Below are 72,089 nucleotides of genomic sequence, written 5' to 3' on the forward strand. Positions count from 1 at the left end.
AAATTTATAAATTAATTTTTTTATTTAAAAATTTTATATGACGAAAAAATTTTTATTCATTAAAAAAAATTATGACATCTTGTGACATATTATAGTTCAAAATATTATAATATAGTCGAAAATATTATAATATAAAAAATATATTTCTATCCAACCATTTTTCAATTCATATTTAATTCATGCAAATTAATTTTTTCGTTTGAAAATTTTGAATGACGAAAATATCTTTAAAAAAAATTGTGACATCCTGTGTATATTATGATATTTTGTGAACAAAAATTATGACTTTCTGGATGCAGGATGTCATAATATGGATATAAAATATCATAATTTTATCAAAAAAAATAGATATTTTCGTCATATAAAATTTTTAAATAAAAAAATCAATCTGCAGGTATTAAATGCATGTTGAAAAATGATGACTATGTAGAATAATTGATCAAGATGGTGTATTTCACATCGAATTTTCTACACCGTCTACGGTGTACAAAAAATTTATCTAAGTTAAAAAAATAACATATCAATCTTGATCCATGCCCAGCATATCAAGTTTAGGCCCAATTATCCGTATTTATATAAAAATCAATCATTATGGCGTACACAAATTGAGAAATGATCCAATTTTTTCTTACAAAAAAAAAATCATTATCATTTGAGTCGGTCTATTGGATTAATAATTTAGTCTCTGGTACATAACTTAATTTTTTAACCAACCTAGCTTTGCCTGTCTAATCCTTCAAACTTTTTTTCCCTTTTTTTAGCTTGAAATGTTTTATCTCAACCCAACGGTACGTCATGAAGATTCTTTTATAGAATTGTCACATGGTTGGTAAATCGTCTTTTCCACCAGCTATTAGAAGATTGATTCAGTTACATAACCCGTATATTTATGTTGTTTGAAAACACAATTGTCGAGTAGAGGTTTGCCTTTAGCACGACGTCAATCATCGCCTCATTGGGAGTTCCATGATGTGGAGTTGCAAGGATTACAAGGCAGTTTTTTTTTTTTTTTTTTTATATTTGGCAATAAGGTAATATAAAAATCCATACTTTTAATAGTAGCCCTCAATGGATAGTTTCTGTCATTATAGAAAAACATCCATGGGTCTCATTAGCTGTATATACTAATCCAGAATATCCACTAAAACATGTTCTTTTGACAGAATCTTCTACTCTCATAAAACAAAGATTGCCTACTTTAATTGCTAGTGATTTAATTGTATCGATAGATCTTTTGATAAGATAGATGGCAAACTTTTTTAGAAAAAAAAAAAAAAAAAGAGAGTCTACGAGTTCGGTCTTTTATCTCTTTCAATGGTTTATGATCTCGGCTACTTGAGTATCCGTTTTATTTGGTGCAACAATCATGGTGGCCAAGCAAAGGTTTGAGAGAGAACATGCTATTGATAGTTGGATTCAATGTATTTCAGTTTATCAACTACGTCATCTTTTTCATACTATTTCAAATTATTATCCTAGTTTTATTGACACTATTTTAAAATTTTTTTGTACACCACCTAATCCTAGAATACTATTTGTTGTCCTTTTTGTTATCCTTTGTTGCGAATATTGGCTCAGCTCGTCACGTGAGGTATCTTTTATTACGGACAAAGGTTCGGTCCGTCATGTTAGGTATTGTCCGTTCTGATCCATGGGCCTCACGGTTCACGATTTTGCCCTTTAAAACGTGCCCTTGACTCACAACCGATGTGAAACTATTAGTGCCCTCTATATTATTAGAACCACAATAGAGTCTCCCAGTCAAAAGAGACTCTGATGTGTACAGTCCGAGGAGCCCCACAATCAGTCGAGGTAGACTTCGACCCCTATCTGGGGTGCCATTATTGCGGACAAAGGCTCGGTCCGTCACGTGAGGTATTATCCATTTTGGTCTATGGACCTCACGATTTTGTCCTTTAAAAAGCGCCTCACGTGAAAAAGATATTTTTCTCCTTATAAGCGTGAGTCTCCCTTGACTCACAATCGATGTGGGACTATTGGTGCCCTCCATATTATTAAAAGCACAACATCCTTGAAATATTTCTATCAGAAGGAGGAGATTGAAACTGTCATTATGGATGTACAGAAGAAAGTGTGGTGAAAGTGGTCTATCTAATGGTGTTTTATCTACTTTTGGTCTATGCTTATTTGATATCATGTTCTTTACTACAACAAGAAACTTTATGGAGATAAAAATTAAAAATTAAATAGCCATAGATAGTGATAGAAATACAGATTTTTTTTTTTAATCAAGCTACCGCTCTTACAAGAAAGAGAAATAGTATTCATTTTTTAAACAATAGCCATGAGAATAACATAGAAGATGGTGCTGCTATTAAAAATGAAGTATTTAATTTCTTTAATTCAAAATGGAGGATAGAAGAAGAAGATTTTGATCTAGTGGAGATTTTACCGTCAAATTTTATTTTATTTATGTCTGATAATGAGATACTACTTTTATCCAATTGCTGATATCGAAATTAAAAATACTTTACATTTTCTTGAAAATACTTTATTTGAGTCTGATAATAGTTTTCCTCCTTTTCACAAGTATTTCTAGCCGATTATCCACAAACATGTATTTTGCAGTGAAGCAATATTTTAGTTTATATATTATGCCTATCTCATAGAAACATCCATATGTTATACTTATCTCAAAGAGGTCAGATACATCACTATCATCTTATTATTATCCTATCAGTCTATATACTATCCTTTATAAAATTATTACTAACTGATGGCGAATAGAATGTAGCACATGTTTACATGATTTGATAAGTTTGGAGCTACATGCTTTTATTAAAGACAGAAATATTTCAGATGATATTCTTATAGCCTAAGAAACCATGAATGGCTTGCAAAAAGCTCAAGCTAGACGTATTCATAGGGCCATTAAATTGTACATGGAGAGGATATATGATAGAGTTGGATGGGAGTTTCTTTTCTACTATTTTTAGCAATTTTGATTTTTAGATATATAGATCAATTGGATTCAAGGCTATATTGTATCTTCTTCTTTCGAGATTTTGATTAGTAGGACTCCATAAGATCTTTCCAATTTACAATTGGTTTGAGATAAGATTGCCTGCTGTCATCCTATTTATCGATCCATTCCATATGCGGATGCTTTGTTAAGGATGTTGAAGATTATAATGGAGGCTAGTACTCTATTAATATATCAGATTGGTTGTTTGGGGGTAATAATTTCTCACCTTTTTTTTTTTACTGATGGTTGTATATTATTTATTTGTGCTACTATGTCTAAATGCGATGGTATTAGTTTCTATTATTGATGATTACTATAAAGTTTCATATTAGAGGGTAAATTTTGAGAAATCAATGGTAAAGTTTCATCCAAAGGTTAATATTCTGATACGATAATTTATTAAGAATCACCTACATATTAGAGAATCAGATGGCACATAGATATATTTATGAATTCCTATTTCTGGTAAAAAAGCTGACTTATGCGGATTGCTAAGATTTGATTCAGTAGTTTTTGGATAGATTGAAGGGTGGAAAGTGGAAAGCTCTTTCTATGATGAGAAAAGTTTTACTCTTATTGAGTTTGTTTTATATTCTCTTCCTATTTATTTGATGTCACATTCTCTTATTCCAAGGAGAGTTCTTCTGAAATTGGAAGCCATCATTAGAAAATTTCTTTGGGGCTCATTGGATAACTCTAGAAGGGTTTATTTGATTTCTTGGGAATATATGTGTCAATCTCCTCGGGATGGTGGTTTGGGTATTCCTTCATTGATAGCTAGGAGTGAGGCACTTGTGCCTTAGCATGCTACAAGGTTTCTTTTGATCCATGACAGATATTGAAGCTCTTTCATGAGGGCAAAACATGGCTCCTGGTCTTTTATATCTTATCCAGTTTGTTATTCATCCGCTTCACCAGTTTGCAAGAAAATATGTTATTTTGCTTTTGTTATCTATTTTAATATTAAATAGTGTGTTAACAATGATTTGTCTATTAATATATTGCATGATACATGGATATCATCTTTTCCTTAGCTAGATGGCTTGCGCACATTGATACTGCTGCATTATAAGGCTTTATGGTTAAGGATCTTATGACTTCTGAAGTAAAAAGATGGAATCAGCCACTGATCATGCTAAGTTTTTATGAAAAACTAGCAGCTGATGTTTTATCCATTCCAGTTTCGACTAGTGATTATGGTGATAGATTAGGATGGGGTTCATCTTTTGGGTTGACTGTCAGGGTATCTGACTTCTACAAACTTTTTTAATCAATATCTCGACTGAATCAGAGCACTACATGTGTTTGGCAGTTATGTTTTCTTTCCAAAATCTCATTATTTATTTGAAAAATAGCTTGGCATTGTTTACCATGTAAGATATTTTGCTGTAGCGTGGACTTCACATATGTAGAAAAGACTATTCAATATATTATACTCCAATGTCTTGTGGTAGCACAGATATGGAGTGGCCCTAGTTATGGATTCATTGTCATTTTTTTTCTTTTTCATGAATGGGTTTTTTCAGATTATTAGAGATAGATCTTCTTCAAATGTGGGATTATATTGCTTATCATATATAGTAGGCACGAAATAAGCATATATTTCAAGGCTTAGGATATAGTACTCAATTGATTTTATTAAAGGATTCCATGCAACTCATGATAATACTTCTTCAGATAGTACTTGGATAGCATCTTATTTTACTTGAAAGCTATCACTCCTCTATTTTTTTAAGGTCAACTTTGATGAAAATATTCAGAAGAGATGTACTTTTGATGGAACAATGGTATTTTTATGATTGTAGGTGGTGTTAGGATCTATGACATGACTATTCCAATAGTAAAATTGCGTGTAGTATGGAAAGGTCTTGCTTATGCTATTTTAACTTTACAAGCGTCCAATATTTATTTGGAGGAAGATTTTTAGATAGTTATTTGATGGTTTGTTGATCTATTGTTAGTTAAAGTTATACCTCATTTATTTCTTATGGATTGCCGCCGATTGTTGCATCTTCTAGTCTTTTTTAATATATCTCATATTTATAAAGAAGTCAATGATGTTGCGAACTAAGTGGCAAATTATATGACCAATCACACAAGATCAGCATCGTAGATGTTAGGAAAACATCCTCTTGTTCTATTATTTGATATTTTATTAGTTGACTCTCATGAGTATACTTATATAGTTTAATTTATCTATTTTATCAAATAAATAAAATTATATTCACAGAGTACAGAGTAGTAAAGCCACAATCAGATTATTTTATTTAAAATGATTCAACTGTCTTAAATGCTTTTTTGGTTGCAAGATAAACTGTTTGGAAAACTTATTTTGTGAAAAAATACATTTTTATTTTCTTGTTTCAGTAAAACTTTTATTAGTTTAAAAATATTTTTAAATCAATAAAAAATTATTATTATTATTTTTAAATCTCTTTGTAACCCCCCCCCCCCCCACACACAAAAAAAAAAATCTTATAATGCCACTGAGAGTTGGTTGACACCGTAAGATATGATTAGGCCATCATGGCATTTTAATTTGATTTAGGGTAGCAAATGCTTGACTTAAGAGATTGTGTTGGATCATTCACCCGAACCGCGAGATTTATCTTAGGCTTGTAATGCAACTGTATGACCAGCTGGTGACTACAATGGCATTAGAACATATTTTGTTCAAATTTCCTCATAGGAAACCACATTGGTCAGCCCTAAACATTCTACATTACCGAAGAAGGAAATGGCATAGATTGAGGCTTAAAATGATAGCTATATTCAACTTGTTCAGCTAGTTAAATTGTTGAGAGTTGTTACCTTTAGAATTTATTATCTTGATAAACTGGGTGGGAACCAAAACCCACATCCTATTGTCTCAAAGAAAGCAACAGAGGAAAAAAAACAATATAATGGTCTATTATAATGGCTATTATAGGTAAAAATAGAGTTTATATTTCACATTATCACTAATTATTTAATAAAAAATATTTTTATAACTATATTTCTGTTCTAGCTAGTAAAAAGAAATTCTTTATTTGAGAGACAACCAATTAAGCAAATTATTTAATTATTTTATGATAGTCCATTATTCCTTTAATAATAACAACATATTAACGACCATTGGGCATTATTGGAACCTTTAGTGAAGAACTTGTGGAAGCTCAACTTTCCTAAAAAAATATAAAGAAAATATATCTCTTTTATTTTCACATTTGGAATAAAATTGAATCCAAGACTTTGAGCCTCCTAATATTCTTAAAGATCTTTGTTAACCGGCATCACTATAACTAGCACTTGTTGACAAAAAGTCTCCACTTTAGGTTAGAGCCTAAGCACATTAAGATCAGGGCAACCAAAGCTAACCAGTTTCACTCTTTTTGGCACTTTTTGGTGCCAATTAACGCCATCTGCACTTAGCAAGCATCAAGAGCGAGCCTATCAAAGTCCAGTCCTTTGACCTTATCATTAACTTTACAAATGGACCAAGTTGATCCATAAATTTGACCCAACCCAATCCGCTTGACATGGTATGATCTATGATAAAGAATCTATGAGGTCGGATCAAATTCTAAAATTGGATACATTCTATTTTTCATATTGGATTGGATCAACTTAACCCGACTTAATTAGTTTTATTCGTTGATTTGAACCTTATGCTTGATGATCTGACCTGATTAAAAAAATCTGGTGCAACCTAACCTACTTAATTTTATTGATTGATTTGGATCTTATGCTTAATAATCCAATCAAATTCAACTCGAACTTAATATTGGACCCAAATGGCTGAATCCATTTCATAAGTCCAAACCTGCTGGTCCTCAATATTGGCTGTGGAAAGTGGACATGCAAACTTAGTTCTTCCCCATTTTAATTTATATGATAATGTTCTATTCCATACAGAGAGAAGGAAAAATAGAGCTCATTATAATTAGGAAGTAGATGATACTCATATTCAGATGGTGCTCTCCAATATGTAAAAAATGTCCAAAATCTCAGTAGCTGCTTTTTTAGTATTAAAGAAAATTCTTTTCTTCCTCCAACAACACTTGCTAGCAAATGATTGCCATCGCTGCCGTCTAACCTACAGGACAGGATTTCTTCAAGTATTTAAATTTAATCTGTCCATAGGTCATAAAATCTGGAGGTGAATCAGAAATATTTAGGAACTGGAACTACATAAAATATCTTCATAAAGGCTTCACGAATGAGCTCGCAACGACCAACTAGGGGGTGGGATTAGAATGATTATAGATGGAAAAATTCTGATGTTTATTCTGTTCATATTTTTGTAAGTTCATTTATCCACATGGATTTATAGCTCCTCATGCTGCAATAATTTAGAATTGCCTCCATCCAGAGAAGATGATAGTATTTAATTGGAAGGTAATCAACTATGAAGTACTCACTGATGATAATTTTTAAAAAAAAAAGAAATTGGATTGCTTTCAAAGGTTGTATTTTGTAGGAACCATGAAGAAATAGCGAGATCTCCTTTTAAATGTTGAGATGTGAAGTCGATTTAGAGGAACTTCGGTCACCTATTATACATTCAACACCCTCCTGAGAGTATTTATAACATTTAGGCTGTTATCCAAATTAGATTGAACATAATCGCTGCAATGATAAGAATATAATAGTGGTGGGTGTGTGTTGGTGTATGATTTGAAGGGATCCAAAATTTTTAGTGAAAAAAAAGTAGATAAAATTATAGATCATTAACATGATTAAGAAATAGGTATAGTAATATTTTGGAATGATAGATTTGGATTCGATCCGGATCCAAATTTTTTGAATTGTGACCAGATTACATGGATCTGACCCGATTCGAATGATCCATTAAGATAAAATTTTTTATTTATAAATTTGATCTGATTTTCTATAGTATTGAATCTGATTTTAATATTAAGATTCGATCAAAAAATTGAATTAGATTGAGGTCACTTATTATCCGATTCGATCTTTCTTATTTGTATTCTTATTTATCATGCGTTAAATTTGGATATAATAAAAATTAAACTTTAAATAAGTCTCAGACAAAAATTTGATATAATCTGGACTCGAGGGCCGATCCATGATCAATCCTAATTAAAAAGAAAGAGCCGAAAACCTCCGTCAGCGTGCAGGATAATAAAAGATTATTTTTCTATACTTGTGTTTGATCTCGAGCTCAACAGACCTGGCAAACCGGCAACACGATCAGTGGCGTCAGTTTGCTGAATTTTCGAGATCCGTGTAATTTTTATGCAATACCTAGAAAACATCCATAAAAAAAAAATATAAATATATAATATATAATATTTTTCCCGGACATTTATGGTTCGCATTAAATACATTCATTTATATGCTCGATATCGCGACCTACGTGCTTGCACGGGAGTGGCTCAACGGGCGGATATTTGTGGACACTGAAAGGCACCACCGTTCCCTTCTCGTCCCCGCTGGCCGCTCGCGCTCTCTCCTCGCTCTCTCGCTCTTGGAGCGTCGAAGAAGGCAACGTCTAGGCTTGCCCGCTTCCTCAAGTCCGGCGAGTATGCGGAGCGCATCCGCGTCGGCGCTCCAATCCACCTCGCCGCCGTTCTCGAGTACCTCGCCGTCGAGGTTGGTTCTTTTCCTCTCTCTTTCTCTGTGCTACTATTCACATTACAACTGCCTCGACTCGGATCTCTCCACCCCATTCCGCATCACTGCGCTCCTTTCTCTTCCGAACCGCGATTCCCCGCCGAATGCTGTTTGGAAACTTAGAAACGCGGCGCCAGGCCGGGTTCGAGAGGGGGAGTAGGCGTTTCCTGCCACTGAGTAATCCAAACTTCTTAATGCCACATGCGTTAAAGGATAAGATTCTCCTAGCTTTATAATCTGAGAGCTACGACGTATGTCCAAATTTTTATTTCATAAAAATATGAGAGTTGTGGTGACAGACAAATCTGATAGTTATTTGTTAACTTAAATTTAATATCCAATAGTCAATATTTATGATCACAGCATCCTTATTCTATGATAAAAATTGCTCAGAGGATTCAAATTCAGATGCAGTCTCATTTCATGTCCATCTGGCTGGTTTTTAATGTATTATCCAGCTTTAGTGTATGACCCACCAACTGGTCTTCTTAATTTCATAAAATCTCTCTCTCTCTCTCTCTCTCTCTCTCTCTCTGACAAAGAGATTCATCAGCCACTAAATTAGAAGCAATTCAGAGGGTTGATGCTATCTGGAGCCAAATTAAAAATACAAAGGTCGAGTAATTTAGAGTAAGTATGGTGCATGATGCTTGATATTATGTCAATAATTTTTCTTGATATCTGGATAAGAAAGATAAACTTCTAATGAGAAATGTACATTTTGGTGGACCAACAAACATAAGTATACAGAATTTGTTCGTGATCTGTCATCTTTCTATGTGATCAAATTTTGTAGGATGATGATCAAGGCTGCACTGTGTCATTCCATTGTGAAATTAAGATGCAAATTCATTGGTCGCGAAAACATTCTAAGAGGGAGAGGCAAGAATTCCAATGGCACTATTGATAAAGAAAGGCATGAAAGTGTGTTTCTTGACAAGCGTGGGAGATGGAGAACCTTTGATCACAAAAAATTGTCGAGGAAAAAGGGTAATTCTTCCTCGATATGTTCTACTCTGCTGAAGTTATGGGTACTGTAAAGTGATTATCTTTGTTTTCTCTGTACTTGGTATACCAGCATCATTAGTAATAGCACTACTTTACAAAAGAATCCTCTACATTTTGCTTTCTTTTCCATGTATCTACAGATATAAATTTTTCCAAACTGAATATGCATTTAAGAACATTTCTTAGATTGTCTTATTATCTCATCTAGCTTTGGTGGCTCAGCTCCAAGTTGTAGAAATAATTTTGAAATCAGAGGTGTTTTGCCTTGCAAGTAAGCAGACTAAAGGCTACTCCAAAAATTTATTAGCAAAGTCAATTTTAAGTTTGTAAAATGCTTCATAATAAATAAAAAGTTTCCTCTGCAAACTGTTCATTAAAATCATTCATATCCTGAAAGTATACCTCTGGTTGCATGAATTGGTTTAATTTGATTCCTGATATCTTAATAATACTACCTGCCTAGGTTCCAATAATATCATGCTTTTTTTATTTTCCTGCTACTGTCTACTTAAAGCAGTGTCTTGTCTATTTAAAACTCATGTATAGGTGGTTCACTAAGGGCACGGGGATGGAAGTATGGATCCGGTTTTGTTGATGGAGTCTTCCCTGTTCTAAGTCCCATGGCTCAGCAAATTCTAAAATTTGTGGAAATGGAGGTGGATGCTGCTAAAATCTGGGTTTCCCTTGATGCTCTTCCTCCTACTCACGGTGTGTGGGATGACCTAATCAATGTGGTTGTTCAACTTCGTCTCAACAAAAATTGGGATCCAATTATATCAGTAAGAACTGTCTTAAGCCTTCATTTTGTTAATTATCATTCATCTTTTTATATTGTTCTCAATGATAAAAATTTATCGATTGTGAGTAATTAGGTATAGGACTTTCTTCTTTTGGTAAATGCCTTTGAATTATTATTCAAGATTTGTCGATCGGTCAATACCATGCCATACCGAGCATACCATATTGTACCAATTGTGAACCAGTATGTTGTCTCATACTGTATTGACCATCGGTATGCTGTCTCAAACTATACTAAACCTCATATTGCCACTATCATAGGATGGAACCAATCTGGGGTCCGGTACTGAGATGGCAAACCTTGTTATCATCCTTATATCATATCTTTTTTGGAATGGATTCTTGGTTGCTGTTCAAATAGGAATGGTGAGTCACATATGATTTGCTCTACATATGACTCAAATCTGGATCCAAAAAGCTGAATCCAATTCATATTGCAAGATTCAAATCACAATTCATGTCCAATCAAAAGCGTATGTGGACTGGATCTGAATACTCATCCAAATTATAGGTCATACTCTTTAAGCATGTTAAAACCATATCCTGTATTATTAATTGTCTTAATTATAATGGAGCCTAACATTATATGAATCTGTATATAATGGACTTTTAGCTCAAAACTAAACCTATGATGTTTTGAGATCCTTTTTTGAACTAGAATTCGAAATTTTTTATCAACTGTGCATTAGGTTATCTAGAGGTTGCAAAGCTTGTACTTTCTTATGACGTAATTCCTCATTGACCAAATTTTGCGGATTTTATGGCTTGGAAGTTGCATTCAATCATTTTACAGACTGCTTTAAATAAGTGACGTGGGCCGGTTGGTTTCTAAGAAATGGTCGGATTTATGACCTTGTCATCTATAACAAGTTGACATTGTAGAGAAGTAAAGATTTTGCAACACAGGCAAATTTACTTCTGAAATGGTGTAACAAGTCATCAAGATTGAGCACATGACCACTGAATCTAGGAAAAAATATGATATTTAAGAAACAAAGGAATATAAAAGGGCTTTGAGACGGTATGGCATTTGTATACACTAATGACACAAAAGGACACATTGATATGCTACAAGCTACATCTTCTAAAAGGCAAGAAAGTTCAGGCCTAGTTGTTCTTGAATCTTTTAGCCTCAAACTTGCAGAATGCTTCAACAAAGGCCTGAGATACCACATACAAAAATGGTAATGTTTGTGGGCTTCAAATATGCCTTTCATATTTTTTTTCCATTCTTGGAAATATAACCAGCTATATTGATATGATTTTTCAAAGTGGTAGGTTGTTTGATAGACCTCCAAAAATAGTGAGATGGTGTCCTTATACATGCAGATGTGCATATGCACATATGTGCATATTGGGTTGGGGGGGGGGTGGGTGCACGCTAGGTGAGAGATGTTCCAGACTCTTGTAAGAATGAAACACATATGTTTTTAACGTGTGTGTATGTGTATGCGGGCATTCAAGTTTGAGGATAAGAAAATGCTTGTAAGGAAAACTTCGCTTTTTAAAAGATTGTGCTTCTATTTTATTATAGAGCATTTTGCATGGATGGTTTGACAAATTATGGTTTCCTGCCTTGTCGTTATTAAGGGTCTGCAGTATGCATCAAAAATCAATCTACCATCATGCCATGCAACATTAGTTTGATTGTGTTTGTAGTCCAAAGATTAAAGGATTGGTGATGCTTTCTTTCTAATACAGGAGAACTGATGATAACATTAGGGAAAGGATAAAGTTGCATGTATGAAACACGTGTGAAACTGCATATGACCAAAATGCCTGATTCAAAATACAATTTCCCTTCAACACATTTCTCAATAGAAAAAAGAAACATATCAAAAGGGGAATTTTAAAAAAATAATCCTAAACATACACTTTAAAATATTTGAATAATAATAAATATTTCGATTATTATTACTGATATTAGTATTAGAAAATGATTTTCTTATGGTCAAAATAAAGTTCATTGTATTTTGATCTATTTCATCAATTCCTTCTCAGTTTGTTTCATCATTGTAAATTGGTTTTGTGATAACTTTTTTTATTGATTCAAGGAAAAGTTGTGCATTGATCCTTAAAATAGTAATCATATGTAGAGAGATATCTATGCATATTTTGCCAGTGAATGATTTCATAAAAAAAATTAATTTACATATAAATTGGATCTTTTTTCTTTTAAATATCTGCAAATATGTTTCTATAATTCTGATTTTTATCATGGAATTGTCAATTCATTCCTGACTTATTAGATGAAACAAGAATTGATTTTGATCAAATCAAACCACATAGTTTAGAGTTTGTTTGTTGTGGGGCATGTCTTGTTTAAACATTCGTTTAATGGAATTCCACTTACATTTTTTTATTTCGATTCTGTTTCGATATTGTGTAGACATAGGGTTCTCTTACACAAACTGAATCATTTCCTTCTATCTGAGAAGAACTTCTAGATAATAGGAAGATCTGAATGAATCAGAATTTCTATTGCATGTTCGACTAGTATAAATATCAACAACTTCGAATTGGACCAATTTCTCCTCAACAAATAAGGGCTTGGGCCAACAAAATGCTACCTAATGGAGAGAGTTGGAGAGGTGATAAAACCCTATACTTTTCATCATAAAACCTATAAACTGGAAAAAGATGGATTGTTATGTGAAAGCATCTTTGGACCCATACAAAGTAGAATTGGCGCTTGTGGAAATTAACAAGTGATTAGAGTTGAAAAGGAAGACCCAAAATTTTGTGAACAATGCAGGGTGGAATTTGTTGATTCTAGGATATGAAGATAGCAAATGAGGACACTCCATTTTTGCTCCAAGGATCGAAGAAGGGGTTATATGAAAGACTATCAAGACTTCCTAATTTTCTTGCACTACCTATACTAAATACTAAAAGTGTCCATTGACTCTGTCTGGAACTAGATTGAATAGAATAGGCTGATGGGAAATGAATTTAGAAATTGTGGAAAGCACTGAAGATACTTTGTATCCAGACTCACTAGAGGCTTTGAATATTCAAACATTCAATCAACATGGGTGGGCGGCTCTTATTTATAGAGTAAAAAGAAAAGTTGAAAAAAATTTCTTTGCCCATGTAGGGGATTACAAAAAAAAAAGAAGAAGAATGTATGTAATAATGGTGGTAACAAGACAATATCTGTAGTATTTTTTAAAATTTTCTTTTTGACTTGTCTATGAATCCACTACCATTGCATGATACTTTTGCTTCATGTAATGGATTAATTGGACTTTTTATTTTTTATGTGAATCATGAAATAGGGGCTTTTGCTCCTATTTCGATTGGATGCCTTCGGCTTTAGTAGCCTCGGTGGGCCTCGATCAGTCTCCAAAGGCTCTCTCTCTTCCTCTACCCTCCCCCCTCTCTTTTTTTTTCTCTCTTTCCTACTCCCTCCTCCTCGTTGGCCCTCTGGTGGCCTAGCATGCCTCTGATAGTCTCTAGAGGCTCTCTTTTCCTTTACCTCTCTTTCTCTCCTTTCCTCCCCCCTTTTTTCTCTTTTTCTTTCATTCCTTCTCCCTTTGCCCTGTTGTGTCAGTTTGAGCTCGATATGGAACGGCACAGGGGCATACTGAATCGTATTACTAGCTGATCGGTTCAGACTTTGATACTAGCATAGTGAACCTTGTAACTAATCTAGAAGGATCACTGGATCTCTTGTGGACCAATTTGACCATTTTCGATAGGTTTTGCTAGGATTTGGGAGCAAGATCTGTCATGTCCAGGACTTGATTATGAATTATAACTTTCGGAGGCCATAACTTTGTTATACGATGTTTGTTTTTAGTGTGCTACGTTCCAAAATGAAGTTCTTGATGAGTGCTGTAAGGATATGACAAATCTAAGGTGTTTCTATACCTTGCTAATGAGGGCTTGATGATGGTTGGGGCTCAAAACATTCTAGTTAAATTGAAACTTTTATTTTTGGGTAAGACTTTGATTGGTCATATTTTCCAATAAGGGAGGAATTAGGCAAGGTGGTAGGATATAAAGTTGACATAGGAATTAGCCCCACAATATTTTTTTTCTTAATATATTTTTTTATTATTTCAAGAAAAATTTAACCTCTCTTAGCTAGAAGAGGAATCTGATCCAAATTAAAGGACTTGGAGCTCATTATTAAAAATTGAAGTTTTATGTCTTAGTTTATAATCAATTAATTAAAGAAAAAGGGTCTAGAACGCTAGTTTCAAAATCTATAATTTTATTATTAGATCCTATGAGAGGTCCAAGTTAAGCAGATAGAAGGAATTGTTTCCTTCTCTCTCTCATAGTATCACTGACTTTGACATCAAAATCAATATCCTTAATTGATTCATTAAAATTTAGGGATCTTGAGTGAGAATCCTCTTTAATTGCTAAGAATTTGAGTTTTTAGTTTAACTTGAGCTCTTTTTCAATCTGTAAATAACAAAACCAAGAGGAGGGGTTTGAAAACTTTTAAGTTCATTGCCCTTTGGTACTGAGTTGTGACCATATAAGGTAGGAACTAAAAGCCCTTCCTACGGCCAGCATCACTATCATGTAACACCATAGGACTTGGTCATTTATTTACATGATTGGCTAACCACAAGCCATTTTTGTCATGTCTTTAAGAGATCTTGTATAATAATAGGGCTCCAATATTTCCCGAATTTAAAAACCAAAGCTTTCATAAGCTTTGCCTATAAAATTATAAAAACACACAGTCATTATGGGGAGATTTTGCTAGAATTTCTAATTAAACTTGATAAGCAAAGAATTTAAACAAAGTTTTAAAGATCAAACTTGGAAACTGATCTATGACTTTTCTAGCGAAAAATGCCAACTACCATATTAGGATTCTTGTGATTTTTGAAAACCTTGGTTATTGTTTGGAGGTTGAAGATGATTGAAAAATTGTGATTACAGCTTTATTAGGAGTTGGTCTGGCTAGACTAACGTAAAAAATGTTTGGGCCCCTAATGAGATGCATTCAAATTAACTAATGTCTATCAAATATCATATTCAAAAAACACGATCTGGCTAACTAGATCAGATTAGTAGTGCTTGGGCTTGTGTTTGGGTTTTGGATGCTTTGGCAAAATTGTCTTAGTATTAAGGTCTTTCTACTGAGGGCAGAGCCATGATTAATATTATGAACTTCTGTAACATTATGAGGTCTAAGTGCTAAAAATGGATTAGATATTGGTGTATCCATATTTGTTCTAAAACAATTTGCATGCAAGTCAGATATTGGTTGTACCCATATTTTTTCTGTTCCAATGGACATAAATTGAATATTATTCGAACTTAAATTAGGTTTTGAATAGTTATTAAACAGATTCCAAAATCAATATCCATATTTGTTCTAAATGGATAAGTCAGATATTTGTTATCTCCATATTTTTCTACTCAGATATAGATACAAATCGAATATCTTTTGGATGTAAATTAGATTTTGAGATAATCCAATAATAAAAACTAACATAAATGATATAGTTATAAAGGATTGGAATGGGATCCACTATCAAGATTGTAGTGATGCATTGATAACTAGGTAAGGACCTAAGGTATAGTTATTAAACCCACATGAAGATTGACCTTGCCAATGGCCTGAATCATTGGTAGATTGAATTTCTATTAAATATTAAATATAAAATTTACTTAAAATAAAATATACGATGTAAGAATATTAACAAATTTCTAGATTAAGGACCACTGTTAATCTTTAATTGGATCCAATAAAAGAATAATTAATTATCTACTTTAAGAGTGTTTTTAAGAAAATTTATGTATAAATATAGGAATATGTATGTTATTGATTTTTAGATATTTTTATTAACAAAGTTGTGAAAATATCTTAAAGAAGAAAATGAAGTATATCTATTTTTCATTTTTGATCAAAGGACAAGGATCAATTCTTATAAAAAAAATTAATTATTAGAATATGAAATATCTTCATCCATGGCATGCCCCTATGTGATTCTTCCTAGATTTCCTAGCTATTAGGGTGACTACAGACTGGAGTTTTCCATGCATGTTTGTTTTTCAATGTTCTCATTATTAGTCAACTTTTCTTCCCACTCAATGTTATGCCACAAGGATTTTTACATGTACCTTTCTGATGGATGAGCTATATTTTTGTAAGAGATAGGACCATTATTTGTCCTGAAAACTTTTTCTCGAATATAATACTATTATTAGCTTCCCTAAATAAGATAAGATTCATTTGCAGATTGTCAAAAAGTTATTATACTACCTTCGGTAACAACAATTCAAATATTTATTATTTCTACTACTAGGATTTCTATTGATTTCTCTGGGAATTAATTACCTACTTTGTTAGAGCAATGGTAATAGAAGTGTGTACATGAAGTGATTTGCTCTACATGCTAAGCAATCTCTATTACATCAAAGTAGTATTCTGCTAATGAATTGATCAGCATAGATGGAAACTGTCCATGAAAATTAAAAGGAGGGTCAAAATTTTGATCACCCTTCTGCATCAATGATCTATCTGCGAGTTTCCTGTCGTAGATCCTTGTAAATTTGATTATTAACCTAATAAAAGTATTCCATTAGGTATGTGGGTGGATACTGTGCAAGAGTTCCTTTCGTCCAGATGTAATCTGCTATAACTTGCTCATCGATGCATATGGCCAAAAGTTCCAGTACAATAAGGCAGAGCTGGTCTACTTACAACTTTTGGAAGCCCAATGCATCCCAACTGAAGATACTTTTGCTCTTCTTATGCGGGTTTACTGTGCATCTGGATTGCTAGAGAAGGCTGAGGCTGTCTTCACTGAGATGAGAAAAAAGGGCATCTCTTCAAGTACATATCTACTTTAGTAATATTTTTCTTGGACTGATTGTGATGCCTTTAGTACTCAAGAGAGTTGTTAGAGAAGAAATCCTGTACTCATATTTATACTCATATTTATTCTTCACACTAGAATTTCTATAAGCTATTCATATAGCCATAATATAAGAGGGCAGGCCATGGTGCAATGGTAAGGTTGCTCTAATGTGACCTAGGCGTCATGGTCCAAAACATGGAAAGAGTTTGTCTGATTTTTTTTCTTTTTTTTTTTTTGTATGTGTGTGTGCGTGCGTGCGTGTGTTTTGGTTGTTGGGGGGGGTGGGGGGCATGTGCTGCATGCACATGACCCTCCCTAGACCCTGCAGTGGTAGGACATGCCTTTTTTTATTCATGTCACCATAAAATAATGAATTCATTCAGCCTATTTTGCTCAGGTGTTGTTGTATATAATGCATATATTGATGGGTTATTGAAAGGAAGGAACACTCAGAAGGCGGTGGAAATATTTCAGAGAATGAAGAAAGATCGGTGCCAGCCATCTAATGAAACATATACAATGATGATAAATTTATATGGGAAGGTGAACCACTTTCTTTCCTTTGTCATATACTCTTATCCTTCAGTGTAATTTTGTTCTTACTCTCTGCGACAGGCAAATCGATCATCTATGGCCCTGAAAGTTTTTAATGAAATGAAAACAGAAAAGTGCAAACCAAATATCTGCACTTACACTGCTTTAATAAATGCCTTTGCGAGGGAGGGGCTTTGCGAGAAGGCTGAAAAAGTATTTGAAGAGATGCAGGAAGCTGGGCATGAACCTGATGTGTATGCATACAATGCCCTCATGGAAGCTTACAGGTAAGTATTGACCTTCAGATGCCCCTTCAAATAATTTATTGTTGGATTTCTATGAGGTGATTTGTGCCACCAATTTTTCAATGCAACAGCCGTGCTGGTTTTCCATTTGGATCTGCAGAGATCTTCTCTCTGATGCAGTACATGGGATGTGAGCCAGATAGAGCATCATACAACATTATGGTAGATGCATTTGGAAGAGCTGGTCTTCATGAAGGTAAAAGTATTTTAGAACATTCTTTCATGCTAGTCTCTTTTCACTAAATATATAGGTAGGAATTGGATTGGAGTGCTTGTGCAAGGATTTTCCCTTGGCTATACTGGATATCATTATACTTGGTGGAAAACAAAAGCAAATGCCTGATTGTTATAAGAATTTGGAAGGAAATACAAAATTGATATCATGCAATTTCCATAATTTAAATATTTCTAAGGATTCAATGATAGTATGTCGCATGCATTGAGAAAAATGATGGAGATACAGCTTCTCATTCATATGAATTTGACCTGGGGTTACACGTAATGCATGTGATAGGAAATCCATTTGTAAAATGAGAAGGCAATGGGATTGATAGATGCATTCAATTTCGATCATCGAATTCTGGTGTTATATCTCTATAAGGCAAGGCTAGAGAGTTATGATGATTGCAAATGTCAGGAAAGGGAAGTGTATACATCTTTTCTTCTTCTTTTTCTTTCCTTCTTTCTCTGTTTCTTTTTCCCCTCACTTTTGTGAACTAGGACAAGAAAAGGGGAAGTGTATACATCATTCTCGAACATATGAAAGTTATGGTATTGCCCTTTGGTGGCATGATGACAGTCAGCTTTCATGAGATGGGGTTCTGCTGGTGCATTTGCATTTGATATAGACAGCAGATAGAAGATTTCAAGAAGAATCGGATGGTAGTGTGTATTAGCCCTATCATTTTATGTCACTCAAACATCTTGACATCTTTGGTACCTCTTCTAAGGAATCGATACTAGTACGAATTAAGCAATATCAATTTGCCATACACCCTTAATCATTTTTTCCCTTGGTGCAAAACTGTTTTATGTAATTTTCTGGAAAGATGCCAGTTTATCTGAATGTTCCATGTGACAATTTTAAAACCTGTGTGCAAGTATGCTTTTTCTTAAGCAGTCCAAATTTTTGTCACTTATAGGTGATTGGTAGAAGAAACGGTATCCAATTATTGATGCATAATATTAAAAGAGACATATTTTGAGCTCCAACAGACTACTAATAACGATGATCAAGATAATGAAATTGATCTTGATATGCTCTTACTGAAGGATACTTAGAAATTATTAGTAGTTTAGAAATTGATAATGTGGTTGTAGTTCAGTAAACACCGATCAGTCATAAATCTTGAAAAGAAATTATAAGTTCCAGCTTTTCTACTTCCAACTCATTTTTTAATTATTTTTCTAACTTTCAGGAACACCAAATTCCATTCGCAATACACTGCAGCTGTATCACCTTGTTCTGCCACAATTACAGTCATTGATTGCGGCTAGTATTTGACCTTGTAATGATTAAGTATTTAAAAGGAAATTAAACTTATTAGCAAATAATTTCGGCTAGAACTACCCAAAAACATATTTTAGTACAGGAAAATTCACAGCACACAAAATGTGTATAGAAATATAAACTCTTCCACTATCTCATTTTGATTTGGGAATTTTTGCCTATTTCAACACCCTTATCGTATATTCAGTTGACACCCAGTGCCACATCGATCATATTCTATCTAATAAAGCTTGATGAAAAACAAATTGACAGACCGCTCAAACTATATTTTCTCTTTCTTTTCTTTTCTTTTTTTTAATGTATACACTGAAGCTATTCTATCAGATAAGGGTAAAGGTTCTGTTCTTCTTTTTCCTTTAAATTTCTCCATGGCTGTTCCAGATTCATGGGAACATGTCTGCTGTCTCCTCTTCATGCATGGCTGCTTAATGTGTTCGAAGGTTTGGTTTTTAGTTTTTGTTAGAGTGAGTACTTTCTTGAAATAAAATTTACAGAATGTTTCAATTCTTAGAGGTACTTCCATATGCTACATCTTCTACACTATGGTCAGCAATTCTGTTATATATGGAATTTGCACAAACCTTTCCATACAATATGATTTCAAATGCAACAAATGTGACAAGGATTTGATAGAAGTTCTCATGCTCTTAAATTTGTGATGCTTTGCCTTTTTTGCTGAGGTCTGAGTGAACAGTTATTGGCATATTATGCTCAATGGAACTAATTATTTATTTTCTCATTGGGTTTTTCTTTGTTGATAACCAGAATTTCTATTACTTAAAAACCTATGTATGTTTTCTCTAAATATAATATGTCCAAATCCAATGATCTACTATTCTATTGTTATGCATCCAAGAAGATTATAGATGGATTTTATTCATGATACCAATCATCACATATTCAATCGATTGGCTCATGTCACTTTTTTATCTAATTTCCACAGATGCGCAGGCCATGTTTGAAGAACTAAAGCAGCAAGGTGAAACACCCACTATGAAGTCCTACATGCTACTCCTATCTGCCTACTCAAAGGCTGGAAACATCCCAAAATGCGAGGAAATCATGAACCAGATGCATAAATTTGGTCTGAAGCCTGACACATTTGTACTGAACTCGATGCTTAATGCCTATGGAAAGGTAGGCCGGTTTGAGAAGATGGAGGAGGTATTAACAGCAATGGAGAATGGCCCGTATGCAGTTGATATTAGCACATACAATATTTTGATTAACATCTACGGACGTGCTGGCTTTTTCAGTAGAATGGAAGAGCTGTTTCAGTCCCTTGTCAGTAGAGGGCTAAAAGCTGATGTTGTGACATGGACTTCAAGATTAGGTGCCTACTCTCGAAGGAAACAGTACAAGAAATGCCTGGAGATCTTCGAAGAGATGGTCGATGCTGGTTGTTACCCTGATGGTGGAACTGCTAAAGTGCTTCTCTCCTCATGTTCCAGCGAGGAGCAGATGGAGCAAGTTACAACTATAGTGAGATCAATGCACAAGGAGGCAAGAACTATGCTTAATATTTGATATTTTCGCCCATCTTTCTTTGGGAGTATTTTAAGTATTTTAACCATTTTTATCTAATTCTTTAAGACATTATAGAATTGTGAATTACAACAACAATTTACCATAGCTTGGCATAATACAGGAAGAAGATCTTGTTGAAAATTATATGTAAAGATTTGTTTCATCACTTCGATGAGCCATTCATTTTTTGCCTACTCTCCTAAACTTTCTTATATCATCTATCTAATATGTCTGAATTAAACCAAATTGTGTGATGGTCAAACTTCGTATAAATTAAAATTGAGTGAAGATTGAATTGTATATGAAACTTTTGAAGGAGTTCTCTCATTCCTTCACTAGCAAACTGTAAACATTAGATAAGGTAAATTACAAACCAATATCAAATAAATTAGGTTGCTATGTTGCTACGATGATTGCTTCTTTTTTTTTGGGTGAGATGCTGGCAGAAGACATGGAAGGTAACCATCATTCTGTTGTTTGAAGCTGGTTTCCTGTTTAACCTTTTTTATTTTAAAAAAATATTATGACATTTTCAACCATTACATGCATTTAATATTTTGATTACATATTTATCCAATTTTTGCAACCATCTAATATTATTCTTATACTCAAACAACCTAAGGCATGTTTGGTGGGGAGGGATTGGACTCGGGTATGAAAATGGAAATGACTCTTATTCTAGCTATATGGGTAGAGGGAGTACCATTCGCATTCAATTCCAGAGAGGAATGGGAATATTTCAATCCCTAAAATCTTAATTCATACTTTTATTTATTATTTAAATTTGATTTTGATTTTAATTTTGATCATGAACCAAAGGGTTGGAGGATATGATTATTCTGATATTTAGGTTCCAAATTGGATTCTACTCGTGAAACAGGCGCACCCTCAAGGCATGTTCCGTTTGCAACTGAAATTAGAATTGATCAAAATGGAAATCAAAATAATCAAATCCTCAAATGTGTTGGGATCATACTTAGAATTGAAATTGGGATAGAATTTTAGTCCCAGAGGAAAGTAGGGATTAGGTTTCGGAGGATTGGGATATCTCATTTTCTCGTAGAATTGAAATGCGAATAGAACTTCTTCCCCCCTCATTTTTTTTCGTTTTTGTTAGGCTTAGTTTGGAACAGAAATTAAAAATTCTGATAAAACATTTTTTTTAAAAAAAATCTCGAAAAGCATAGATAATTCCTGAATAAAGTGAAGCGAATTATTCTTGTTTGGTTAAAGTGATCTTACATCTATATCTCTCCAATCAAACAAGTGAATTTTTTCCACTCTCTGTGGATCACACTCTTCCCCCTCCATTTCCTACGGCCCCAATCAGTCTATGGTGCCATAGTATGATTGACATAAATGAAGTTGCTTTTTTGCTTAAAAAACAACCATGCCCTTTCCTTTCGTTATTCCTTCCGTTGAGAATAGAAATTTTGACATGTTCGAGTCGAAGGGGAAAACGTGGTGGGTACCCTGGGTTTATGGGGACCCAAGGAACTGCTGATCCAGTAATCCAGGGTTTGACTTAACTGGTAGGAATCATCGATCGATCTCTTATGGAGGCTTTGTATGGTTGGCATCCTAGGATGACCTAGGATAAATAGCTCAACTTGAACTTAGACCTGTTCATGGGTCAGGAGGGTGTGAACTTTGACTGGTTTTTACCCAAAGGTCAACGTAATTTACATAGGTCCCGATTTGGCCCAGCCTAACCTTCATGCCTAAGCCTGATGCTTACTCAGACTTCGAGCTTTGGGCTGAGCATTTTTTAAGTTTTTTAAAAAATTCTAAAACTATATAAAATGCTTTAGGAATGCTAAATATGAAAAATCAAATATTGCTAACAATCTATAACACATCTGTTATCCCATTCAGTTGACATCAAAAACAGACCCCAATTAAGCCCATAATACATCAAACATAAACAAACACTATAATCAAAATGAAAAATCAGGCCAGGCCCACCCATTTATTAGATGGACTATTTTCCAAACCTGGTCCAGCCTATTGGGCCTAAAACCTTGGCCCAACGCCATCCAAAAGGCTGCGGGCCATTTCAAATGTGATGTAGTCCTCTTTATATCTTTGTCTAGTCTGATATACATTGTTTCTTTCCTTCTGCCCTTTCTTTTCTGGGGAGAAAAAGTTTGCACTATTAGCACTATTGGCAAATACTAGGGCCACCATTGAGCCAAGATTGCATGCTTGGACTCGATCGACTTGGTTTGAAATTAATTTGAAACTTGTAAGTTGAGATCAGGCTTGGCAGTTTAATACTGAATTGAGCCAAACTTGGGCCTATTTGAGTAGCTTGATAATATTTATCAGTCAAAATAAATTCATACTTGCACCAAGCTTGAATTGATTACATGAATGAATTAAGCTTACTTCAAGTACAATCCAATCTCAGTTCCAACTCCGCTTGAGCTCATTTCAAGCTTGGTTTGATTGATCATATACAAAGCGAATAAAACGTAAGTGCCAGACTAGAACCAATAACTAATTACATGTTGACTAATATAATTTACAAATATGTTCTGCCCAATTTAGGGCCTTATCAAGTCGATTTTGATCAAATTGAGATATTTTGAGGCTGGTTTGAAATAATCTCCGGTCCATAAACCATGTTCAAGCTGGACTCAATTACATGCAAATTGAGCTTAATTCAAGCCCATTTCGAACCACGCTTAAGCCAAGTTTGAGCTAGTTAAATCAATCGACAGCCCTAGTATACATATGATCTATGTAGATGAGAAAACCAAATACCAGTGGGTAATTGCTTATACTAATCAGGCCTTTTAGTATTTTACTTGAGCTAAGCATCTTTTTAGATCTAAACAACCATCCGATAAAGATTTTGTGGCCTTGATTTTTAGCGATACAACGGATCCCAGTAGATCACGCGGCCGAAGAGAACTAGCAAATAATGACACGTGTGCTGGATTCGCACGCAATGGGTCACAATGCGGTCCTCCACCAACTCCTTTGCTCTGGGTTGGTGGGTTTGGTGGTTTGTCCACTTTGCAACGACCGAGGCCACCGCTTGTCGCTGCCAGCTGATCAATATCCCGGCATTCGCAGAAAAAGCTGAAAACAAAAAGAAACGGACCGCTTCGACCGGCGAGCGCCCAAACAGGTTCCTCTGTTCTTCCCATCCTCCTCCAAGGCCTCTTCTTTCCCTCCCTGGTAGATGGATTTTTCCGGCGGCCGGTGGAGCGGTGGAGGATCCACCAGAGGAATTCGACGGTCAAAGAGGATACGATGGAACTTGCAGCCTAACCAAATAGATTCCTAATCTATCTATCAAATAATCAAAAATTTAACAGTTTAAATTAAATTAAATTAGATATATTTTTTTTGATTATTTTGATGCATCAAATAGATTTTTGATGTGTAAATAATTTTGATTGGGGATGTGATAGGATAGGATATGGATTTTGCTAAATTCATATCCTATTCATTCTCTATCCATCATTCGATCTTATCCATTACGATGCATAAAAATTTTAAATTTTTATTTTATCCATACATACGTAGATTGTACCTTATTCTATCTACGACCTCTCAAAATAAATATAGAATGCAAAAATAAATACATATTTTTTTTAATTCTTTAATAATAAATAAGAGAATAAATAATAAAAATTTAAATAAAATAATTTTTTTTTTAAATTTTCAATAACAAACAAAAAGAACGAGAGAGATTGAAGATTTGTGATGGAGGTGGCTATTTGGGTCAAGGAGCAAGAGAGGTTAAGAGAATAGAGAAATAAAAAAAAATTAAAAAAAAAATTTAAGTTGAGGTCCAAAACTACCTGCAGCGGATTTTCAAAACCAAGATCTAATCGGACCCATGATAGTTTTTTTTAAATAAAAAATTCTAATCCAATCCCACAGACAGAGACGGATACTCATCAGATAGGGTACTTATTGACATTCATAATTTTAAAATAATAATTTATATCTAACGATTTAGGTCGTCGGTGTAGGTTTAGGGTGTTCATTGTCTAATTCTGATCTGAGTCAAAATCCAGTCCACCCGGTATAAATTTGCCACCGTATAGGACACGTGTCGCGTTTGGAGACTCCTGCGAACGCCTGGGTCTGCGGGCCAATTCCCCATCCCTCCATAAGTACGTCCACCAGAGTTTCCCGGGAGGTGGGGAGAGGGAGAAGATACAGCTTTCGATCATCATGGCGGCGAGGTTGTTGTGGGCTTCGAGAGCCGCCAAGTACCTAACAGTCTCCACCATCCCAAGAGGCTTCGCAAGTGGTAAATCTCTGCTTCCCTCTTTTGATTCCGATCCTTCTTCCTTCTCTTTGGCTTCTTGTTTGGATGTTTCTGCTTGAATGGACGACTGGGTGGTCCTGTTTTTTCTTGGATCTTGGTTAGGTTGCTTGAAATGGAAAGATCTGTTGGTTTCTAAGCTAAACTTTGGACTTTATTTTTATTTTTATTTGTATCTTGATGGGATTTACTTGGTTTTTTCGTTTTGCTTGGTGTATGATTGTGCCTCCTTTTATTCATAACAAAAGTTTGTTTGTTTGTTTGTTTTGGGTGAATCTGGGATGAATTGATAGGTCTCGCTATTAGTGAACCCTTCTAGTTTATGATTTGGTTCTATGCTATTTGAATCCGTCAAAGAGGTCCCCAACAAGTATTTCTAGAATGATGCTTCGGGTAATCTGGCTGATCTGTCGTTCAGGATTGAAGGCGATGGAGAAATTGTTTTCTTCTGAAATGATTGGATTGCATGCTTGTTTTCTATTTTTTTTTTAAAAAAAAACTTCTTTAGTGGGTATTTGTGGTGGAGTGATGAGCAGGAGAAGATAAAGGTTTCTTTTGGTTTAAATTGCTGATCAAGATTTTAGGCGGCAAAGGAGGTTTGAATAATTGGGAAGTAATCTCATGATCGTTGTGTTTTATGATTCCGCGTTTTCTTAAGAAGCTCTTCCAATAAATGTTGTGTTGATAAGAACAAAAAAGCACAGCAATAAAACTTGATCTTGAAATTTTCTTCCGTTCCATAATTTCAGATTGGTTGGTGGAGATGGGAAGCATGAAGGTAGGAATCGTTCCGCTACCCTGAGATTATGTATGTATTTTAATCCTGGTACTGAAAATGTGTTACAATGAACGCATCCCAATCTGGGGCTACACAATATTTTATTGGGACTCGCCTGTCTTGATACTCAGGACGGCACCCTGGGAAAACAATGGGGTGCCCTTTTTTCCCTTTTTTTTTTTGTTTTATTTTTTTCTTCATTGCTTTGTTGTTTTTAATGAATTTTTATAAGTCTTAGACCCTAGAATAAGCTTTTTGAGCTGATGGTTGGGTTTATGGTATAGATACCAATACCTGTAGTTTGGAATATTGTTAAATAACAATAATTTTAAGTGAAACACCGCTTATCAATGGAATCATGAACAAAAAGTCAATGAATTTAAATAGAATAACAAGAAAATCTCTAGACAATCATTGGAAAAAATAAAAAGTAAGGGAAAAATAAAAAATAAATAAAAGAATGGCATCTCCAATCATGTATTCGGCAAATGGAAGATCCGTTTTGATGATGAGAATGAGAAGATGAGGAGATAGTGATCCTACTTCTTCACAAGCCTTCTCTAGCACAACCACTCAAAGAAAAACGGATGCATAGATCTTGGTCACTAATAAATTAATCAAATTGGCATCGCAATGACTTAGTAGGATGCTAGGCCATTCCAAATTTTAGGGTGCATAGGTCCTTATCCATCCCAACTAAGACCTATTGGGATGATGACTTGGTTTAGAGAGACCTAGGATCTCATACATGTCGAGACTTGTTTTTTCTCGTCTGATCTGTGATGGCCAGGATGGACCAAGTCAGACTGGGTCTCTAATCCTTGGGTCATATATACTAGGAGTCTAGGATTAGGAAACAAATGCTGATATAATAAATCTTATCCCTAGTTGAAATGGGACATATAGGACACTTGAAAACTCTGGATCTCTTTCCATGATGACAAGAACCCAAACACCAAACACACAGTAAATACACAGAGATCAGCTAATTGTTTGTGTGGGACATTATGGACGATCCACTTCTTTGAGGATGTTTATAGTCTTGAGGACAAGTTTAGATTATTTGATCATTAACAAGTAGAAGGAAAACCTGCCAATAAAATTGAGAAAACTCAGTATACATTCACTTTTGGGTTAAAATTGAAGAACTAACATAATTTAGGTTATGATATGAAGATAATCCTGTGAATGGTATTAGAAGTGAAGAAATCAACTTTTTGGTCGGTGATTGATAAGGGCTAGACTAAATGAGAATGATGAGCATGCAGTGCAGCCAATTAGAATTGGAGGCTGTCATGCATGCGATATTGCTGGTAAGTGCAGTAGGTGGCATATTAAGATTATTAAGCCAAAAATGTCATCACACTTCCATTGGCCTTCATCTTGTTGAAAACTAACATGCTCTAGCATATTAAGATCATCTAGTTATGAACAATATGATTAACATGTCTTGAAAATATTCCATTTATTTCGGATCTTGTTCACTATTATTAACTAATAAGTGTTCTTGTCTTCTTTGTTATCTTTAGGCGTGACATTAACCTTGGAGTTCATATTAGTAAGAGTTGATACTTGGTCCTTTAGAATGTTTATCATATCGCTGCTTTGGATTATTTGCTATGATAATTGTACTCTTTCTTATTCTCTCTCATCTATTCTCCTACCTTTGCACTTGGTTGAGGATGTCTAAAGACGCCGATTTGGTTTACTGATACATATTCCATCACTAATATATGCATTTACCTTGGGTCCCCCTCACCCATTGGGAGACAAATGTTATTCTTGGTCAATATCTCACATTTCTGTGAAGTATTTTGGGAAGTTTGGGTTTGGAGCATTTTTCTTTTTTTTCCCAATCAGAGTTTGTTCTCACCACTCGTACCCTGTTGTTTTGTAATGACTTGAATGCTCTTCCATTCTGTTTTTTCTTGAGCACAAAAGCATGTTAAAAATTGATCATTGCTGATTTCCTCTTACTCGCTTCTTCCCCTACATTTAGTCTACTAAATAGTTATAGATTTCTTGGTGACATTCCATTGGATCATGAATTCTTAATAATTACTTGACAAACTATAGGTGCGTGGTTCACTTGCTTTGTGAGTGGCCTGAGCTGGCAAAGATAATCTTATTACATGTTCATTAAGTAATTTATGATTGCACTTGCATTGCAAATCTAAGTGTACCTGTGGGGTAAATCAAAATGCTGTATACACATTGTGGTGAAGGTTAATTGACAGTTAAACTTGTAAGAGTGGTTATTGCATGCCTGTACTTAATTTGCAAGTTACAGAATTAATTCTATTTTTATCCATTTGCAGTTGTGAAGGATTTGAAATATGCTGACACGCATGAGTGGGTTAAAGTTGATGGCACTTCTGCAGCAGTTGGAATAACAGACCATGCTCAGGTTTTATACTTGATTAGCTCTATCATGCAAGTACAATGGTTTTCTGATTTCTAATTATTTGGACAACATAAAATCAACCAAGATATGGTTATTTAGCTCGTCACTTTAGGCCAAATTGCCAAATTTAGCGGTGGTATAGGAATATTTTCCTTATTCATCTTGATAGGGTAGTGGTCTGCACTGTGCTACAAAAGCATTGAAGTTTGCTGCTGATTAGCTAATTTTCCTGTATCTATTAGGTTCATCATAACTCATAAATGGGTTTGTTGGTTCTTAATTTTACTAAATTTATGCTGTTTTGTTTTCAGGACCATTTGGGTGATGTTGTATATGTGGAATTGCCTGAAGTTGGTGCCAATGTGACACAGGGCAAGAATTTCGGAGCAGTTGAGAGTGTAAAGGCTACTAGTGACATCAATTCTCCTGTGTCCGGAGAAGTAGTTGAAGTTAACACTGAGCTAAATAGCTCTCCTGGATTGGTATGCATTGCCTGACAGCCATTTTTTTTGGTGAATTGGATGGCCTTCTCACTTAGCTTACCATTTTATTGCAAAAGTCAAGCGACCTTCTTCACAACCTTGTTTTGTCCAGTTCTAACCTACCTTCTTATGAGATCTAAGGAATTCCTTTATCCTTTTTACGTTGTAAAGAATGCATATTCACATCCAGCTGAGACTTACTAGGTGTTTCTAAGATCTTCTTTAGCTTGACGTCTTGACCATTAACAAACTTTTAGCATAGAATACCATAACTAGGCGCAAATGCATCTCATAATTTAGAGTTGGTAGTAAATCATGTATTCAGCCTTCTTCTGTTCCATTCCTGGTTGTACCATTTATACATGATGGGCTTCATGATGTTTTTTTCTGGTTTTTCAAGGGGAGATATTGAAAGTAAAATCAACTTTACATGCTCTAGTTTTGCAAAAATTTGTAGGAACTAAGTTTCGGAGCTCTCCTTGATTTCCTTGCATCTGATGTACCTTTGCATTTTATGTTTATCTTCTTAGATATTCTGGACATGTAAGGACGTGTAAGTTGGAGAGGTTGTTATTCCATGTACAAGTGACATATCCCACTTTAAATAATTTCTAGGTTTCAGGACATTTTCAAAGAGCAGCATAGCAAGTTGATAAGTACTCGTTGAGAAGTTTAGTAGACATGACTGTTATGTTATGGCCACCCCCATTCTATTCTTCGAAAAGATGGACTGAATAAATGAATTGTTTTCATTTTTTATGGCTATCCACCTCCCAAGAGTCTAACATCCTCTTTTCTTTCCAACTGTTCTTTCCTTGTCTAATGAACACAATCCTATCACCTTATCCCTGTCCTCTTTTTTGCAAACATGCAGCTTCCTTTTTCTGTCTTAGCTTTCATTCTTTAGGTCCTGATCTTTGTCTCTGTTTTCTCTTTGTTTCTTCGTCATTGTTATGATGACAGCTAATTATCTCTTTTTATCCTTCTCTGACCTTCCATTCTTCCTTCTTTCTTCATGTCATCTTCCTTTGTTTCCTCTTGTTTTGTTTTCACTCCAGCCTTATCTATTGACGGCAGCAATCATGAAGAACGGTCCTCTTTATCCTCCTTTTCCGTTTCAGTTAACTTTTTTATCCTTTTATTGTTGGAGTGCTAAGGCCAATTTTGACTTCAACTTAACCTGTCGAGACATTAACAATACCATTGTGAATCACCTGGCGAGGATGCTTATATCTTCATTGACACAAATTCGATGTAGTCATCCATATGTTTTGTGCCATTGAATAAAGTAGTAGCTAGGAACAAAACCAATTATTAAACTTCTGTTATTGGTTTGTATTGCAGCAGCATGAATCTCATGGCGATTAAATATATGCAATGTGCCCCCTTAAACAGGAAATCATGTTTTTTTGGCTCATAATAGGATCAAATAACTATGCTAGTTTACATCTTGATTTGGTATTCATGTATCATCATAACTATTAGAGTATTATTATAAGATACTTGATGCAGTGCCCAAGTTCATGTATTCCAAGAACTTCATGGTTAAGAGCATTTTCTGCACCCCAAATAGGAATCAAACGTATCGAGGGTTTTAATCTGCTTGGAAGGAGTAGTTCTGCCTAATTCATGGAGGAATTGTTACAAGGGGAAAAAAGTACCATAATAGATTGTTAAGAGGGTAGGAGAGGTGATCACAAAAAGTAATGGTATTTAGTCCCTTGTGTTCTGCTCCCGTAGTGTTATACCAAAAACAGTAACAATGTTAGCACTCTCACCAAATCCTTTTTTCCTTTTTTAACCCAAGCAGTACTAAGGCACAATATCCTTTATTAGTTGGAATCCTTGTGAGAGAGATAGCTAGACAGTCATAGAAGCAGAAAGGAGAATTCACAAATAAAGGATTTTTGGAACTATGTTTTGCAAGGGCACACGAACTTAAAGACATTCAGGTCCCCAGGAGTACCAGTTTCATTTTCTTTTGCTATCTGATCACTGAACAAATTAGATTTTTTCCACTGATGTTAAAAGCCCTCTGTGGGCTGGGGTGAATAAAGCTGACCAGCAAAGGTAGTGGCTGACATTTGTTTGCACTTGGTTAAGTTGTTCCTGCACCATCTCATTCCTGACTTTTCATCTACATGGAAATTTGCTAGACTCATTTTTGGGCAGTCAGTTGAAGTTAGACGTGAGGCCTAACAAGATAAAACTATTGTCCAAAGTTAATGGACAGGTCCCTCTTTGGGGTTCAATCTGGTTCAGCAGTCAGGTTGAGCTATAGCACACCTTTGACCATGATGTGGGTCCGGTAGCAGTGTGAATTCCTTGAGCTATTTTGCCAAGAAAAGCAAAGATTTTGATTATTCTAGTGTCCTTTGATAGATAATGTTTGGATGCTGGAATTTCTATGCTGTTTGTACTGGTGCTCATTTTTTGGCGAGTACAGGAGAGTGAGCTCCCCAATGTAATCTCTCAAATAAAATTCCTCACATATTAGCCTCAGCTTTACAAAGTAAGAAAATCACTTAGAGAAGATCTGAAACCCAGATGAAAGGCTCTGGAATAACACTTGCTCTATCTGTAATGTTGTCAGCAACCTGATTGCCTACTTATTTAGAAGTGCACTTGTCTTATTTTAAGTGAAACAGGGAGCGCAAGTTCGCACCACTCAGTGTATGCACAGGGAAATGTCCTGGGTTTGAACTGCCTAAGACCTTGTAATAGACCTACATTAGTACTGCTTGTAAGTTTTTGGGTTTGAAAAATGAAACTATTGCTAAAGATGATGACTTGAAATCCTTTTTCTTGGATCAGGTGAATGCTAGCCCATATGGTGATGGATGGATTATAAAGGTCAAAATGAGCGATGCAGGCGAGTTGAACTCATTGATGGACTCCGAGCAATATACAAAATTCTGTGAGGAGGAAGATGCTAAACATTGAAGCAATTCTAGCTTATCTCGGCAAATTTGTCGGTTTGAGTTTTGCCGATTCTCAGTTCATGCTTCCCAAAATCTTGTTGTTTCATCATCTTTGCAGGCTTTAGCAATGAGCATTTGACTTCTGGAATAATCATCTTTCAACTTTTTCATCCTTTTGCCTTGGAGGATTGTAAATTGTTATTACCTTTTATGCTTTTAATTTTGCCTTCAAATTTGAACTCTGATTCAAGAGACCTCATGCAAAGCTGCAGGCTGTCACTTGTGCAATCTTCTTGGTATTATCCTTACCATTGTTTTATTTACGGGGTCTTGAGGCTTTAGATGATTACCGCTTGTTTTATTCCCTGTTGCCGGTAAAGGGGTGTATGGTTGGGAGGAGCTGGGGCTTAAAAATGGGAGCGGATAACTCCTATTTCATCTATTGGGTTAGGTAGAGTTTTATTCCGATTCTGATTCTAAAATAGAATGAGAAGATTTAATACCTCAAAAATCTAATCTCAATTCTCTCCTAAAAATTTAAATCTATATTCCAATTTTGATTTCAATGCTGGTGGCGAACTAAATACTCCCTAAGAATCTTGGTATTGGTGTCCATGAGATCAATTCCATCGTAATAGGAGCACATGTGACATAATTTTTTTTTCCCTAAGCCTTTGAAAATATATCATCAGTCCATTGTACGATTCATAATAAGCGTTTCATTTTGAGTCATCAGTATATTATGAAAAGTATTCAACATGAAAATGTGAATTAGTCGTAATTACTCTTTGGGAAGGAGATTCTCAAACAAAGAAAAAAAAAAATCAATTATTTTGAAAGAATTTAGAGAAGAGTCATATAAAGTGAAAATCTCAACATTTCCACCATCATCCTCAAAAATTCAAATCCTATCTTATATAAAGTTGCTATAGTCTAATTAATCTCCAGATATGGGATCATTAATATTCATAAATTAATTGAACTACAATATTTATGGGTAAATTGGCAGCCAATTTATGTGGGTTGATGACCTTGTCCTTCAGGTATTGAGAAAATCTAACAACAGTCGCAAATGCACCAAAGTGGCATTCCTATCACCTTCCCTAGCATCTGATAGACAAGAAAATTTGAAGAGGATACAAATGCATAATTCATGCCAAAGTCCATTCTTTCGTATCAAAATCCACAGGTTGGACGAAAAACCACTCCTTGGGATGGTGTGATGTAGTCCGAGAACAGGCAACCCGTTTTGCGGACGGAATATTATGTCCAGCTTCTAGATGGCAATCTGCCGAGGTCCTGCTCTGGTCTCCTATGATATCTCCCAAGGCATGGAGTTGCCAAGCACCGAGGCCATCAATATTTAGAGAGAGATGCAACGATCTCTCAATCGTTACACTCTCAAGAAACCTGAAACCCTCAAGACCATGGCTTATTCCCAAAAGTCATGATCTCTCTTCAGCCCTTTCAGCACATACGGAGATAGCACACGGATACGGTGATCAGGCATCCAAACAGTCCATTACTGTAGATCGCATGAGCTTTCAAAAGACTCAGGCTACAAAAACGTTTCAAGCTTTCCCATCAAAAACAATAGTTTCAAATGAAAAGAGAGAGAGAAATAGCGAAAATAGCATATCAAATTAATTTCATGGATTCAAGAAAGAAAAGAGACTGTTTCTTCCTCAAGTATCAACGTTGCTATACTTTGTCTCAGATTGAAATTTGATTTAATGTAGACTACAGAACATACGTATTCACTGAGAAAAGAAAAATAATAAAACAAGCAAGCCATGCTGTTACTGACAGCACTATCGAGCATTCCGGCTGAATGTGGTGGCATCCAGGGCTATTTATCATGTTTGATTTTCCAGTTATGGGCTGTCCGAGGTCCACTGCTAATGCCCTCATAGTACCGAGAATGAAGCTTTCGGTTGTTCCAGTCCTTGACAAAACTTGAGAATAGATCTCGTGCAGCCTCGGATGAAAGTTCAGAGAAATATATACCTCTCTCTTCCTTCAACCAGGTTGAAAACTCATTGTTCTTGGAGTAGTAGTCATCCTTTGTTAGCTCTTCGAACTCATGTTCAAGCAGAAAAGGCAGGAACATCAGCAAAGAATAGTCAAAAATGTTTAAAAGCGCATACAAATTTATCAAACCATAATGCACCAAATCTACAAACATTTTCCCCACAACAATTCACATTGCTATCAAGTTCCGATTTAGGCCATTGCTACACAACAGCTCACATTAACTTCCAACCAAGCCGATCCACATGAACCTAGACCTGCCGATCCACACGAACCCATGCAACATATATGGGTGTTGCATGGGTTTGGGTGGGGCTTCTTCAAAATTAAGTCAGTTCTAACTCGACCCAAAATCAACTCAATTATAAATGGGCAAGTTTGGGTTGGGACTCCGGACCCAATGGGTCATCCAAGGTGATCTGGCTGGGAATCAATTGCTTCCATACCAACATAGTTGATAGTTCTCTAATGTCTTTTAGATAGTTTGTTTCATTAAAAAAAAAAGTTTAAAGTAAAAATACAGGATAGGCTACGAGATTTTGGGATATCAGGTTGCATTTAGCTAGTTATATGATTACTTTATGACGTTCATATTTTTTATAATTTTCTAAATTTATTATGCTTGCAATAAGTTACATGAAATTAAATTTGATTTTATTATTTATGATTCACGCATACCATATTTTGCTTCACTTTTCAGTTATATGTATGATTGACCAGTGAAGTGAGAACTTAAATGTGTTGCTGGGTGGATATAGGTTTATATAAAATAAAATGGGGCTGGGTGTAGATTTATATTTTCCAACACAATTATAAATCCACCTAGTATGGGTTGAGAGTTTTTGACCTGACCCATCCCAACCCGCAGCTACCCCTAGGGTTGACCCACCTCATTCTCATGCTTAACCTTATTCAGATCATAACTACACAACTATAGATATTCTAGGTGCTACAAAATCCTTTCCCTTCATTCTTCTTAAATAAAATCATTTTTTTCATAAATAGAGAACCATGAAGTGTGCCAAATACAATCTGTTGATTATGCATAGAAAATAAATTTTATAGATTTGGTGTAAGGTCTAAATCTTAAACCCAAAATGCAAGCATCATCAAGGCAATAACCAATTTTCTGAAAGAAGAAAAACAAGCTAAAGTTGCCATCATGCTATAGTAGAAAGATAAAACTTATCCCCAAAGACCAAGATACAGCTGTATTTTTGACCCGTAAATGCTCAAAGCAATTGTCACCCATACCTAGCTGTTAAGATAACAATATTTATTCTCATCATTAACTTTCCTGCCAAAATCAAAAGACAGAAACTGTCTCATCTATGCAGAGATAATCTGAATGTTATGGGCAAACAAATGATGCAGCATCTACAACAACAGGAAAGTGATGCATGAGCAAGCTGAATGATTTAACTAGACAGCCAGCCAGCCAGAGACAGAGAGATTCCAATGTTTTGGCTTTACATGACTTGCTATCATATCTGCATCAATGTTGAAACAGATGAAATGAATTCACTGGTGGAAGGAATAGCCTATCGGGATGACCAAACATTTCAGATTCTAAAGATGATCATGGATGGTGATGGACAGCATGAAGCAATTGGTCCTTCCAAAAGTTGTATCCACCCAGTGGCAGAAAACTATACAAGTAGCACAGATATAGCAAAAGAAATCCATAGGAAGAATATAAATGACACGAAAAAGAGAAAAATAATATAAGAAACATCATTATGTGACTTGTTGGACAATCAAAACAGTTGCAATGAACTGAAGTCTGAAGGTGACTCAAGCAAAATGACAAGTAATGCTATTCAATATGTGCAAGATTTGGTTTTCCCATGATTCAGACGATCATAAGACTAATGGGATCTAATTGACCAAAATTAACCAAAGAAACTATCAAAAGGCTTCCCAGTGCATTTGGCTCCCACATTGTGAGATTCCGGGAGGGTCAGATATCGCAACCTAAACCCCTGGATACGAAGAGGCTATTTCCATGTTTTGGTCACAATGGAGCAACCTTACCATTGCACCAAGGCTCACCCTCAACCAGCAAAACCAAAAACAGTTAAATTTAAAAATATTGGAAAAGCATTCAAAACAATGTCATTATGAAGCTATGCACCACTACTAAAGTAGCCGGGTGATCAAATGTTATTTAGCTTGCCGAACAGGATCTCACACAGATGACTGTCATAAAAAATAAAATTGATCTCTCTGACTTGGTGTAGTTCGAGCAAATTAACAGTGACCAATGAGACAAATCTTGCCATATTCTGGTGGTGAAATTGGAATAAAGCTGTTGGAAGGAGTCACTACAAAGAGCATTTAAAAAATGAAAATTCAACAAAGGATGAGCTATTCAACAGTTGGTGCTTGAAGGTCGCAGGAAGATTCTAGGAAAGCATAATTTAACATAGATACCATTTTAGTTAAGGGTACAATGGTTGAAATATTGACAAGTTGTCAAGTTACTATTAGGGTATCCCATATATATATGTATGTATGTATATGTATATATCCTTTAAATAGGTCATATCTCCTCAGGAATTTAAAAACTCATACAATAGATAAGCTTATGGTGTAGGAACATATCCAATAAAATATTTCACGGTAAAATCAGTACCTTTAATGGCCACTTCTTCCATAGGATAAACAATTAGGGGTAATTTTTGCATAAACAACAAACATTGGTAATAAATAGCAACAGCATGTAGCAAGGAGCAGTCCTGTGAAATTTTCCTAGACACAAAAAGAATCTAGATGAAGAAAGAAGATCACAAAATTTTATATAGGGAGCTGAGTTCATTTCTGAGGCAAAAATTATAAGCCAACAAGTCAATTTAACCATAGCCCCTTTTCATTTTTCAAGAAAAAGTTGCATTTAATTATTATGTATTAGCATTAGCAAATAACCATGTCACACCCTTCTGATCACAGTTTCAAAAACTGAAATACAATGAAAACAATTATTAGGCTAACTGATGTGCATCTACCATTTAGATTTTTCACATGACCTTCTGGTTTAGTGGGACTAGCGACTAATACACTTGATTGAGTTACTTCAAAGAAAGCTATGAATTAATAGTGTACCTATATCCTAAACTGATTGCATACAAACACAGCTTAGTTTACCCTGGATTATGATCTAGTCAATTAAAATCTACAATTATAGTACTACAAAATAAATTGGTTTTTTCACCCAAAATGTTCCCATCAAAATAACTCTTTGTTTTGCTGGAAGTACGAATGGGCACTGTCAACAATTATGAATTGTCAACAATTAATCAGCTACATTCACAGCTTCTTACTGGGTTAAACATATAGAAAGCTAATTCATTTGTCACTAAACAATATTTCAAACTTAGATTAGCAACCAAAATTACTATTGCAAAGAACTGTTTCAATTAGGTTCTTTTTTTATACTTGTGAACAAGGATTTAAATACCAGTGCATATCAGCCTATACCAGCCATACTACGCTCTATCGGTAAGGTACTGATACGAGTATGCCCCTCTGTATCTCCTGTCCATCACAACACATGGCACATTACCTCATTAATAAATGCTGGCACCAAGAGGCATACACTGTGTGGACAAAATATGGTACCATACCAGTCGACATGTACAAATAAATTATCGTTATGGATAGTAGTAATGGTACGCCAGTGATTTATTCCATTTTCAGTTTTAGGTGAGCCTTTATACGACAATAATTACATTCAGCTTGTCTCTTCACTTTTTCTTTCAATTTTTTTTTTTCACACTTATCTTCTTGCACTACCAACTTTAGAAGTTTAGTAAATTTGAGAAGCAATACCACCAAGCACACTTCAAACTTTGCTACTCATACTTTCATTAATTATCACCAGTGGCATTTAGAAGTAAATTGGATATCCACTACCTTTTTTTGTTTTTTAGTGGCTATCATAGTCCAAATAAGTAACCACTAAAAAGCTATCCACAGCTACCAGACTAGAACAATCCTATAGTCTATTGAGATTCATTATCTTTTCTTAAATTGATCTCCTTGGCACTTCAAAGCCATCAAATGAAAGAAGGAAAACAAATTTAGATGATTATAATTTCCATAAGTATGCATAACTTGTTTTAGTGAACATGGAAGTCTAGTGAACATGGAAGTCTATCTGTAGACCAAACAAGGTATACAATAAGAGTTTGTTTGGTTGTAAGAGAGCCTACGAAAAGGAAGGAAAAAGAAATTTCCTTTCAATGGAAAAGGCAATTTCAAGTTTACCAGGAAATTTTGATGATTTGAGGATCACAACACTCTAAGTGAATCTTTATTTTCCTCTACTTTTTTGAAAAACAAAGTCAAATGTTCCAACAAATGTAAAAAGGGATTTCCATATTATAAGCTTTTGTTGCAAAACAAACAACCAAGTAAAGGCTTTTCCAAGGAGGGACTAGTTTTTCAAGCCTCTTTCCTTGAGACCAAATACACTATAAATGTACAAAGATTAAAAAGAAAAAGATGTTAGATGGCATACTAGAGAGATGTTCATATATTTTAATTAATCCAATTATCATGTTTAACTTTGTCAATCAATTAAAATTTTCCCAAGTTCCATTATGAATATCTAGGAGAAAGAATGGGAGAGAGAAGTAAAGCAAACAGCAATTTTTTTTTTTAAACAAAAAAATCATTACCATAAAATTCAACTTCTAAATTACATAAAGAATCATTCAATGAATAACATTCTCCCAAGAGGCCTTATCAGGATGACCATGATCAACGAACCTGCTTTATTGGATGACTCCTTAAAGAGCAAGCAGAAGAGTAATATCAATGACTTCATTGGAGGAGATGTTGGAGAAGTGATGTGAGGAGTAGAAGGCCATAGGAAAGCAGGGTGAGGATAGGAAGAGTGGGCTGGAGAATAGGAGTCTTGGATAAGGATGTAGGAAGAAGAGGAGTTGTAGAGAGCCTAAAAGGAGCTAAGGATTCAGATTAAGGGATGGAGGAGTTTGTTGCTTGTATATTTTGCTTGTATGTCAGACCTATTTGGGTTACTTTTGGTACTCCGCACCCTAACCAAAGTTGACAAGCTAATGTATAAGTCAAGCTAGCCAAGGGTGTACACAACAGGGACCCCAGACCTAACTTGGTTTTTTGAAAAGGTTTGGCTTTTGGCATGGATTTAAATACCTCCAAAAGAGGATTGCATCATCGATATCATACTGTTCTGGTCCAAAAAGATGACTCTAGGAAGGGCACCGAATCACCAAAAAAGGAAAAATCAGGATGCCCTAGCTGTCTCAATTGGTACTGACCCATACCAAAGTCAGTACGGCCAGTACGAAGCCTGTTTCAATCAGGATGATAAACTTTTTATTTTTCTAAAGCATGAGAATAGGATGAACCGGCCATTCTACTTGGTTCCAACTGATACGAGCAGGTACAAAGGCCAGTAACAACCAATAGCAATGGCTCACTCGGTACCAAGCCCATCCTGGTTAGGACATCAATTTTTTTCTAACATAAGATGGAGAGTCAATCCATATCCATATTGCATATCCAATATATATAGATTTAATATCCATATTACATATCTAAAATTACAACTCAATTTTGCATACCAATACGGTACCAATATGCGCCATCATCTCAATAGTCTACAGTACGAGTCAATACCATACTTTTCCTGGGAAAAATTGGTACCTCCCTCAGTACCTAGTATTTTAATCCTTGGCATTTAGAGTGGACTTGTTTGGACCTTACAAAAGAGCTGATCTAAGCACAACTTAGTTAAAACAAGTAGGGTCATGGGTGGATTAGACTCTTTTTTGGCCTATACGTAACATATAGCAACATATATTATGCAATGAGCCATGGTCTCACCAGTAAGGTATAGCCATATAGAGCCTACAATATGAAAATCATGGCTTGTATTGTAGCAATAAGCCCATGCCCAAATATTATTTAACATGTGAATCAGTTAATATGCCTTTATAAATTTGAGGTGCCGCCCAAACTCAAATTTTTCTCAGGTGGGCTTGGAAATACTGGTCCTAGATCATTTCCACCCATTTTCTGAAAACATCAGTCTAATTGGTCCAACTTCTAGAAAAAATCAATAGTAATCAAGGATTAAAGCTGAAATGCAAACAGCAAACTTGGTTTGATTTTTTTCTTTTTCTTGCATTTTCTATTAAAAGACACATCAGAAAATAGGGTTAATAGCTATAGCCTTCAGGATTCTTTGAAGTACGCTACATTATCACTAAAATGCACTTTGGCTTGTACGACAACATTTTTTTTCCAAAATACACAAAACAAATCAAACAGCTTGGTGGCATTTGAAAATCAAAATACAAATTCCTTTACAGCTTGGAATTTAGCAACAGAAGCAAAACTCAATTGCTACAGTATGTACTATATAGTGTAAGAAAATCAAACTACAGATGTTTCACTTTCAGAAATTACCACTTAGTCACTTGTACATCTAGGAAATTGTGGTTCACTAAGGATACAGCTAATAAAGAGATGAAGATAAATATATAACAAAAATATATGAAAGAATCGACTGTGACCATCATATATGGATTGCACGACATACACTCTCTTCAGGAGTTCCACTTCCCGCCCATATCTTAATTTTTTTGTGACTGATAAATTAAGATTTTTCTTGATAATATGGTTGTTAGTAAAATCACTAAACTACATTAAGATGCTAATGCCTTTCAGTTCCAATTACATTGATATAAAGAGCAATTATATACTATTAAGACCAGCAAGAAAATTGGCCCAAACCAAAAAGAAGCTTTACTCACTGAATCCACATCCTTCCTGCTGTGTTTGTGCTTCTCCCTTAACTTCTTTTCTGCCAAAAAATTATGAAGTTAGACAATACAATACAAAAGCGCAGCATATCCTGAGTGCACAGAATATTAATATGTAATACCAAGAATAAAATGACAATCCTTTATTAATATGTAATACCAAGAATAAAATGACAATCCTTTTCTCCTAAAAATCAAGATGTCACATGTTCTGAATTTAAGAAAAATATCACACGGTTAAAAAAAAAAACAGACCAGAAGGTTCCAACCACCCGGAGAACAGCTCAAGAAAAATTTAAAATAATGACAGAACACCAAATAAGTAAATTTTCGGTTTCTTCATGCCTACCTCCATGGAATTATTTTCGTAGGGTCCAATGCATGTGATGCAATTATTCATAATGTTGAAGAGATTTGACAAGCGAAGAGAGAATTTTGTTTAAGAAAACAAGGAAAAAAATTGAATTTTTAATTCTCCATATAGCTACCTAAATAATAAAAGAGCGACAAAATTCATTACTCGGTATTTTTTAAAAAAATTAGTCTTCAAAACATCTAAAGAACTGATTCTACCGAACAATCTAAAAATTACAAGAAGGAAAACTCATAAACATCAAGCAAATGAAGCCCTAATAGAGGTTAAAAAGGGTTTTGAACTTCCGCATGAGCTAATCAACAAAATTGCCTACGAAAAACTTAATTAAACTACAAGAACACGAAGAGACAGAAAACAAACCGACCTTTCCCTTCTCGACTTTTCGAATGCTTGTGAGATTTCTCGCTCTTCTTCCTTTTCTCTTTACTTCCGTCTTTCCGACTCTTCCTTTCTTTGTCATCTCTCTTCCTGTGCTTTCTGCTCCTCTTCTGTTCATCTGGATCAGAAGAACAAGATCAAATTGAGGGATTGACGAGGTCAAAGCCGAAGAAAAAGGGGAGATCTTTTCTAAATTTCCAACCTTCGGAGGGAGAGGCAGAAGGAGAAGATCGACGCTTTCTGGACTTCGCCTCGCTGCCCATTTCGATTCCTTCGCCGGTGTCGACTCCGAAGCCGGGAGACAAAGTTCCAAGTGCCGAGCTGAGGACATCCTCGTTATTATTGATCCGGCAGAACATTCGACCGGCCTGGGCATAAGCGGGCCGGCCCGGCCCATGAACTCCGAAACTAATCCAGGAAGGCTAAACGAGCATTGGCTTCTTGGCTTGTAACGGCAACTAAAGTTGCAAATTGCAATGCATAAACTCTTTCCTATGAGCTAATAAAGAGCTCCGGGTACTAAATTTTTATCGCTTTTCTTCTCAGCTAGTAAGCATCTGCCTGCCCCTTGCCCACAAATATACACATTATTATATATTTAATTTTAGATAAATTAAAAAAATATCCTTTCAATTTTACTCCAATTTTACTTGTACTCTTTGTACTTTAAAAAATATCAAACTAGTCATTCTAGTTATCGATATATTCAAGTTGTCTATCTTTATTAATATAATGATATCACATGACCATCATATAATATTATTATTTTATAAAATGATAAAAATACTCTCATCTCTATCTCCTTCCTTCTTCCTCTCCCTCTGATTGATCCCTTCCTTCGTTGTCATCGATGTCTCTCTTTCTCTTTTTTTCTTCCCGTTTCTCTCCTTCATTCTTAATCATTTCTCCTTCTTCATGGTGGCTCTTTTTATTTTCACCCATTCTTCACCTTTTCTTTTTCCTCATCCACTTCTTCTCCTGCTCATCCTCCTCCTACTCCTCCAAGCTTACCAACGAACTCTTCCTCTCCGTAGCAGCTCCTTCCAGCTCCAACCATTCTTCTCCTCTTCCTTCTCATCCATTTTTTCTCATCATCCTCCTCCTCCTCCAAGTCGCCCATGACCCCTCCCCCTCCACGGTGGTCCCTTCCACATCTATTCCTTTTCACCGACAATCCATCCTTCTCTCTCTCCTTCCTCCTCACCTTATTCTTCTTCTTGTCATCTACTTCCTTCAAGGCCGCCTATGAGCCTTCTCCCTCTATGGCAATTTTTCTTTATTACCATCTATTCTTTGCCAGCGACCCCTCTCCCCTCCTTCCCTTCCTCCTTACTTCCTTCTCCTCATTCTCTTCCTTTTTCAAGCTCACACATGAGCCCTGTCCTTCTATGGTGGCCCTCTCTACCTCCACCCTTTCTCACCAACTATCCATCTTTCCTCTCTTGCTCCTCGCCCTCTTCTCCTCCTTGTTATCCACTTCCTTTAAGGCCATCAATAAACCCTTCTCCTCTATGATGGTTCTCTCCACCTTCATCCATTCCTTATTGGTGGCCCTTTTTTCTTCATCTCCTTCCTCCTTACCCCTTCTCCTCTTTCTCCTCCTTTGCTACTATCCTCCCCCTTCACGACGACCTCTATGACTCTATCCTCCCCTTCCATAATGATTCTCTCCATCTTCATCTCTTGCTCACCGACAACTCTTTTCATATAAGCAAGAAATATTTTCATCCATTGAAAAAGAAAATTAATACTGTTTGTTAGTAAATAAATAATTAGATTATATTGAAATATATTCATTACTAGAAGAACTAGTTTGATATTTTTTAAAATATAAAAGATATAAATTAAATAAAATTAAAGTTAAAGAAGTTCTTATAATTTATTTTTTAGTTTTTTTACTAAGAACATAACATATATAATCCTACTATAATCAACGTGTCATGATACGTAGAAGATACATCATTTTAGTATATTTATGAATTCTCTCCGCTTGATATATACGATAATAGAAGGTTATCATTTACTTTTTTTTTTAAAAAAAAAAGAGAATTTTTTCAATTCAAAAATCTACTTTATAACACCTAAGTGAACTAAAAATTTTCTCTCTCTTAAGATTTTCCTGTGCCAAATCTATAAGCCATATATAACTATGATCAAGATGTCACTGCTGGCATGACAAAGGTGTTTGAATTTAGTTAAATGGGTTAGAGAGAGATGAAGGAATATCTACACAAACCAGGTGAAAAGTACACAAGAAAGTACACCATAACTAAAAAATAACGAGGACAGGAAAAACACATTTATGGTTCGAAATATATGGCTTCTCAAGTTTATTTGATCATAAAGAAAGCAAAACTCTAAACATTCATATGACCATCGGGGCTGGGTTTCTCCTCATCGATCATGCCCATGATCAATCAGACCCATCAAATGGTACATCAGGGATGGCAATTACATAGAGATAAAGGTAAGACCATACGACCGAAGTCACAGGAGGGGCTACGTTCAGTTCAATACTAAACCTTTATCTTCAAGCAGGCACGGCACGAGTAACATGTCAGCTAAAAGAAGACATGTAACTGTACTAACATGTGTCAAGTCTGGTAGTCCGACAGAGAGCAGGAAGAAACATGCATCAATAGCGTCCTTGGTACGCAACATATAGGCCCTTGGAGTACAAGTAGATTATGTTTCTGATAGTTACAACAACCATCAACTAGATCTTCCACTGGACTGCTTCATTTGTACCACACATTGAAAGTATAGCTCCACAATTTATTACATGTAAGAATGCAGAATCATGAAATAGCAAGTGAAACTCTTTGATTGGTGGCACAAACGCACGTAATCTTTTGTTTCTTTTTCCAGCAGTAATCTTCTTAACTCATTGTCCAAGTTGAATCACATCGGTGCTTGACAAATGAAAGTTCAGTAACATAAGAATGCCCTGTAGTAGACTAGACTGTCATTGATGGTTGTCCTTCCCAAATTTTAGTCTTCTTGAAATAATTGTTCAGGATCCTCTCCATCCGCAGTGCTATCAGTCCTATTGTCTTCACATACCTCAGCAATTCAGCTCTTTATATTCAGATGGAAGAAGAAATGATAATTCTTCAGTATGGATCCAATTGAAGTATCATAGTTGTCACACTGCACAAATGGTGCAACAAAAAATGACCCAGTTCTCTTATCCTGCAGTGCTAAAACATAGGAAAAAGGTCAATCAACATAAGAATTGTATTCAGCCTAGCCTCGCGAGCATTCCAAGAAAAATCTTCGAATAGAACCTTAGATTCATGACATGAAATAATTAGTATGAAGCTCCGGCCATTAGGTGGTGGAAGATATTGCTTCTTCAATCCTCTTGATGACAACACTAAGGCTGTGGCCACTCTCTAAAGCTCTAACAGCAGCTCTGTGTGCATGTTTATGCCACTTCAGAAGATTGTAGGATTGCATAACAGACCACCGTGCACGATTTGACATCTGCAACATTGATAATAAAGCCTTAATTCAGTAACAGCTAAAGTTTACAAAGGATATAATAGAGTAATTGCATTGAGACCTGTGCAATATTCAATGGAGGCTGTAAGAGAACACAAACACTTCTGAATAAATTTTCATCATTTTCTCCACCTTCTGCCTCCCCATAAACAAGAGCTTCAGCTGCAATACCAGCAAAAAGTACCATGCAGTACCTAGACATTTGATTTAGCATGTCCACAAGTTAATGATCGTACCATGAAAACAATAATGACATGGTTAGTTGAATGAGGACTGCTGTTACATGATTCTAGCTTCATTATTTCTAAGATATACCTGTCAAAAGCAGTGCTGCTAAGACGACCCTCTGTGAGCTCATTTTCCAAATTCTCATCCCAAAACTGAGTTCCTGCCTGAAGAAAAAGATTCATTATCAGGCCTAGCATAAAGCTTCTCTTAATGAATTCACAGAGGAAGCTGAGGCATAGCCGTACAAAGTGCAAAAATAAATTGTTTGAATAGCATATTTTGTTAAAGTAACAGTGCTCATGAAAATCAATAAATCCAATAAAATGCTAACAAGAAGACAAGAGTTGCACAGAGGAAACCAAAATAGCACTTGAAAGCAACAAAACCTGCAAATCCAACAAACAAGGTCAATGGTACAAATTCCAACCATTCAAGCAAAAACTTTTTTCCATAATTTTCAATTTATCATCTTGGAAATTCACATCATGTAGATCCTAGATTGGAGTTCTATGATCTCATGCATTTCAACCAGCTATTTTTTGGTGAATATCTATATAATAATAGTAAAGCGATATATGCATAATAGGGATAGTATTTCATGTTGACACGTCAGATCCTAGAGTATTTGTTAGTATGCCATGTGGCGAGTCCCTTGTGCTTTGTTCGATTCAAGCGTCCCACCCAATTGAGACTTTTGAGGATAGAAAAACACGGAAAAAAATTGCTCTTTGCTCGGCCCATCCGACGTCGTGCTGTGCTTAAACCAGAAGGAACTCTTGAGATCTCTCTCTTTCTCTCTCCAATAAATGGAACAGGTGACTCTCTCTCCAATAAATGGAACAAACAACAGGCTTTTCCTAGATTTATCAAAAAGTATTCCCCTCTTTCTTAGTGTTCTTTTTGGATCGAAATCATTTTTCTACCATAACCTCACAGAGGCGGACCTTGCTCAAAGTTATCGTCCTCGGTGACAGTGGGTAAGTGTCTTCCCTTTAATCCTCTTTCCGAGCTCTTTTTGCTCTCGATTCGCGTATTATCCTATCGATCTAGCTTTGGATCGATGCGATTTCTAGGATTCGGAGATGTGCTTGGTCTCGCGGTCTCTTTCTTTATTTCTTTTTTCCTTTTAACCTATTGTTCTTGGTTTTTTTTTCTTTTCTTGGCGGACCTTGCTTAAAGCTATCGTCCTCAGTGACAGTGTGTAAGTGTCTTTCCTTTAATCCTCTTTCCAAGTTCTTTCCACTCTTGATTCATGTGTTATTCTATTGATCTAGCTTTGGATCGATGCAATTTCTAGGGTTCAGATATGCATCTGGTCTCACGGTCTCTTTCTTTCTTTCTTTCCTTTTAACCTATCGTTCTTGATTTTTTTTTATTTTTGTTCTTTAACTATCCTATGCTTCTTGGTTTGATCAACAGTGTGGGGATGACGTCACTAATGAACCAGTATCCTTTCGCATGTCATTCGTGAGATTTCTTTTTATATCTTTTGATCAATTTTAGCTCTGATTTATTGTCTGGTGGTTGTTGTGTTAGAGTTTTGGAGGGCATGCACTTTTGGAGGCCATGCAGATATGCTTAGAATCATAGAAACCAATTTTAAAACTAAAATAGATATAATAAAATAGATATACTATAATAAAATAAAATCAATTATTATTTAAAAAAATACATCCTATATCTTTTTACTCCTAAACTTTATATAAATAATAATATTATATTTATATTAATATAAATATAATATTAATTTATTATAAGATAATACTACACCATAATAATTTATTATATTGACATAATACTAATATATTAATATTATATAATATAATATTAATATTTTAATATAATAAATTTATTAATATTGATATAAATATAATATTAAGTATAATATTATATTCATATAAATACTATATTAATAGTAATAAAAATATTATATTAGTATATATATTAAAATAATATTAAAAGATAATAAATATCAATTTCAACTTAAAAGATATTTTTGTCATCGAATTCAAAATAAAATCAGTGCTCTGAATAATCTTAGATATTCGACCTCAAGGATAGACATCCCATCACTGGGTTAGATGATACTCGAAAGAGTAGAAATAATTTGGAACAACTATCATATATAATATCTGGTGCAACCAATGATCTCATTACCTCCATCTACATCATCTTTGATCTTGGGATTATTATCTCAGACCAAACTAGCACTTAACCCCTATGTTGCAGGTGTTTAATTGATAATAATGATAATATTTTTTTTACTATTAATATTAGTAAATCCAAAAATCAAGAATACTATAAGATATATTTGTACAATACATTCTATAAGCATCACAAATAAAATATCAGTTGTTTGACATAAAAAGAAAAGCTTTGCTTCCCGATATCCGTAGAACAACACCATACCAAACCAACCAATCATTTGAACAATCATTACATAATTGAAAGCAATTAGGAAATAAAGGCATCATAAATTCATGAATCCATCCAAAACAATCAACAAAAAATAATAATGAAATACAATTTGAATAACAAATTATTGCACGATCAACATCAATTTTTCCCTATGACAGCCTTCACATCATACCAAAATCCTATTTGATTATTTAGTTTCAATTCATTTTGATCCAAACTATTACTTTGAATGTTTATTTATTTTTCCGTTTGCCTCAATTAAATTACAAACTAAATTATTATATTTATAGTTTGCTTTATGTTGAAATCTATTATTATGGTGGCTATGCTTCTAAATTTGTAAAATCAATAGCCCCGGACATCGCCCAGCCACTATGCTAGTTAACAATGTAATGGAGTTGCGAAGTTAGTAAAATATCCACCCAAATAAGAGCCTTATTCTAAAGAAATCTGTTATTTAGAATACAAGTTGTCATAATACATGTGAAGTCCAATTTTAGTTGACTTTTGCCTTCTATCTTTGGATAAGAGAGTTGATCTCAAAGACATAATATAATTGTTCATGGATAGGGATGTCATAGAACTGCTTAAGTTATGCAACAAAGGTTCATTCAAAATCTTAGTTCATGACCTCACACCGATTGTTAAAATTCGAATTAATATTTCTAGTTAGTTAAACATCATACTCCATGTCGGCAGTGGTTCACCACCATCCATAGTTTGTGGCTAGTTGGGCCTATGGAAGAACCATGGCCACCTTCCTTAGCCAGTATTTTTGTATTGTTATTCTTTTCCTTTTTTCTTTGAGCATTAAATCCTCCATGCCACATTCATGCTGCAGTGTCAGATTTCTTCCCCTGCCAAACCCTCCAGCCATGCCTATCTCTACATATTCCATGTCTCCATAACATGATGCCACAAATTTGGAGACTAAAAATATGCATGGAGGGAACATTATTCTTAAGCAAGAATGTAGATCAAAACTTCACACTACATCATATAATTTTTATATTTTCTAGGTGTTCTTCATTTCTCTCTTGCATACCAATCGAGCATTCTAAACTAAACAAATTGATTTCTTAATTGTCTTTCATATCTGTTATTAAGTAGGAATCTAGACAAAAACTTGGATCTAAGTTCTTTCTTCCTATTCTAAATCTTCTTTCACATTAATCACATCTTTCTATCATATCAATATTAAGCAATCAATCCTGCTAAACTGCATCAATACTTATGTAACTCCATCCACTGGAAAAACCTAGACTAAAATATGTGATCTTCGAAATTGTTGATATATGATGCAAAAGAAAATGTTATGGACTGCATTTCAATCTATTCAAGATGAACCAGCCAACCTTTGAGTTTTGCCCTATAAATAAAAAATCAGGAAGAGAAATAAAATAGCCAAGGAAAACTAGGGGCCGGATCTGAACTATCCAACTGTTGCAGTGGCCATCATTATATCTACAGGAAAAAAAATTGCAAACCCCAATGCAAAATGTTAGGACAAGAAGAGTGTAGTATTTAAGTATTCTATGTTCAGGTAGACAAACAAAAAAAAAAAAAAGAAGCATAACACACCCACTTCAGGAACTCACCAGAAACTCAAACCCATGCTCACTTTCTATGTGCTTCCTTCAAGTGTTCTAAAAATATTTGCTTCCGGGCATTTGCACCCTACTGCTCCTGTTTCTAAAGCTGTGAAAGGAAGCATTAATTGCCTAGGTGCTCCAATCTACATGCCTAAACCCCTGCACATCCCAACCACCTAGGAGCTTGATGCTTTCCAGGCCTTCAGGCAAGGAGGCCTCCCAGGTGCCTAGGTAAGTACCTAGCTGCCTAGGGGCCACCTTTGTCCTTGGGAGGGTAACTTGTTTGTTGATATATCAAAGGCATTTTTTCAACTCTCTCTTTCATTGAAAAAGTATTTATTTTAAGAGAGAAATTATAACAGTTTTCTTAGATACTTATTGATGGTTGGACATGCTATGTTTCTTATAATCTTAAAATATTTTAAATCACATAATAGAATGACTACTAAGTAGTATTGAAGTAATTATATCACAAATCTCATATTGAATAACTTACAATTTTGTCATTGATTGATATTATATTTTTTGTGCATTTTTATGTTAATTATTTGGACACTATATTTTTTAGTTGTGTACATGTGTCAACACTTTTGGACCGCGGACATGATATGAGATGACATAGGTGGACACTCCACTTTGAAGTGTCTTGCTCATGTCAACTCTGACACTTAGCACTTTCTTTTGGAGTGTCATGTGTGTTGTTCTTAGTTTTAAGGTTTGCACACTTTAAGCAAAGCATTCTTATATTTTTAACATTAAACTATCAAGGTTTTTACAATTCAAGCAATGTATCCTTATCTTTTGAGTATGAAGCATCAAGATTTAGGATCATATGGTTGCTTTAATCAAAGTGTTATTATGTTTTTAATGTCAAGCTGTCACAATTATATGAAGAATTCAAGTGAAATTTATCACAGTTAAAAATCAACTCAAGTATCTCAACACATCTTAAGTAATATAAAATGAACCAAGCAAATAACTTAAACAACTTGGAAACTCATGGTTATTCTATTAATCTGTTTGTTAGCTAGCATCTACAGTTCTCCTTCCCTTTTTTAAGTTTCTATTTTTTTGAATAGCATCAAAAAACAGAGAGACACTAACATGTGTGTCTGCATGTACATATCTATATCTATATGTATGTGCATTATATCATGTCCCTATGCCCAGATTTTTGGAGGATGTTGTGTCCAATACTTGAGGACACACCTAAGCCAAGTGTCTAGGTAACACTGTTTTTATGAACTATGCATGATTCAATACATGAAAACATATAAATTTAGCAAAATTTAGAGTTTTATTTTACTCAAGAATTCACTTGGCCTCTTAGGTGTTCAAATTACGCCTTTCAGGGTCAAGGCTTATGGCTGCCTAGACAATTCAATGATCTGAGAAGACTATGATGCCTTTTTGATTAACACACTCACTTTTAGCTGTTCAACTCATGTTCCTACCTTAAGCAAGACCTGGGCTAATTGCATTGTGATTCTATTAAAGAAGAATCCTGTATACAGCACCTTGAACATGGAGCCTTAGGGACCACAAATGAAGGCTCAAAATAACTTGAATTTGAATAGTAGAGACATAAATTAATTTGTCATTGTTCAAACTTCATATCCAAGATCAAGGACATATGCCCTTAAATAAGAAGTTGACATCCCTTCCTACAACTTTCATACAAATCTTCATTAGTTAATCATTCTCTTTTTCAGTCCAATCTAAAACTGAGAAACCCTTTTCACTAGCCTTATTCTTTGCCTGAAATAGTTTTTTATTATGTCTCCCAGCTTGTTGTAGTCCAACAAAACTCTGGAAGCACGGATACAGTTTAGCCACCTGTCTTTAATAAAACCATAGGGTTTTTGTCACGAACTTATAGAATGCCAGAAGACTGTTTGGCCGAGAATCCATGATAACTGCCACCAGTAATGGTGGGAGTGAATATCAGAGCAATATGCCTCACTTATTAGATTGGATATGGATTTAACTATCAAAAATGAAAATGAATATCCAAATTATAGAAAAAAAGGTGCCAAAATGGGAATATGAATAAGAACAGGAATGAAAAACATTAAAGGGAGCAATAAAATTTATGTGCTTTAAAAACACAACAACTGGAAGGGAGTGAAAAAGGCAATGGTAGCTGGAACATGGTTTCCTCTGGGTTATGGCTCCATGCTTCTAAGCATCAAAGAAATCTCCATGCATCTGTCCTTCAATATAATAATTACGTCAGAAGACAAGCCCCAGTTTGTTGATGTATGTTTTATATTCCATGATTTGGTTGGATTGACTTCAATCTGTATCCATAAGTCATAAATTGTCCTAAATGACGTAACAATGATGCTGTACCTTTTGAATAATGAGGTGCAAAATAATCCTAAGAGCAAAAAGAAACAAGTACATGCACATAAGAAACAATTATTGAAGAAACAGAAAAGAATGAATACTGAAGATTTCTGCCAATTAAGAGCAGAGAAGATATAAATGCCTCAAAGTTCAATTCCTTTCATTCTTATACATCATGAAGCATTTTAAATCATGTAACAATGATGCAATACTTATAGAATAATGAGGTACAAAACAGTCCCAGTAGCAAAAAGAACATGCACAAAAGAAGCAATTTGTTGAAAAATGGAAAGAATGGATAACTGACGGCCCAGTTCTGCTAAAACTGAATTATGCACAGTGCAGATATATATAGAATAATACCTGGCCCTGAATGCCCATATGCAGTGCCACAAAGGGATCCAAAATCACACCTCGAATTGGACAACCCATAAGATAAGCTGCAAAGAAATATGAAGATAAAAATTAGGTCAACTATAAAATTGTGCAGTTTGCGTGATGAATTTATAACGTTTATCATACATGAAAACTGGTATACAAATCATTATGTCAGAGAAGCATGTTCAAGGATTATCAACGTCCAAAGCTAATCTGATAATTACCAACAAGAAGATGCCCTGCTTCATGAACAAGAACACGCCGCTTATATGGAGGCCAAAAGCATAAGATTTGAGCAAGACAGCTGCCACCTAGAAAAATTGCATCTAGCATTCCTAATGCCAAAATGGCTGCTAAGTTAGGTCGTATGTCTATCCCCTGAGAGAGCAGAAAAGATACACCTCCAAGGAAAGCAAGCAAAACAATTCTGGAGCTTCCAGAAAGACCCCACTTCTTTGGTGCAAGCTTCGAGGCTACAAAATGTCAAATGAATGACCAAGTTAGTCCAGAATTATAATGAAAAAAAATAAAGACAGGAGGAATACTTGTTCTATAAAGCAATATAAAGACAACTTAATACAAGTAACCTTGAGTTCCAAGAACCTGTAAACCCGTAAATGGTAAAAAAGCTGGATGACAAATGTTATGAAATCAAATAACCAGATTTTGAAAACTTAAAAGGAATTGGGAGCTGAGAATTTGGAAAAGCCTCTAGAGAAATTTTACCCTCCAAACCAGTTGATTCCTTTAAAATTGTTGGAGTTACATCTCTTAGTCCCTCTAAAACTGCAAATGAAATAAATGACATATAAAGAAGAATTCCAAGAAATAAAATATTAAAAATACTTGGATGTACAAGTGAACATAATAGCATTTAAGAAGAGAATCACATGCCATAATATAACAATCTTCCTTAATTATCATCAGCACATCAATATAATAACTGAAGCAAGGATGAGCCTTGGCACGAGGCTGCTCTATTTTGACCCAGAGGTCATGTGTTTGAAACACAGAAACAGCCTCTACACATGCCGGGGGTAAGGCTGCGCATATCTTCATTGAGCAAATACACACTTGTATATCTATCAAATCCAGAAATAAATACCTCCAGACCAAGAAGTGCAAGTCTATTACATTAGTAATGTATGGAGAAAACAGAAAAATGCTTAAGAACTACAATCATGCATCCATTTACAATTCCTATGTAATAAAGGGATTAAGTATAGCATGCCACACCCAGTTTCGTCAGATGTTAGCAAGATATGGATATGTATCATGCTTATTCATGATGTACATGTTATGCGGCCATCTATGTTCCAATGCACATGACAAAGGAAAAGGTATAAGCTGGTCCGTGCCCCTTGGTGCACACCAGCACAAAACTTATATGAAAAACATGGTTAAATATGCAAGACATGGAGGAGTGTAACCCTGTGCTATGCTCATATACTCAATACGCATTACATGTCATATGACATGGAACTGCCCCAATATGGCACTTGAATCCATGGGTACAAATTATAAGGGACTCTTTGGAGCTAAGCTTCTTCAAAGTTCAAACTGGAATAGGATTACAAGTAAATCATCTAAATCAAAAATAGGACGCAACCTACTATGCAAATCTCCTATTTTGTTCCACTAGAATTCAATTGAAGGTTGAGATCAAATATCTAATAAGTGATGAGATAATGCCAGATGATGAATAACAGGCAGCCAACCAACCTCAACCAGATTAGTAAGCACACTTCAAAAATGCTGGGCAATATAAATGGCATAGCTATTATCTACATACTTACATTAATAACCACAAAAACAGGAATATGAAAATTGTAAGTCATCTTTTGTCTACCTTGGACTTCTTTTTGGACTTTAGGTGAGTGACTAAAATCTATTAGTGGGGAAAATACAAAATTTGCCCTGTCAAAAGTAAGTCATTTCTTTTAGCATAAGTAGAAGCCTGGTGACTAGAGCAAACAAACTTCTCCATCCATAATACAACAATTTGCTAGGCATTATAACTATGCTAATCAGTTCAATTGAATTCAGGGTGGTTCTAGTGGAAGGGTGGAAAGGGCTGAAGTTCTTATTTTCCCAGTAAGTTGAACAATCTGTTTGTATAGAAATCAAGATGCCTTTCAAGTAAGAGGTGGAGAGGTAATTAAATTAAAGATTTAGCAAGAGTTGATCTGGACTCTGGAGGTAAAAGAAATTGATGGTCACACATGGAAAAATGTGATAGAAAAACTAATGCAAAAGGTAAGTTGGGCTGGGACTGGAAAGCCATTATAAATGTTCTGGGATTTAAATAAATAAATAATAAATACATAGACAAATAAATAATAGTAAATGCCTTGGCTGCTTTGGCATGAGGACAAGATTCAGGGTGGTTTCAGAAATCAAATCAGACATTGATACGAGAGTTACACAATCATTCTAATCCCTAAGCCTATGAGGGAACGGGGGCAGCTTTTGCATTCCTGCAATTAAAAAAAAAAAATCTAACAAAGATTTAGAAGACATTCAACACATATTCATTCTAATTAAACATGTGACATAAAATGTGATAATTTCCAAGCCAAGAAAGGTACCGTGCTGATCATGCTAGCTTGGCACTGGGATGGTGTATACCATGACATGACATGCCTTCCTAGTGCTAGCACTGTTAAGGCACTTGCATGATACATGCCATGCCATGACAAACATCTAGAATCTTTCCTTTTCTTTTTTTTTCCTGTGTGGAGGTGCTTTTACAGGTTCATTGGTAGTTGTATCCTGGATGCAAAATATCCCTAGTTTCTCACTTCATGTGCGAACTTCTGTCGATACTAATTATGGGCAAGTTCACTAGGAACAATATTGCAGAAAGAATTTAAAGCTGATGACATAAGATAAACTCAAGACACCTCACCAGCTCATATTTATGTTAAGCATAAAAATCTGTTCCATCTCAAAATATGTTGCGACTTTAATGGACTTGCTCCTGAGCTTCTCTGACCAACTCATTTCTAATTTCATGAAATTATAATTGAATCATGAGTCTAACTCACTATCTCTACATTTTTATGCTTGCATTCCCTTTAATTGCAAGCCATCTTGAATTATATGCTCCAATTAATTTATGCTTTAAAACCCCAAATTTTCTTCAACAAATACATAACTTTTAATAGGCCAGTTCATATTCTAGGTTTTAAAATTTTTACTACAACAATAACAGCTCAATTTGAAACAACAACGTATTTGTTTAAGAAAAGATAAATTAGCCCATAATTGACCACTCTAAAGAAAAAGCAAGCTGTTATTGTGATTAGCCAATAAAATGACCAAGAGAAGGATAAAAGTGGATATGAGAGTTTAAGGAATAATATAAGGAATCTGCAACAGGGGTTAACAAGACACCTGACAAAAAGAGGGAAGAAGTAATGACAGAGTAGAGAAATGGCAGCTGAACAACAAGGCGAGCGATGATGAACAAGCTGATGTCCAACCATCTCTCATCTTTATAAAGATATTTTCATAAAATATACTCATTATCAAATTAACAGTTCCATCTTTCCGAAAACTGACCAACTCTGACCATATTTACACCATCCACACTATAAATTGATTTCTATTTCAAGATTTCCTTACTCATGTTAAAAATTTTACCCTAGACTCCTAATCCTAAACTACCGTGTAGATCATCATAGGTTGCATTCTTATGTTTACTAGCTTCTTTGCTTGCTTAGCTTTTTAATATCTTATGAAATAGTTTATGCAATTTCTTCTTTACCATTCACAGCAACATGAGCTTCCTAGACCACCTCTTGGATTCCAATAATTGAGCATAAGACCCTTGAATGCTCCAAGAACTTGTCTAGCATTCTTAAATGAAGTTGGATATCCAATAATAAGTTAGTCAATTTCAAATGGAAAAATATGACCACCAAAGATGAGTTGTTGAAGGAGCAAAATTCAAATTTAAATGCTGCACCAAGAGTATGACATATGTGAGCATCGTACAGAACACCGGAATACGATGCTTATAATAGTAAATAGTTTTCCTTTCTGTTTCTCCTTATGAGAATGCCACTGCTTTTTCCTTTCCTTTTTCTGAAAGTGATGATGCAAGGGGAGATAGATATCATACATACCATTAACATAATAAAAATAGCATATTTTCGTGACAAACAAACTGAACGCAACCGGGGGAAAAACCATCAGCAAGAAAAAACATCAAAATCCATGATAGCATCAAATTCTCATCAAATCTACTCCACTCGCGAGAAAAAAAAGACGAAAGAGAACGGAGCTACCATACCAATGTTCCTGAATTTCCCGAAACTCGGAAGCAGTCCCCGTGCCTGGAGGAAGGCGTAGGCGCTCCCGACGAGCCTCATATCATCAGCATTCAAGCAAGTGTCGAGCACCTCCCAGTCCCTCTCGGGCCTCAGCAACTCCCGAGAGTACAACTCTGAAGGAATCGAAGAAGCAACGGAATCCATGGAAGGAGGAGGAGGAGAGGGAGACAAGGAAGGGGATTGGGTTGGAAAAGCTTCCATGGATTTGAGGAAGCGGAGGGCCCGAGCGAGGTCCTTCTCCCGCACGGCGTCCTCGTACTCCGCCCATTCCTTGATGGCTTTGATGGAGGGCGGAGTTAGGGTTCTTCGAAGGGAAAGCCTTCGAATTGGGAGGGAGAATGGCGGGGATTTGGGGTGTTTAAGGAGGGCGGGACGGTGGAGGGCTGGCGAGAGGGAAGCGAGTGGAGAAGCCATCGAAGGGAAAGCCCCAGAATAGCGAGGAAGGGGAGATATTATTATATTATAGTTCAAGAGTGGGTCCTCACATGAATGATTCCGCTACCCGTTGCGTCATACGATTTATCAGCAAATTCGGCAGACGGTGCCGACTTGCGTTGTGCCAGGGAAAATTAACTAGAAAATCCTTATTAAATATTGAGTCATTTGTCTCTGCACCTATCAACTTATTTGCATTGAATTTACTTTCAACCTTGGATCAAGCTTGAGTTGAGTTCAACGCAAATTAAAAGTGTCGAGATATTCAAAATGGGTGTTTATTTAGTCAGACTCGAATTTAATTTCAAGTCATGCTTAATTATATCCAAGTTGGAACTATCATGACTCAACTATACACCTATGGATATGCATGTTTCTAGAGTTGAAATATATAATAATATGATTGGCATGAAAACTATTTGCCCAGTATAAGATAATTTTTACTAAATATTAAAAATTCATATGTCAGTACCTATGAAGGTCTCAAGATTCTTATAAAAATGAACACAGTATATCCAAATTATTTAAAAAAATATATATTATTTATAGAGAGATTTTTTTTGAATTTACCTTCAGGTAAGTTTTCCATATGATATAATATTTCATGATATTTTCTATTAAAAAATAATTTATATGCTGATGTCTACATTTTATTTATTTATTTATTTTGTAAGAGGAATAGCACAAAAAAATGGAATATACTTTATTGTCACAATTATCGCTAGAAAAAATGAAATTCGAGAATTAAAGTTAGAGTCACAGGGATATTAAACTCAACAAATCTGAATGCTGACAAGCAATTAATAAGCGTCGATTACATTTTACTTGACAAAGAGGTTAGTATGATATTTTCTTAATTAATTTAAATATTTTTTATAATATAAATGATATTTTTGTCTCCACACAAATTTTTTTAAATATGATATAATGACTCAAATATCAATCCAAAAAAAAAATTCCCCGAAATTTAAAAATTAAATTAGTAAAGGAAGTATCTATTATTTTCAAAGTTTTAATATAGTTTTAAATAAAAAAAATTTAGAATTACTGTACATCAATATATTATTTATTTTAATAGATGGATAAATGTACAAAATATTAATAATAATGCAAGTACTCTATTGCTTCAGAAATTCAACTTTGTGGAATTTGTGGACTTACCATCTGAAAATTATAATGACCTTTAATAGTTATGAACTAATATTATCAATAATAATTTAAAATTTTTTGAAAAAATATTATCTTATTATTATTGGTTGATTTTATATACATCATCAGACACATTACATCTATTGCATCTCTTGAATAGATAAATGTATGGCAGAAATTGGTCCATAAAAGTAACTTAGAAGTGGAAAACTTTAAGTAACAACCATAAATTATTTTTTTTATATTTATTTTGTAAAAAAAAAAAAGCTCTTGCTTCTTTTATATATATGTGAACATAAATAGCTTATGATTATGTAGTATGCAAAAAATATTCATCACACTTTGGAAAAAATTTGCTGAATAATTTCAAAAAATATTATTTGTTATATGGAATGAGTAGGTTTAGTTATTATTATTTTAACAAACATGACAATTAAAACTTACAGGGATATTTATCATTTCAAAAATACTTTTTAGAATATAACTAAGAAAAAGGCTTTAAAATATTTTTTTATTTTTTATGTATGTAGAAAAAATATGTTTATCAAGCTCTTCTGCATCAAAATATTATTTAAGATGCAATTTTGTGAAATACATGAGTATCAACATAGGTTATAAATTAAATCTTATAATTCCATATTCTACGAATGCTAAAATTGATGTACAATTTATTTAAATTGTATACAAATTAGTATCCAAAATCAGCAAAATCATTCTCATTACTACATTTTCAAAAGAAGAAGAAAATGTGCTTCTTGATCCTATGTAGGAGTTTATTATCCATAGAAAAATAATTAAAAAATTATTAAAATTAGATTTGAAAAAATCTCAAGTACAAGACAAAGTTAGTAATATCTAGCAACGCATCTTCTTTAATAAGCTTTTTATTCTTTTTAAAAAATAAAATTTATATGTAAAGTAAAATTAAAAGCTATTGACATATCTTATTGTTGATGGGACAACCCATGTTATAGCTGTAGATCTATGAACAATTTATAATAATAATTTTTTGTACAATCAATACAACAAAAATAACCAACCTCTGGTACCATAGTAAAATAATAAAATCAACTTTTTTATATTACAAATCTATTAAAAAATAGATATATTATTTTTACTGAACATGCATTTTTTTAAAATTTAAATTTTAAAAGTATAAGTTAAGTGTAGTGGTAGAACATGATACATGTGATGCAATTTTTATTATATTTAGAAAATTATTTCAATAATTAGTTGGTAGGTCAGCATACAATTTTGCTATAGATCCAAAATTAAATAGGTTTGTTCTTTCAAACATTGTTGAAAAACTTCTCCACAATATTTGTATTTTTCAAGTGATGTTTAATTCACGGAGTTTTATGATCAACAATTGTAATTTCAAAATCATGAAAATTTTTTGAAAAGATAACCTTCAACCTAGAGATGTACATCAAACTTTAAATATTGAATTTTTTTCATCATAGTTTCAGAAAAATATTAATAACAACTTTGGAAACACATATTCGTTCTGAACTTTTTAAGAAAGCCACCCCTTCAAAAATATCACTTGGTGCAATTTGGTAACAAATATTTATTAAATATATTTTATATTTATTTATAATATTTTTAAAAAATTAATTTATTTTGGGTGTACAAAGAAAAGCCAGAATCATGGTCAAAAAAAAAAAAAAAAAAAAAAAGACTCCATATTGGATAATTTGAAATTTATGATTTCTTTTAAATAATGATATTGCCTTATTTAAATATATTATCAATTGAATAATATACTTACAAAACAGTTATTTTTTACTTTGCATTATGAATGAAGAAGGAATCTTTGAAAGAAGCTGAAATTTATGTAAGTCTTCAAAAATAGAATTATATACTGTATATATTTTTATAAAAAATAAAATATATTTGAAATTATTATAATTATTTTTTTTTATTTTTAATCAAATCTGCTGCATAGGGCGGGGCTCCTGCTGATATTTATTCATGGAGACGTCGAGGCACGTAGGTACGATTTTGATCTTCCCGAAAGCATTGTGGGAGCTGAGCCACCATCAAACCCTAAGTCGAAACATCCAAGGTTGGGTTAATCCAGGTCGGGTCGGGTCCGGTCTGGTTGGACCAGGCGGATCGGCACCGGTCGGATCGACCCGACCCAGGTGCATGGAATAAACCTCTTTCTTCCCACCTAAGCCCCACTTCTGTCGGAGCTCTCTCCGACGCCTCTCAAATGTCTCTCTCCTCCTCCCCCATCTTCTCTCCTCAAAGTCTCTCTTTTACTGTGAGTAGTCTCTCTCTCTATTTATCTCTATCTCTATCTCTTCTTAAACTGAAAATATATAGTTTTATCCTCAGAGGAGTTGGGAACAGAGAATGGTTCATATATCATCGAGAAATCTATCGCCGGGTAGGAGTTTTAGAGTAAGAGCAGGTCCAAAGAGGATATCTTTTGGCAATGATTGCAGAAAGGCATTGCAGGCTGGGATAGATAAGCTCGCTGATGCTGTCGCCATTACCTTGGGACCCAAAGGTATGGACCTTCTGGTTATCTTTTCTTGCCTTCTAAACCACTTGAAATCGATTGGGTGTCCACAAAATTTGTGTCTTTTATGTGGTAGTATTTGATTCTTCTGTTGTTTCTGTTAATCCATTTAAATTCTGTTGATTATTGATAAAGTTAAAGCTTTTTTATTTTTTCAGTTTTTGATTCTTCTGTTATCGCGTTCTGACTTATTTATATTCATCAACTTCTCCAAAAAAATATATATATTTGTTGGGTATACCAAAAGTTTAAGTTTTTATGTTGCAGAATTGGAAATCATTTATCACCTTGTAATTCCTTTAGATCTGTTGGGGAATACCGACCGACCTCACTCACGCCGACTCATCGTTGGGCCTACATGACCGACGTCCAACTCTACCGACCGACCGATGGCTGCCGTTACCGACCGACCGAGGATACGTCGGTCGGGCAGACCTTCTCCTCTCTTCCGATCGGCTGCACTATGGAGTCCGATGTCCGACTCTTGCAATGTGCCCGACTGACTGTCGGAGGGGCCCCGAGTTTCCACCCGACGCCCCTCGACTGGCCGCCAACCTATGGTCGGTTGGCTCCTCCGGACGCCGTACGACTGTTGGAAACTGTCAGTCCTGACAACGGCATGCGGCACTGCCGCCTAGGGACATTATCCCACCTAAGGCATCGGTCGACCCTAGCGATTTGACAGTCCCACGGCGATTTGACAGCCTCACGGCGACTCTGACAGTCCTCAGTGGGTTGACAATCTTTCGATTGTCAGCACCATTAATGACGGCGCCATGTCGTGCTCCACTATATATATCGGGGAAGGCAACAGTGCTAGGAGGTCCTTTCCAAACCCTTGAATTCCCTCCTCTCCAGCACTCTCTCTCTCGTTGAGCTCCTTGTTTCTTTTTACTGTTGCCTAGTCTCCTTTCTGACTTGATCGTCGGAGGTCCCCGCCGGAGCCACCTCCGGTCAGTGCGGACTTTCTTTTGCAGACGCTCGCTCCCGGCGATCAGGCAACGAGGAGATTGGCCGCAACAAATCTGGCGCGCCAGGAAGGGGAGGGGTACGGTAGTGCTTTATCGACAGCACCAGGGATTATAACCCCCACAGAATTCAAGATGACAAAGACAAGAGCTCAGCGGTCGAGGGTCACCGGATCGACGAGGCGCTCTTTCCGTCGGGAAGAGGCCTCTCCTCCACCCTCTATGGCGGAACCTAGCTCTCCGCATCCCGCGGTGACCACGGAGGCACAGATCGCGGCGATCGTGCGGCAGATGACCGTACTGACAGACGCGGTCAAAAGCCTTCAGCACCAACCGATCCGGTTACCGCTCTCACCGGCCGAACAATCGGCGGCACGTCCGATGCCCTCCAGGAGCAGCCGCCGACGCCCGCACCGATCTCCGTCGCCTCCTCCGGAGCACCTGCCACAGCGCTCCCACCGAGAGGAGGAGGGGCGCCCGCGGCGCGACACCCATCGGTCTCGACGGACGTCTCCCTCCCAGCTGGAACGAGCGAGGAACGAAAAGCGACCGCGAACACCGTCCGCTTCTCTCTCGGACTCCTCCGGAGATTCCACCCCCGGGGTCTCTCAGCACCGACGGATCGACGACTACGAACGCAGGTTCGAAGAAATCGACCGTCGGCTCGTCCAGCTGCAGGTGGACGGGCAGAAGTCCTCGAACGACGTCGACTTCCAAACCGCCCAGCCTCTCTCGCGACTCATCCTCGACGAACCGATCCCCAGTCGGTTCAAGATGCCACACGTGGAGCCTTACGACGGCTCCACCGACCCGATCGACCATTTGGAGAGCTACAAAGCTCATATGACGATTCAAGGGGCAACCGACGCTCTCCTTTGCATCGGCTTCCCCGCCACGCTCCGCAAAGCTGCCAGGACCTGGTACTCCGGCCTTCGATCAGGGAGTATCCACTCCTTTGGGCGGCTCGAGCACTCTTTCGTGACCCACTTCAGCACCAGCTGGAAACCGCCACGAACCTCGGACAGCCTTTTTTCCCTCAAACAGGGAGAAAATGAGACGCTCCGACACTTCGTGACGCGATTCAACGCGGCCACGCTCGAGGTCCGGGACCTCAACGGAGATATGGCCATTTCGGCCATGAAGCGGGGGCTGAGGGCATCCCGATTCACTTACTCCTTGAACAAGACCCTCCCCCGGAGTACGCCGAACTGCTGGAGCGCGCGTACAAGTACATGCGCGCAGACGAAGGAGCTTCCGATCGGCGTCTGACTGAGTCCAAGGGCCCGAAGGAGAAGCGAAGGAAGGGTCGGGACCCTGCCGAACCTAGCAGGCCCCCGACCGACGGTCGGGTCTCACCCCCACGGCGGAACCAGAGGTCGCCCCGACGGCAGAATCCAAGGCCGACGCGACCCAAGTATGACTCCTACACTCCTCTTTCTGCTCCTCGTGCGCAGATTTTAATGAAAATCGAAGGAGAGGAATATCTGCGACGGCCTCCGCCTCTGAAGGCAAAGGGCCTCGACCGGCGGAAGTACTGCCGATTCCACCGGGGCCACGGCCATAATACCGAGCAATGCATCCAACTTAAGGATGAAATTGAGGCCCTCATACGTCGGGGATACCTCGGCAAGTTTCGGAGGAACCCGCCGACTCAACCCGTTACCGACCGACCGAGGATACGTCGGTCGGGCAGATCTTCTCCTCTCTCCCGACCGGCTGCACTATGGAGTCCGATGCCCGACTCTTGCAACGTGCCCGACTGACTGTCGGAGGGGCCCCGAGTTTCCACCCGACGCCTCTCGACTGGCCGCCGACCTATGGTCGGTCGGCTCCTCCAGACGCCGTACGACTGTTGGAAACTGTCAGTCCTGACAACGGCATGCGGCACTGCCGTCTAGGGGCATTATCCCACCTAAGGCATGGGTCGACCCTAGCGATTTGACAGTCCCACGATGATTTGACAGCCTCACGGCGACTCTGACAGTCCTCAGTGGGTTGACAATCCTTCGATTGTCAGCACCATTAATGATGGCGCCATGCCGCGCTCCACTATATATATCGGGAAAGGCAACAGTGCTAGGAGGTCCTTTCCAAACCCTTGAATTCCCTCCTCTCCAGCACTCTCTCTCTCTCGTTGAGCTCCTTGTTTCTTTTTACTGTTGCCTAGTCTCCTCTCTGACTTGACCGTCGGAGGGTCCCCGCCGGAGCCACCTCCGGTCAGTGTGGACTTTCTTTTGCAGGCGCTCGCTCCCGGCGACCAGGCGACGAGGGGATTGGCCGCAACAAGATCTTCGCAATTATTCATAAAGGTCGAGTTTTTATATTATATTATCTTCTTCTTCCTTGATTCTTGTTCATTTGAATATGTGGCCTGGTAGGGATCGTGGTTTCTTGGTCTTGAGCTTTCAGGTAAGATTGGAGTTTTACTTTTTCTTTTTGTTATCTCTATGCTGTTGTGGCATTAGCTTTTGTTTGAAATCATGGCTGAGCACCAGTTCTTCTGATGGTTTCAGAAAGCAGGCAACTGTAAGTGAATACAGTGAGTATCATAGAGGACTTATCGAGGGAAGATAATTTTGTCACAGCCAAATTTATACCTGATAAGAGTCAAGTGGGTTCGATTGTACAAGACCTTAGGTTATCACATTTAAAGTTCTTTCTCTGATGAGTTCTAAGATTCTAGATGTGACATGCATGAACAATTTACTAGAAAAAAAAAATGCTCAACTTTGACTATGCTTGACAATCTTGTGTATCTGATAATGATTGATTTTTCTTTTCTTCTTCTTCTTTTTTTTTTAATCCAAGTACTTACATGCTAGTGATCCTTTCTATGCACATGAAACTATCAATTGCAATTTCTAATCTGCTCCAGAATCACTAGCCTAATTTATTGTGGGATGTATTCAGCCAGCTACTTCAAATTCTGTCCTGTTTTATAGTTTCTCCTTTGATGCAGAGATGCAGTGCATCCATAGTTATAAAAAACTCGATGTCGATTTAGTCTATGGCATTAGGCTAGAGTAAGGGGCTGTTGAAAATATATTGATATTGTAGGTTCTACAGTTGAATGCAATTGTAGTTTTGTACCACCTACAAATGCTGCTTGGACCACTATCGTTGATGACCCTCTATGATCCATTTGACTTGAATTCTAAAGCATTTATTACTGATTCATACTTAAATTGATCTCGTGCGACACTTGTATCATTAATTGTTGAAATATATATGGTTACGCCATGTACCTGAGTGGTTCCTATACGTGCAAGGACATATTAAGTGCCAATGGTTGGTATTAGGGGTGAAAGTGGTCATGGTAACTCATCCTATATACCATGACCAATACAAAATTTAACTAGATAGAGGGGTTGAATCATCAACAATATATTATTAGCACATTAATCTTTTTAACTTTGTCAGAACCATACTATTAAATCTGTTCATGTTTCTTATGCTATTATGTGTTACATTTGTATACAACCTTTAATTATCATTCAACTTTTGTTATAGAAAAAAAATTTGTAGCTGCCAATCCCATTTAAGTTCTTGAGATAACTGCTCGGTGACGCATGCCATCCCAACTCAATCTTTAGATAGCAATATCCTGCACCTGTGTTGCAAGTCTGTTCCATCATAAAAGTAGTATGCCATTAAACCTGGATCAATCCTTAATTATTTTGAGAATTTCATAAATGAACTTCATGAAAAAAATCAGGAATTTTGGTGCTTTTCTTCACGTTCCAATTGAAGATTCGTTTGTATATAAAGGTATTTGGCTTTCTGGTTCTGTTACTCTCTTCTTCAATAATTAAAAATGTTCCTAAATCACTTAGATGCCATTACCACTTTGTAACATGGCCCAGCTTAGCTTTTTCCCTTGGATGTAAAAATATAAGGTCTATCTTTTTTCCCAAGCTTGTGGTGCTCCTGTTTCATTAATACTCCTGTCACATTTTGCAATAATGTTTTTAACAGATGGAGTGAGTAATCACCAATAGTTTTCATTTGAGACATTATAGAAAGCTAGTCCGAGTGTTGCTGGTGGCTTTGAAAATTCCATCTTGTCTATTAATTGTGTTGGCATGCATTACATCATAATTCCATTCTTAACTTTCATTTGTTTTCGTCTCCATACAAATTCTTTTGTTATTTTTGTAGTGCATAAGAAAATTAAGTGGATCACTTGAGGTGATTCATGGACTTCTTAGATATCCAGCTTTCTAGAATCCCCATTTTGTTGGTGGAAAATGAATTTTGAAAAAAGGATTTCAGGTCCTAAATACAAACTTTGTTTTCTTCCTGTCCCACAAACTGTTTTTTATTTAAAAATGACTGGTGCTGTGTTCCATGTTATGGATGAATGGTCTATGTTGGTCACTGTCAGCCCTTTTTGTACCCTTCTATAAATATCACTTATTCCATCGAGACAATCTGATTAAGTGTTTTTGAAACGTATCATATTTCATCCGTTATGAAGTTTAACAGGGTGAAAAATGGTGAAAAGTCCAGTAGTTGTCATAAGTGAGACCATCAGCTTGTTTGTCATGTAAATGGCCATGGACATTGGTCACTTTTGAATGGTCATATGCTTGTATTGAAGCTTATATTTCAACTTCTGTTTCCATCGTTTGTTTTGAAGAAGTACATAGTACTCCACTGACATGATTATTGTTCAAACTATCTAACTATCTCAAGGCTATCCATGCAGGGCGTAATGTTGTCCTTGATGAACCCGGAATACCCAAAGTGATCAATGATGGGGTTACAATTGTTCAGGCTATTGAACTTTCTGATGCAATTGAAAATGCTGGTGCAATGCTAATTCAAGAGGTCATCCAATGCAGCATGTTTTGCTCAATGCATAGATAATTGCTTCCACATATAATGTTTCTGAGTTGTTTCAATCTACCAAACTTGATGAAATAGGTAGCATGCAAGACAAATGACTCTGCAGGTGATGGGACCACCATGGCAATTGTTTTAGCCCAAGAAATGATCAAATTAGGATTGTTGGCGGTTGCTTCTGGGGCTAACCCAGTCTCTTTGAAAAAGGGTATTGATAAAGCTGTTTATGAACTGATCCAGATCTTGAGGAGTAAATGCAGTCCTCTAAGTGGGAAGGAGGATATAAAAGGTAGCCTTCCTTTTCTTATAGATTTCTAGAAAAGAACCCATAAATTTGATGAAACTCAACTTTATTTTTTTTCCTTTTTGCCAGCTGTAGCTGCAATATCTGCTGGAAATGATGACTTTATTGGGGGTCTTATTGCTGAGGCTACAGATCAGATTGGTCCTGATGGAGTGATCACAATTGAATCATCATCATCTTTTGATACTATTATCGATGTTCAGGAAGGAATGAAGGTAATTGAAATGAATTGTTTACATTTTGTTTTAAATTTATGTATCATTAACGCCCATTTATGTTTTATTCAGATAGACAAGGGCTATATGTCACCACACTTCATCACCAACCAGGATAAATCAATTGTGGAGTTTCAGAATGCTAAAATTCTGATAACTGATCAGAAGGTGACAAATATTAAAGACATCATCCCTCTGTTAGAAAAGTCCACTCAATTGAGTGTTCCATTATTAATTATTGCTGAGGATATATCAAGTGAGGTGCTGGCAACATTGGTCCTTAACAAGCTGAGAGGAATCTTAAATGTAGCAGCTGTCAAGTGTCCAGGGTTTGGTGAAGGGAAGAAGGCTCTCCTTCAGGATATTTCTCTCATGACAGGTGAGCCTTCATGCAATTTTGGTAGTTGGTATATAACTATCGTCATGCTGAATTTTCTGTTTTTCTTTTCAGTTTCAGACAATCATTAACTCTAAGATGCAACAGAAAATGGAATTCTTTTGTTTAAAAATTCATGCACATGTCCAGTCTGCTTACAAACTTCTTTGGAACTTGTGCAGTGATCAGACTGCATGATTTGTAGCCAATTTTGTGGTAGATGATATCTCTAAAAATATCACAAAAGGGTGTTTAAAATCATTTACTGCTTGGAACAGTTGTTTTATACTGCAATCTATGGCTTGCCTGTTTCATAGAGTTCCTAAACTCGCTGCTTAATATTTATCATGTTGTCGGTCCCATGGTATTGTAAATTTTCATGTTTTTTAATCTCATGCATTTGTAATGTGTCTGTCTTAGTTTCTCTTACATCTGTCATTTTGGTAACTAATCCAAACCTCAGATTTTACTGGTGCTTACACTTGCGGGAAAACCAGGTGCTGATTTTCTTGCTAGTGACTTGGGCATGACTCTTAGTGGTGTAACCTCAGATCTGCTAGGTGTTGCTCAGAAGATAAACTATAACAAGTAACTCGACAACCATTGTTGCTGACCCATCTATGAGAGCTGAGATTCAGGCAAGAATTTCACAAATAAAGAAAGATTTGGCTGAATCAGATAGTGCCTACCCATCAATGAAGCTTTCTGAGCGGATAGCAAAACTCTCAAGTGGTGTAGCTGTGATCAAGGTCTGCTGTTTTCTTTTCTTGATTTCATACATCAATCAACACTCTGATGTAATTATATGTATAGCTTCATTATGTAAAACTGACCTGCTGGCAGCATTTAAATACTTGCTCTGGTGATACTTGTTAGGGCATTGCTGTGGATTCTGAAGAAATGCAAATGATATCTAGGTAGGGGCACCCACGGAGGCTGAACTTGAGGATAGGAAACTTAGAATTGAGGATGCGAAGAATGCGATTTCTGCTGCGATAGATGAGGGTATAGCACCAGGTGGAGGGGCAACATTCGTACAGTTATCAAAGCATATTCCTACCACAATACAACAGATTGAAGACCCAGAAGAGAAGATTGGTGCTGACATAGTTGGAAAGGTCTAGTTTCTTCCTAGCTTTTGCATACATTATGTCGTTTTTCTCAATTCTTAAGAAAAGTTGCTCCAAAAATGTATCAGTTACCATTCTCTGTGCAGCATATATTTCTTTTACACATAAAGAATACAGCATAGCCTAAAGATAGTAGACAGTAGTATGTAACATGGAAGAGTGTGCATGTCTTATCACAAGTCGTTGACCCTATTGGACCTCAACTTTGAGACATTAAATTGGAAATTTTGATGTTGGTTAAATTTTAGGTCAATGATCCTATACATGATACAAGGCACGACACTAACAGATTTACTTTTTTTTCTTCATTTGAAACATGAGGTGTATAATAGACTAAGAATTATGATTTTGCAGCATTAGATGTGTCTCTGCTTGATTCCCGATATAAACTTTTGTTGCCTAGAGAGTGGTTCACAAATTAAAATTAAGAAATATGGATGACATGATAGTCAACTTAAATACTTGCTGATAGGCCACATATGGAAGTTCAAAACTAGATTAAGATGCTTTTCTTTTTATGTCTAAGCGATGTTTCAGAAACCTAATTGTGATGTTAATTACATTTAACAAGAATATTTGGGTGTCACTGCTGCAATAATCTACCCTGAGCCTTCTCATTTCTCTGCATGTCCATTGCATATGTCCCATGTAGCTATCGTGTGTGAAAGAGAATACTATATGGCTGTGGGCATATTCTGTATTTCCTCTACACTGAAATGGTCATTTCAATATATTTATTAAAAAAGATGATCTTCATTGTGTTTTGTATGTGCTGCTCCTATTTTTACTTGAATGTTAGTTGTCTGAGATAATCAGAACTAGGTTTGCATCAATCTGATGTCCCTCAATATCCAACAGAGAGAACTTGATTTCCTTGCAAAGTGATTTCCTTAGTATAGTGATTGGTTGCATGGACAAGATCATCTGAAGCTTTTGACTTTTATCTCATTGGGTAAACATTCAGAGTTGGTGGCCACGACAATGTTTATGATAAGGTATAGATGGCATTCCATGCACAACTTCTGAGTTGTTACTCCATCTAGAAAGTAGGAACCCCCCACATCCATCTACAGGGTTCATGACTTTATGTGCATTTTCTCGCTAAAGTTTCTGCCTGAGTTTTGTCTCCCATTTTTTAAGTGACACTTTGATGTAACTTGACTCTAAAATACCATGTTCAGCAATTGACATCCAGTAATGGTGAAGTTTGCTCAGTGGTTTTACATTTCTGAAGAATTGGAGGCAAGGCAACTTGGCTCATGGCAATTCAACTGTTATTTCAAGTTGTGTTTAACTAGCCAGATCTGTAACTATATTGTTTCACACTAGCACACTAGCTGAGAAAAGGGGTTAGGGATGCCTCCTTTTCCTTAATTTATGATGTAGATTGGTTTCGTTATGGGTATCAACTGTCATAGGTGTCTGTCCAGGCACCATGTAATTTTCAAGGTGGTAAACCTGAAATGACCATGAATGGCAGTGTGAAGTATGTATAAGAAACCCATGGGATGAGATACACAAAATTTCAATGAATTACTCAAGTTGTTTCATTGAATCGTATGAAGTGCTTTTTGACACTAAGTCATACAAGGGTTGATTAAAAATAAAATCTTGAGTTAAAATTGAAAATTGCAGGATTTAACAGAAAAACATAAGTGAACAAACATGTTAATTCTTTTATATTTTATGGAAAAAATTGAGATTCGACCATGTTTTCTGAAGATCCAGCCTTTCATGTATATTACTAGAACAGATAGGCACATGTACAGGCACGCATATGCAGAATTACATTTATCATCTTTCACGTAGAACCAATTTCGTGTCATCAATAATTCTTCATCTTAAGGGCTGTATTTCCTAATGATGTTCTATCACAGAACATAAATTGGTTTATGATTTGATCTAATTGTGATCTGAATCATATATGATAGGATTAAAACCATGAGTGGCTCTACCCTTATGCACTCTATAATACAATATCAACTAGGCAAATTCAACTAAACGATGATCCGGTAATGCATGTTTGTGGTTTTCTTCGCAGAAGGACTGAGGTTAACCTTATTACACCTACAATCCAATTTATGACGCCTATTAAGTCAACTCCATGAGTTCTGGCATGAAATCTCTGCTACATATGCTGATGCTTGTCTGCTTGCCACTTCTTTGCAAACCACTTTGATGTCAGCCTCTCCTTGCAGTAGGTGGCTAAAATGACCAAAATCTTGAAATTGCGGTGATGATCCCCTTACATCTTAAAGAAGATGTTCCAATATAGCTGGCCATGTTGTGTCTGGATTTCTTGCCATAATAAGTCCATCTCTTATGCTTAACGGCTTAGCATGCTGAATGTTCTCCTTTGATACCATTTGATGATCAATGTTTCCGTTTAACTTGCGCACCATTTTCTTATCATCTATTTTACCATTCATTGATAAAGAAGACTCTTAAATGACCATTGAAGGATTGTATAGTATTTTGCTCAAATTTCCAAGTATTTACTTATAATGAGAACTAATAGTTAGTTTACTGTATTGATATACTTTTGGTAAAACATGTTACACTGTTTTAGTTATCATCTGCTTTTGAAAGTCTTATGTCTTGTCACTGTTGAAATTACATTTCACCGACTTGCAATATGTTCCTACCAAGGGTTGCAATCTCGGTGTCAAGCCTATCTTGTACCAGTGCCCAATGGGTACACTGATGTACCGGGTCTTGTTACCCTACTGGTATAGTATGCGCCATACCAGGTGATGTGGTCCAAGATTGCAGACCTTGGTTCCTACAAATACTAGCAGCCACTGAAGGTAGTAGCATATGGCGTTTAGGAGTTTAGGAGTCATAACAGTCCTCAAGAGGAATTTGCTTTGTAACTAAAAGGTGATTCTGGACTTTTAGGCACTCCTTGTACCAGCTTCATCAATAGCCCACAATGCAGGAGTTGATGGTTCGGTTGTCGTGGAAAAGCTTCTTGCGAGTAACTGGCAGATTGGATATAATGCAATGACCAATGAGTTTGAAGACCTTCTCAAATCTGGTGTGGTAGATCCATGCAGAGTTTCAAGGTGTGCACTCCAGAATGCAGCTTCTGTATCTGGGATGGTTCTAATGACCCAAGCTGTCATGGTTGATAAAATAAAGAAGCCAAAGCCTGCTGTGCCTCTGGTTCCCGAAATTGCTCCATAGCTTCAGAAAGAAACGGAGCTGATAAAGAAATTAAAGCTAGCCATGGAACCTGCAGAAGTAGAGTTTCTGTCAGATATGTTGAAACCAAGCTAGAAGTGCTTGCTGCTCAGCTTATTGATTCCCTTAAGGGTGACATACAATGCTTACAGGTTGAAACATTTGCCTGTACTGAAAAAGGTCACTCCTGCTGGTATCGTCAACTTTGACTTCTTAAAAAGTGCTCTTTTCTAAGATATGGTTCTCTGAATATGTTCACTTTCTACTGCTGTTCATAACTTACGTATTTGCTATCTGGTTGTCGAGGCATTTTTCTTTTAGAAATATGTATTATGACATGTCTCTAAGGACTTTTAGTTTATCACATATAACTTCAAAAAAATTCTTCGCGGCCCTGTAACAATGGTGTTGTGAAATAATGACATTACGGATGTTCAATGCTCTTGGCTTGCAATGAGTGTGACTACTCCAGAATTTGTTTGTGATGCAACGCTGTTTTTCTTGTTGATTGGTAGTGCTGATTGTTTGTGTTGATTGTTTCACATCCCTGAAGTGGGATTGCAA

The 72,089-nt window shown here is 35.9% G+C and overlaps 4 protein-coding genes and 1 pseudogene across 7 annotated transcripts; 3 read left to right on the plus strand and 2 right to left on the minus strand.

Moving 5' to 3' along the window:
- Nucleotides 1-8,371: 8,371 nt before the first annotated feature.
- LOC105059866 (uncharacterized) lies at nt 8,372-21,266 on the plus strand. Its single transcript, XM_010943347.4, has 8 exons — nt 8,372-8,578; nt 9,396-9,589; nt 10,154-10,386; nt 16,964-17,213; nt 17,636-17,781; nt 17,854-18,059; nt 18,149-18,273; nt 20,531-21,266. Exons 1-8 carry the CDS (start codon nt 8,511-8,513, stop codon nt 21,112-21,114), a joined length of 1,806 nt encoding a protein of 601 aa, XP_010941649.1. The 5' UTR covers nt 8,372-8,510; the 3' UTR covers nt 21,115-21,266.
- A 3,963-nt stretch (nt 21,267-25,229) lies between these two features.
- Nucleotides 25,230-32,232, plus strand: LOC105059867 (glycine cleavage system H protein 2, mitochondrial). The gene is made up of 4 exons (XM_010943349.4): nt 25,230-25,387; nt 28,499-28,587; nt 28,896-29,066; nt 31,881-32,232. The coding sequence occupies exons 1-4, from the start codon at nt 25,309-25,311 to the stop codon at nt 32,007-32,009; spliced, it is 468 nt and encodes a 155-aa protein (XP_010941651.1). The 5' UTR covers nt 25,230-25,308; the 3' UTR covers nt 32,010-32,232.
- Nucleotides 32,233-33,609: 1,377 nt separating this feature from the next.
- Nucleotides 33,610-41,958, minus strand: LOC105059868 (uncharacterized). Its single transcript, XM_010943351.3, has 4 exons — nt 41,787-41,958; nt 41,571-41,702; nt 40,822-40,871; nt 33,610-34,067 (listed from the first exon to the last, which is right to left on the minus strand). The coding sequence occupies exons 1-4, from the start codon at nt 41,941-41,943 to the stop codon at nt 33,837-33,839; spliced, it is 570 nt and encodes a 189-aa protein (XP_010941653.2). The 5' UTR covers nt 41,944-41,958; the 3' UTR covers nt 33,610-33,836.
- A 2,247-nt stretch (nt 41,959-44,205) lies between these two features.
- LOC105059869 (uncharacterized) lies at nt 44,206-56,829 on the minus strand. 4 transcript variants are annotated; one of them, XM_010943355.4, is made up of 8 exons: nt 56,351-56,829; nt 52,780-52,839; nt 52,278-52,526; nt 52,039-52,115; nt 45,404-45,480; nt 45,150-45,282; nt 44,872-45,070; nt 44,206-44,734 (listed from the first exon to the last, which is right to left on the minus strand). In XM_010943355.4, the coding sequence occupies exons 1-7, from the start codon at nt 56,802-56,804 to the stop codon at nt 44,915-44,917; spliced, it is 1,206 nt and encodes a 401-aa protein (XP_010941657.1). In that variant the 5' UTR covers nt 56,805-56,829; the 3' UTR covers nt 44,206-44,734; nt 44,872-44,914. The 4 variants fall into 4 exon arrangements, with proteins under 4 accessions (XP_010941657.1, XP_010941656.1, XP_010941655.1 ...); XM_010943354.4 differs by having other exon boundaries at nt 44,206-44,776; XM_010943353.3 differs by having other exon boundaries at nt 44,206-44,784.
- A 3,282-nt stretch (nt 56,830-60,111) lies between these two features.
- Nucleotides 60,112-72,010, plus strand: LOC105059871 (ruBisCO large subunit-binding protein subunit alpha-like; annotated as a pseudogene).
- The last annotated feature ends 79 nt before the right edge of the window (nt 72,011-72,089 follow it).

This window comes from Elaeis guineensis, chromosome 10 (assembly GCF_000442705.2).
Source record: "Elaeis guineensis isolate ETL-2024a chromosome 10, EG11, whole genome shotgun sequence".
Classification (NCBI taxonomy): domain Eukaryota; kingdom Viridiplantae; phylum Streptophyta; class Magnoliopsida; order Arecales; family Arecaceae; genus Elaeis; species Elaeis guineensis.

Excerpts from the sequence above, each read along its gene's own strand:
- LOC105059866 (XM_010943347.4), top strand. The coding sequence starts at position 8,511 with ATGCGGAGCGCATCCGCGTCGGCGCTCCAATCCACCTCGCCGCCGTTC. Across the intron at positions 17,214-17,635 it reads AAAAAAGGGCATCTCTTCAA|GTGTTGTTGTATATAATGCA; the intron begins GTACATATCTAC and ends TATTTTGCTCAG. Across the intron at positions 17,782-17,853 it reads TGATAAATTTATATGGGAAG|GCAAATCGATCATCTATGGC; the intron begins GTGAACCACTTT and ends TCTCTGCGACAG.
- LOC105059867 (XM_010943349.4), top strand. The coding sequence starts at position 25,309 with ATGGCGGCGAGGTTGTTGTGGGCTTCGAGAGCCGCCAAGTACCTAACA. Across the intron at positions 25,388-28,498 it reads CCCAAGAGGCTTCGCAAGTG|TTGTGAAGGATTTGAAATAT; the intron begins GTAAATCTCTGC and ends ATCCATTTGCAG. Across the intron at positions 29,067-31,880 it reads TAAATAGCTCTCCTGGATTG|GTGAATGCTAGCCCATATGG; the intron begins GTATGCATTGCC and ends TTCTTGGATCAG.
- LOC105059868 (XM_010943351.3), bottom strand. The coding sequence starts at position 41,943 with ATGTTCTGCCGGATCAATAATAACGAGGATGTCCTCAGCTCGGCACTT. Across the intron at positions 41,703-41,786 it reads TTCTGCCTCTCCCTCCGAAG|ATGAACAGAAGAGGAGCAGA; the intron begins GTTGGAAATTTA and ends CTTCTGATCCAG. Across the intron at positions 34,068-40,821 it reads GCAGGAAGGATGTGGATTCA|TTCGAAGAGCTAACAAAGGA; the intron begins GTGAGTAAAGCT and ends CTTGAACATGAG.
- LOC105059869 (XM_010943355.4), bottom strand. The coding sequence starts at position 56,804 with ATGGCTTCTCCACTCGCTTCCCTCTCGCCAGCCCTCCACCGTCCCGCC. Across the intron at positions 52,527-52,779 it reads GGAATCAACTGGTTTGGAGG|CCTCGAAGCTTGCACCAAAG; the intron begins GTAAAATTTCTC and ends GACATTTTGTAG. Across the intron at positions 45,283-45,403 it reads AGCAGCACTGCTTTTGACAG|GTACTGCATGGTACTTTTTG; the intron begins GTATATCTTAGA and ends TCAAATGTCTAG.